This window comes from Stegodyphus dumicola, chromosome X1 (genome assembly GCF_044657685.1).
Source record: "Stegodyphus dumicola isolate Sdum_Otavi_A_Nest chromosome X1, ASM4465768v1".
Lineage (NCBI taxonomy): Eukaryota > Metazoa > Arthropoda > Arachnida > Araneae > Eresidae > Stegodyphus > Stegodyphus dumicola.
The window spans coordinates 158,649,154-158,721,242 of record NC_140780.1 but is presented as its reverse complement, the minus strand read 5'-3'; positions in this window follow the sequence as shown (position 1 = coordinate 158,721,242).

Sequence of the window (72,089 nt, the reverse complement as noted above, 5' to 3'; positions counted from 1 at the left end):
ACCTTCAACTAATTCATGAAATAACTCTCAGTTAGCGAAACTAAAGCCGATAAATCAATTCGCTAGCAGGGGTTAAAATTGATAAAGTGATATCCGCCAAAGATTCTCCCTCGAACTCAAGATCTCTGCGCTAAATACATTAATTAATTTGCATCCTTGTGGGAAAGGATAGCAGAAATCACAGTAAAGGCAAAATAATAAGATAACTGCGTTAATTAATGAAATAACAAATGCAAAATGTGACTTTTCGCAATCGTCAGCAACTTCCAGAGTAGATCCTATAAGCAGCCCAGATGACAAACTTCATGCACCTGTGAAGTTTAAAAAATTTTTATCGTGAACAGAGATCACATCATAAAACCGTGTCAGTTATTCACAAATATCGGTTCATGCTATGGTAACGAGATGGAAAAAGGAAGAGCTGTGAGCAAAGTTGGTGCACATGCCACAAATAGATAATGACTTATAGGTATATTATAGGTATAAATTATAGGAATAAATTATAAGTATAAATTATAGGAATAAATTATAGGTATAAATTATAGGTATAAATGTTTTATGTGTCACACACACAATAGAATTTACATCCGCATAGGAACAGACGCTTGAGAGTTTGAAAAAAATGAGCGCTGTGCTTAAAAATGGAAAGTTTCTTCTTTGGACCATTTCTGAAATTAGCGACTGGGAACTGCGAATCGCATGTTATGTACCTTCTGAAATTTGACGATTGAAGTTAGTGAATTCGTTAAACTTTGCGTTCCATTTCACCAAATTTCTGAGGAGCCGGGACAACATGCCGTAGTTTGCTCGTGTTGTGTTAAACTTTCAGATAATTGTTTCTAGGAAGTTTCGTTCTTCTGACACAGTAAACAGCTCTTGCGCATTTCAATCCACATTGCAATCCTGTCTTTTGTTGGGTACTTCTGCATATTCCCGGTTTCTACTATTTGTATCATAATATGAGGATTATAAGCCATTTGGCAAAATATACAGCATACTGGGTACTGAATGACAGTACTTGTTAGAGGTCAAACATACCCTTGCTCCGTATCATACTAATCAAGCAACAATCACTACCGTATAACACACTAGTCACTTGGTAATAATACGCCGTATGACACAACGGTTTTGTAATACTTAGATGCGTTATGTCTCTCCAAGTATATTTCGTAATCTATGGCTACAAATATTGCGGGTCATGGATATCAGTTTATAAGGATTTTAAGTTTTGATAATGTTTATTTTATTTTAAACTTTCCTAGCCTTTCGTAGTTTCCATTTTCCCGTCCGAATGAGCGCGAGCAGGATTTTTATGCTAATGAGTTGCAAACTGTAAAAGGTATTCAAGAAGTGGCTTCTAGCCAAGAAGGAGAGAGAGCCTTCTCGCTGCCCTGTTACGCGCGTGCTTTTCAGGCAGTTCGTGTCTGTCTTTAGGCCAGAATTTAGTTCCTGCTTATATAATAGGTGTATTGTACGTAGTATTTGCATCTAGCTTACTACATACGCAGGTTCAAAAGGCCAAGCTTCGCGTTGTTAGTCTCTGTGAAACATTTAAGTTTAATTCTTATTTAGTTTAGTTATTAAGTGAATATTTCTTATTTTCTAGGTTTTAGACAAAAAGTGCTGGTCTCTGCATCCTGAGGTGCGGGAGCACCTATACGCTGTCAAAAATAAAGGGTAAAGTTAAACCTTCTTAACTTGTTTGTCTATTCCACGCACACACGAACATAGCTTGAGCTCTCTGTTCCCACTGAAGATTGCACTGGTGTTTCCCAAGTCAATTAGACATAACAGTAGTCCTGACAAGTTAAAGACACTGTTCAGAGGATAAACAAACTGTTTCAGAGGTTGCGGGCGACTACGATATGTCAGAATGTTGCATTTGTTGGTGTGTTGACGTGCTTAATCACCTCCTGAAAGTTTCATCGTGAATGTCTTCGGCTTCGGGAAGTCATTGTTAGTGTTAAAAATGCGAGCAGGAGACTTAACATATTACTATAATTTTCCTACCTTAGAATTCTCATTTATATTACTAGATATAATACTTAAATTCTGGTGAATAAAGACGCATTATAGAAAACAAAATACATGCAGAACACCACCAAACTTTAGCTTCATCTTTCATATATGCTTAAACCCAGACTTAAACACAGATGTTCTGATATCACTTTAAGCTAAAAATTCAGAATTGAACTTACAAATGTTAGCACCCTGAAATACATATAAGCTAAAATGTGATCACCATTGTCGCCAAATTTCAAAAAATATTTATCATTTCTGCTTATAGCGTTCTTAAGCAAATCATACGAAGATTCACGGAATTCTTGAATTTTGTTCTCACATATTTGCCAATAAATTCTTCGAATTTTAGCTGGAGTATCTTCCAGTCCATATCTTTCCATTTTGGGTTCGTTATGTCTACCAGTTTGTATATAGTAACTCAATTAGACTTTTTGCAATTTAATATTTCTATAGCACCTATGTTGAATTTAACATCTTTTCGAAGTTGAACTGCATAAAATAATTTGCATAAAATCTGTAGTTTAGAGAGATTTTCCTATCCCTTAGAGCAGGGCTCCTTAAATGATTTTTAGCCGCCACCCTTTTTATCCCTAAGTTTTTTTCGCGATCCCAGGACCCCATAATATTTACGAAAATTTTGTGGAACCCCACAAGCATTGCGCAAATCCGACATACGTTGGAGTGAAATTGTCAGTTTTTTTCACTTGTACTGTAATATAATATTGCTTAGGTTATTAACTTTAATTTTTAATTTTAAGACATAGAACAATGTGAAAATTTTAAATAAATAACAGACCAAATGACAGCGTCACCTGCAAAGAGAGTAAAATGAACGTTTATATTATAGAGAGACTGCTTTGAAACGTTTTCGTTTTTTTCTTTGTCTGTATTATCTTATCTTTATCTATTTTAAGATATATTGTGTAAAAATATTTGGTAATTGTAAAATTATTATAATAAGTTAAGGAAATATCAAAACTGCTAAAATTTTTGGCGACCCCCTGCTGCAGGTCCCGCGATCCCCACGGGGTCCCGACAGGTGACATACCAACAGATGCAAAATTCTGACATATTGTGGTCGCCCGCAACCTATGAAACAGTGTGTTTATACTCTGAACTCTGCCTTAGAGTATAAACGCAGTAAGTGTTTGCTTAAATGTAGAATACAACTACTTTTTATCCCTTTTTGAGAAATTTTGAATCAAATAATACTTTCAGCATTTGAAACACTTACGTTTCCTTGTTCCATTTTTGTTTCAACTCTGTAATTTCTTTTAACTCTGCTTTCATTTATAATAAATGTCTCTAAGGTAACATAGTACACAACATCAAAAGTGACAAGTGAAATACTTTGTGCTTAGTATCAATGCTTCGACGACGGCTCTGTCAGCGAGTTCAGAAGTGCAGAGATTTCGTTCCTATAGTAGACACATCAATTAAAACATAGTCCATATGCCTTCTTCATAAACACGATATTTCAGGCATCCTTACAAATAGAAGTCACATAGTACAAGTCCGGAGAACGAGAAGACCAGACACTCAGAAAATTTCTCAAAATTAGCCGGACAAGAAGCAGTGCCTTACTGGTCCGGCAAAGGGAGGTGATGTACATCTTGTATGAAGACATTAGTCTCTAAACATTCTAGTCCTTGTAAGGCAGGAATGCCTTGCTGGTTAAGAAGATGCAGTAACGGACGGCATGATGGAAAACATATGGTGGCTTTACAAGTGTTTTTAAAGAACATGGACTTTCAACATGGACTTGGCGTACTCCATACACGCTCTTTCGAAGACGGCAGTAGCGACTTTTACAGTTTCATTCAAGATTCGTTTCCGTCATATTCTTCGCATCACACACAAGTTCTCAGACGCTTCGGATTTAGTATTTTTCTTTTACAGTCTCTGCCTCGGCACAGGCCCTTTTCATAAGCTTTCAAGCGTCGATATTCTCGCAAAGCAGTTTAGAAACTACCGCCGTTCCGATAAAACTACTTGATCAGTAAAGTTCGATTTTTTTAATCTAAAGGGAATGGTGAAGAATTACTTTACTGCAATTATTGAGTACTGACTTTTGAAAACGCTCCAAATTTGCATAACGTCCTTCTGAATTGCATGATAAGCGCTATCTGTCGGTCTAATTTGAACTATTAATTTTCATTGAAGATTTCGTTTCCTCGTAGTCCATGTAACATACGTACCAAGAATCAATGAAAGAGGTCTGACAGGACGGGCCGTACATAGGTCTAAATACGGTAATTTTAATTATAACCACCTTGTACATCTTTCATTATAAGGCACCTCCCATAATACAAAAATTCATGTGGGCTTCTATAAGGCGTAGGAGGAGCTTGGATATCACAAATTCTTCAAAATAATCTGATCTAAAAAAACAAACAAAATTAAAAATGGCCGAATTTCAGTTTGCTTTTTTTAGAAGTGTCATGCTGCACCATGTTGCTCAAAATAGCCATTTTGAAGCTCGTACTCGTCAGTTTGATTGAAAGTTCTTTGAAAACATTAGGTAGTAGCAGGGTTTCGGAAACAAGTGTTCCTAAAACTCAAACAACTAATGAGACATCTAGAAATCGTACATAATCTGTCACCTCCGAGTGAAGTTGTTTCTCATGAATCGGTAGTGGTTACCTATGTTTAATAAGCATGGTATTTTGAGAGTTGATGTAATCACTTATAGGAAACAGCACTTGATAAATACTCTTCGGTTTCAAGATAAGATTATCAGGTTCAATGTTTCTTCTAACCTTCTTCGGAAACATACAATGACCTGACTAGAACAGAGAGCTTACTAAAGCTATGTTCACTAATTGTAGTAAGTAGACAGGATACAGACGAAGGGTATACAAAACCCTTTATTTTTTTCTTTATATACAATGACTTCCGTACTTCGGAATACAATGACCCTCCACTCGGGGTCTAACTTAAAAGATATCAAAATAAAACTAAACTCTAATTTAACTTTAGAATAAGATTGGCCTTATAATAACAGGAAGCGTATGTAGCACAGAGACTGTGAACACTACAATACGTTTAATTTATCAAGAGGATTAAAACCTCTGGCCTGGAAGGCAAAGTAGCAACTGCGTAACTTCTAAGGTAAGCGGCCTGCTTCGAACTCACGGCTTCCTCTCTTCTGCTTGGCAAAAAGGCCACACTTAAATACTTGGCGTTCGCCAGACAACTTTGCATAAACTCCTTCACGCTTATAATTCTGGCCGGAAGTAGAAAATAAGAAGTGATAGTAAAGATTTAAAATAAAATAAACGTTAGTAAAACTTAAGATCCTTACAAGATGCTGGCTAATGCCCACTGTTGCGTTACACTTCACCAGATACCGTTTATTATCTCGACGACGCACTTATTTTCACTCTCTTCTGAAGGTGTAAAATATCTTTGCTGCATTATGTTCATAGTTGAACAATTGAAACATCTGAGATATGTGGGACTTCCGGATTCTTGCAGTTCTCTCTCAGCAACAAATTTGCGACTATCCAGCTTACAAGTATTCTTATTCGCATTTGTATTTATGAGTTTATAAATTAAGCCAAAATAAAGAGAAATATATTTAAACAAATAAAAAATATTGAAAAATGAAAGTTAAATTATTTGAACTAAATAGAGATATAAGTCGGGATCGTAATAAGCTTTAATAGCTACATTTAGGCTTCTCTTTCTCTGTCATTCCATTTGCTTTGTTTAAGCATACTATGCAGCAGTTTTGGCGTAACTGTAAGAGAAAGCATTGTGACAAATGTACGATTTCACAGAAGTCTTCCAACTGAAGAATTAGAAGAATAGACAAGACAACATGATGCATCTAAAGAGAGCGGAGAAAAATGTAGAAAACAGCGAAGAATTGGAGAGCGAGTCGTTAAGAGATAATGAAAACTGATGGCTTTAAACATTTCTTACATATGCTGATCTCCTAACTGAAGAGAGCTGCAAGGAAAAGTTTAGTTAGGAAGAGTTTAAATGAAGCGTTTGATCTTGATTTGAAAATCCATACATAAAAAGGAAGAAAGGACATTCGAGTGTGAAGCTTGCATAATTTGCTATACATTCTAATAATTCAGATTAGCCACAACCTTTCTTTTCATCACCATATAACATTCAGTTTGTCCTTTTATCAGTCACCCGGGGCCATCAGCACAATCAGAGCCGTATCTAGCGCTAGTGTTAAGTAACACTCAGGCAGAGTCGGGGTTATAATATACAGTCCGCATTTGGATATTAATAAAAATAAATCTGTACACTTATGGTCTAATAGAGCGCAACACCTATTTTACTATATATACAATGATTTACTATATATACAATTCATATTATGCCGATTCAATTTACATCGCCATTGTTGGAACCAGTGCAGGTGGGTGTTAAACAAAGGCTGATTGTTTTAAAATATTTCAATAGTTATATCCTTACTGTTTATCAATTTTTTACTTCCAGCTCTGGTTTAGGTGTCTTAGAAGAAATATCGTTTTACCCTTCTGCAAACACTTTCCTTCAAATGGAAAGCTCATAAATGGAATCAAATGGAAAGTTCCAGCTTTAAAAAATGCGATAACATTGTCTTTAATATGGCACAAACTGCTTTTAATTTTATTTTTAGATAAACAAGTAAATATAAAAGGAAATGTTTTGTTTATTGGAGAGGGAGCCGGTCAACGTCAGCACCTATAATAATACCAAAATTAAACTAATGTGATTAATATGAACGTATTTGAATGCATAATTCAGTTTTATAATGAAATATTTTTGTATTTTGTACTTGTCTGATGCAAGATATTTAGCATCAATACAAGAAATATTTTTTATTAACTTAAAACTGTTGATGTGCAATTTAGTTTGATTAAATTATACCTTGTTGACTTGAATAGCAGAAGAAGATTGTTTTAAGATGGTTCGACGTTGATTAGGAAAGCAACAAGCTCTGCATGTATAACCGGGTTTTTGTTTAGCGTTTTGGCAATAAACAAAAATATCTTAATTTGCTTCTGAAGAAGAGTGACCTATGTCTGATAGCATTCAAAATAGTAACGTTTTATTCAAAATATTGCTGATATAAAGCCCTTTTTGTGTCTAATTTTAAATGAAATGATTAAACACACGAGTTACTGCCTTAATAAGATCAACATTACAGAATAATATGGACACACAATAAATTTCCCTCGATAAAAATATTTAAAAGGATTTCACTCCCAAGTCACATTGTGCTAGAGAGAAAAACTCTTATTAGTAAAAATAATGAAAATGTGCTTATAGAAAATAAATTTCATGTATACTATAATCTGCATAAATATTTCAACTACAGGTAGCACTGGATTTACACGAAAATGTAAAACCAATATAAGTCTGTCGGAATTTTACACTCTATGAAAGAAGACTTATTTCAATTGTCTTCGAAATATGCAGAAATTTATATAAAATTCTACGCCAATCTAACGTTGCCTTTTTTGCCTAATTTTTATAAAGAGCGTAAGCGGTTAATAAGTGAAATGCTGATACTCTTTTAAGCACATTGGCAATACCAGAAACTTTATCTATCTAACAGAAACTAACTAAATTTCAAAATACTTTCGAAAGCTATGTATAGTATTTCTCCTATGTTTTAAAACCTAATGTAATTATAACAACATCAATATTGACTACACTGGAAAGAGAAAAAAAATCTATACTCAACAATTACCAACTTAATTTACAGAGAGTTACTGTTGAATAGCTAAACGCAATATATTATCGGCATATATAAATGGCAGGAAGATGTCAGCTATGGTTAAAAGTAAACAAAGAAATACTTTAACAGTGTTGTTCCTGGATATTCTGCTCGATATGTACTCAAGTTAGCTATCGAATTTCTGTCACTTTCAGTTCCTAAGCTTTCAAGACCTTTCTTTACCTTTTATTTCCAAATCAACTATAAGTCATGTACCGCAATTTGGAATACTTCAATAATTCTCACTAATATAATTGCAAATGGTGCACTTGTTACTAAGCTGTGATATTTTTATAAGTTTTCTGAACAATAAGTTGTGAAAATCGTTCATTAAACACTTCTTATCAGCGCACAATGAATGAAATAAATGAGCAAACAATGAGTAGAACAAGCATAACAAAGTTTGTATAAAAACTGAGTTTGGCGAGAAGGGTTCTGCAAGTATTGTACACTTCATAAATTTTGCTTCGAATCGAGACTGAGCAAATATTTATAGGAAAACTAAAGCTCTTATATAGATTATTATTAGACTGTTCTACTGATATAGGAATATTTATAGAAAAGTGCTTGAAGTCGCATTCCGTCATATTCAGTCGCATAGAAGGTTTACAACGAAGCAAGTAAACTCAAGAAAATGAAACAAGAAACATAAAATATCTGGATGTAATCAGATAAAGTCTTTCAATTTAAATGATTATGTTTAATAAATAAAAAGGGTAAAAATTTTGCGCTTAAGCAAAATCTTCTGTCATCAACAATAACATACAAAAAAATCTGGATTACGTTTCTTTAAAAAGCCACATGTTTCAGTGTGTGTGAGATTATGGCAAAGCCTCGAGGGCTATCTGCCTAAGAGGAGGGATGCCTTCGTGGAGGACTTTCTAAGGGAAACTGGCTCGTATACACGTTACACATGGGGAAAACCACGAAAATGCCCATGCAGCCAGCCCGTTCACCGGATTCGAACCTCGGACCGAACTACCAGTGTTCAGGGACTTTACCGCTCGGCCGCTGGTGGGCCCCACATGTTTCAGAAATAAGTATCTTATACTGCACTTTTTGATATATCATCTTTCGGTTCATCTCTGATGACCGATATTTATTAATTAATGGTACTACCCTCTCAGTCGAAGCATAATCACCAGACAAACAATACTTAAGTCCAATAATTTGTTTTAAATATTGGCATGGCACTTGATTTATTATTCAGTTCAAAATGTTTGAAGCTCAACACGCATTTTGTATCAGTACCTGTATTAGCTGTAATACAGTCTTTTTTCTTTCATCTGTGATATATTGCTTTTAATATAATAAGCCGTTACTTTTGCTGATGATGAGGAGAATATGAAAGGATTCTTCCTTGTAGGCTGAAAAATTATGCACTGAATGAAAATATTACCTATTTACGGTTGCTACTGAAACTTCACTGCTGCATAATTTACATTTGAATCGTGTTTTGTCATTTTGAAAAATAAGAACTCCTCTTTCCGTTTGTGTGAGAATTTGCAACTTAATTTTGTGCATTTTTATGGGCAATAATCAATGGCTTAAAACTATCACACATAATGTGAAAACTAAATTTTCGTACTAACTGTTATCGCGCATGAATTGCAAACTACAGCATGCAACGAAAACACGAAATCGTGAAAGGAAACAGTATTTTGAGAGCATGTTGACATTAACGAAGTTTAATTCTCTTTTCGCATCGAATCCGACAAACAAGCTCGGCAAAACAAATAATAAATGAAATAATAAAATTTGCTTTTAATACACACATTTTAAAATTTTATTTCTATTGTGTTGATTGGGGAAACATAAATCTCGAGGTATAAAAATTTTTAAAGGAGGGGCCATAAGTTTAAATGCGAGATAAATGAAAATTATTTTTCACATATATTTAAGACCCAGAGGCGAAATAAACCAGATGAATCAATGTTTGTGAAGTATTTGTATTTCTAAATTCGTGTAGATTAATTAGGACAATGTATGTCATTGACGTCGATTAAATCGACTGAAGGGATTAGCTTTTATATAATTTCAGTCCGCCTTCACGAAAATGTTATATTTTTGATATATACATTATCAAGATATTCATTTTAATAGATTAATTATTTTTAAATATGATAAATGTTCGTATCTGTATGCAAAGAGCTAAAAACATTTTACTTCATGTTCTTAGAATTACAGCTATAATTCGAAGAAAAGAACTCGAAATATGCCAAGTGAGATAGATAATAGCTGCTCCATGAAATTGCAAAAACCTGGTATTTATTATAATAATACAGAATTCAAATAACACAGTTTTCGACATTCTACATAATAAACTTTTGTTTTGGGGAAAAAGTAACAAACTCTACATATCGTACAGTCGTTATTAAAGTCTTTTCTGCTAGGTAATTCATGAATTCATGAGACTTAGAGTGATAAAAAGTTAGTGACGAGACCGGAGAATAAATCACTCTTATCTGTTTGCCTATTTCCTCCAAGTCTTGAGCCAAAGATAATTCCTTGCATAACAGAACGAGCGTCTAGAGCCGCAAAACTGTCCGAGTTAAAAGTGAGAGGGAAACTAACGAAGATTTAGGTTCAAGTATGTCGCGCCCGCGAAACCCTGAGGTCCATTGTTCATCATTTTCGAAATAGCTTCTTTTCCTCATTGCAATCTTCCAAATGGGTACTAGGTTCGAGTTTTAATGAAGTTTAACATTTTGCACGCGTTTCGACTTTGTTTTATGTTCCACCCACGTTTGATCAAGATTTTGTATTTCCTAAGTTCGAAAATTAATTTGAAGAAGAATTTAGAAATATAGGGTATTGAAATTCAAATATTAGGGAAACAAAGTTGTCATACATAGCAGTTAAGTTAAAAAATTATAAACACATATTTTACAGTATTTTAAATGTTAAGGATTCTTTTTTTATTTTTAAAAGAGTTAAGAACTTTAATCAACTATATAATCAGTTGATCAAACTTCAAGCAAGCAAATTAATAAAATTTTAACATGTTGTAAATTTTAAAATGAGCATTATTTCGATAAAATAACAAGTTCTGGAATAAATACAAATTTCTATTTGCTGTAATTTGATGTCAAGTTTCATTTACTCACAGCAACCACAGAAACATTATTTCTAGTCATTTGTTTAAATTTGGATACCCAAAATTATATGTGCATGTTAAGTATTAGTTGCTCTTAATAATTCTTCTTTCTCACGGACTAGAGTAGCTGTGGTAGTCAAAAAGCAGATATAACCAGTAATAATGATTAGTGTTGTAATTTTGTTACATTTTAATTTCTTTTGCTCCGTTATGGATTCCAGTTTTATATAATCCTACATATTTTCATAAAAATTAAGCGATATTTTTAATTTTTCATTTGATAATACATTAATTTTAGGAATCCCCTTTTTCATTCTGTAACGAGATGGAAAATTTAAATTGATAGACTTTGGAAATAAATCCATACAAGTGTTTTAAATCCTCCACCTAGGATAGTGACTGTACTGTTTTACAACGAAAATCTTGAATTTTATATTAGTCGTACATATCGTAATCATCGAGTAGCTTCCCTACATAAAAGCGATCACACGTTTTACTAAATCAAAATTAAAGTCAAAAGGATGGCAAAGAATGTATTTGGGAGTATGAACCAGAGAGCTCGATTGCTGTGAATAACAGCAGCCAAACTCTCACAGTCACAGTTACTGCGAAAAAACTGAAAACAAATTGAATAACAGAGCTCTCTTTCTCGCATGGCAGTATGATTGGCACATTGAAAAAATAGAAATGTCGATAGAATGGTACTTGCAGCTCGATTAACGTTGGTACCAGAACGCCTTCAAAAAAGAAGAATGATAATCATAAATGGGCCCAACGAGGCGACCAAAAAAGTAAAATATTTTGCTTTGATTACAACAGCTTTAAATCATGAATTCCATAGGTGATAACATATTCCTATTAAGAAGATGTAGATTTTGCTGAGGCATGTAGTAGTCCCGAGAATCCGCACAACGCTACTCCGAATGATCTCTTTCAAATCTAATCTCGGATTTGTCATTTGTACTCCAAATGAACATTAATAACTCAATTAACCAGAAATCAACTGATGTGCCTTCGGGAAACCATAGTGGCAACGGAAACGCTAAAAGAAGGGAGAAAATTCTACCGTCAGAATGTTGTTGTAACACATGTTTGGATACCTATCTTGTACTCGTTATAATATAGCATTTCGCTTCTGTATTTCTGCCATAATTCATCAACATTGATTCGTAAGGAGTAAGTATATTTCCGTAAACCGTGTGGAATCATATCTCTATAGACTTATGTCCGGGAACGAAGATGCTCTGATTCTTTGCATCATACAATTATTTTAGTTTCCTGTACCATATTTGCCCTTTCTCCCAATCCAAACAAAGGTTTTTAAGTTGTGAGGGAGTTTCGGAATTTCCTTTGGTAAAATTTTGTGGCATTATATTTGATTTCAATAATCAATTTTGATTTTATTTAGATTTTTTTTATTACCTCATTTCGTCACGGGCTTGCTCATTTCAGACTTTATGCAGATTTGAGAGGCAAGCAACTTGGTATAAAGTTAGAAGAATGACTCGCAATCGTATTCGAGTTTGGATTAACGTTGACTGCCTGAGAATTCAGCCTGACACTTTCCAAATAGCCGCCTCGCTTAAGATCATAAGCTGAAGGCATACTTGGTTCGCAAATTAAAATTTTGAATAGCTATTAGTTGTGTATCGGGATTTTGTAGTCTGTCTTAAAAAGTAATTATTTTGACAACTACAAGACTTGCAAAGGCCTGCTTTATGTTCACTGCCACGTGCAGGCGACTGGTAACTTTGAACCTCAATATTTTAGAGATTAGTTAAGGTGATAGTAAAAACTCACTCAAGTAGATTTTATGAAACACTTGAAGGACAGGTGTTGTGCTTGAACTAGTTAAGACTTAGATTTATTCCCTTATAAGTATTCCAGTTTACTCCTGCAAGTGATGCAAATTTCGTTCTTTTGTATGGCTGCATCTTGTTTTTCTTTCCTCCTCTGTCATCAATAGACCTCTTCTTGCCTCTTCGGATGCTGTTATACTGGTGTTTTCCGAACTACGCATACTATTCCAACGCCATTTACGGTTTTTCACAGTGCCTTTGTAATGCGTCTCAACCATTGAGAACGCGATTTTTATTATTGATGTCGTTCTCAAGTGTATTCGGTTTTCAATCTTTGTATCCTTATTTTCACTTCTATTGGTTGAAATAATTGTTTACTGAGAGTATTTTATAACTGTATAGCGGAAGTTATTTTATAACTGTTCTTTACATATGCAGCCTAATCCACGCAAGTAAAAGAAGGAAACAAAATATTTTTATAAACAACCACAGATCTCAGATTAAAATAATAACAAATGTCTTAAAATAGTATATATCATGTCACTGAACTTGAAACTCGTTCAGTGAAAAAAAAATGAGGTCTTGAAATGTGCTCACATGAATGTTTCACCAAATAATCTAATTAATGTAATAAAAAGTTATTTCAATAAATCAGAATTACTGTAAAATGTGGTAAAATTTCAGAATAATGAAATAATTTAAATCTTTCCATCTAATTAAATTATCAGCAATAATATTTTTCAGCATATCATCAAATAATAGTTTCAGATATCTAAAAGGAACTTTTCTCGAAAAGAAATATACAGTGATCATTCTCATACCAACCACTCCCTTAAGAATATGTATTCTTAAATTTACTACTATTTCTAAAAACACAAATAAACGTCTGTGCTTAAAAGTTACCTCTGTAATATCCTAACTAAATTAGAGTTCCTTAAGAGCTAGGATATCGAAGAACTGTGTAGCAACTATTTGTTGAGTTCTTGTAAGTAACATGTCCAAAGAAGGGTTAAATTACGCTTTATTCCACCTCAAAATAAGTGAACAGACAGCGCCTTCTCGAACTTACAATAAACCTCCAACTGGGCCATGAACTGAAAATAGAAAATATTAAAATAATGTAGTACTAAATAAAAGTAATCAGCCGAAGCTGCATAGAATCGACTATCAGAACTAGCCCTTATTTAAGATCACCGGTGTAAACTAGCAGGCACGTAGCAGTATGGCCGTAGAGCACTAAGTTTAGGGTAGCAGCAACAATATGGCCGAAAGGCAGAACACGCTTTCCTACTGAAGCGACCCAGATTTAATCTTAAATACTCTTTTCCACCTTATTTACATAAATCGTAATCCTGAAAACTTATTCTGGCAGGGAAACGTAGTTGGAAAATAAGAAGGTATAGGAAAGGCTTGTTCCAAAATAAAATACTGGTATTAGAAAATTAAACACTACAGCTCTTTAACGCGCCTAATCTCCACAGAAATTCAAAGTCGACTGAGACCATGGGTGATCTTCCTAGATATGGCTCCCTACAACTTTGTTTTTGAATTTAATCACCACAAATTTTAGCATAACTGATTACAACAAACACAAGAAATGGTTATCCTTTCAAATTATTAACTGGAGCAAAATAAGTCATTATCATCACAGTTAACAAAACCGATTATAATTTCAATACCATTTGATAATCTTGTAAAAAGACACTGTTGATAAAGAACTCAAGAGTAGTGTAATATAAGTTTAAGATTTAATTATTAAAAAGCAAGAAATACTCCATAAAACCTCAATGTCCGATCACGGCCACAACTCTATTAATTTTACTCCATGTATGGAATATTAAAATTTGAAAAAATCCTATCAAGTTCACGTTAAGAATACACAGATTAAAATTCATTTTCAGATATTTATAAGTATATGAGTATAAAAATAACAAAATGACATGAAATCTCTCTTAAAAAGTAGTGATCAGGATATCAACTCAGAGTGCCTTTTCTTTTCTCTTGCAGTTTAAACTGAGTTCTTATTTGATGAATTATTTTAAAATCTTTTTAACACTACTTACAATTTCGTTCAAATATGAATATACATATATATATATATACACACACACATATATATATATATATATATATATATGTAATGTTTTCAGTTATTCCAACACATCGTGGGCGAATGGTGAGGCTATTCCATTACACGTTCTGGCAGATGGTTGACGAAGCTGGGATGATTGAAGTACGGAGAAAAATGACGACTGAGGACTTTTCACTTTTAACAGCAAGCATATCTTTATTTTAATTTATAGCAGATGACTTTTTCCAGATGAAGTTAATCAAATAACTTATTCAGTAATTGAACTATTAGATACGACTGACTTTAAACTTTAATACATCATAACGTTCTAACAAAGAAAGAGGAGCATAGCGGAAGCGTTAGCAGGACGAAGGCGAGAAGGCATCTGTCTAGGAGAACTTATGACTCAGCATTTATATGAATGGTTATGTAACAGAGTAGCTTCTAGAAAAATGTAGAAAACTTATGACGCAGCATTTATATGAGGAGGTTATGTAATAGACGTGAATGTTCTAGCAGGTACTGGGTTAGGGGACGATCCTGAATTGCAGAAAATTAATTAAAGGTTGCTGGTTCGCAAAGAGCAAAGCCATCGTATTTTTTTTTTTTATTTTACATCTTCCCCCCCGTCAAAACGAGAGGCCGGGGTGAGAAAAGCATTAGTACAGGAGTGAAGCAAAAGTATGAGAAAAGACATGAAAACATCCAGAACATAGCGTACAAGCTTTAACTATGGCCTATCATAGTTCATGACTTTCTCATATAAAATTTTGACTTTATAGCATATGAAATTTTGAACATTAAAACAATGAGTTATAAATAAATATATAGTATATGACTGATTTTAAGACTATAACATAATAAATATGGAATACTGATAAATAAATAAGTTATAATTACAAAAGTCCTCAATTTTGTTTAAAATGTCCATTTTGTTTTTTGAAAGTCCTTTTCATAAAAGGAGTTCGAATAGAATGAAAATATCTGGTAAAATCTCTAAATGCCAGATAGTTCACAAATATGATGCATTTTTTCCTCTCATCGTAAAGATTGACATGTTTTACACTTTAATACAAAATATTATACTTATTCAAAAACAATTCAATATAAGTAATACAATTATACACTAGAACATATGAACACTTTGACTTTAAAACTATGGCATGCCCTCGCCAACAGATCAGCGTGATTACTTGCTGATGGTTGGGGGGTGCTAGGTACAAATATCGAAAAACCTCCGTTGCCTAATAGAAGGTAACTGGTTTTTGGCATTGCACATTACCTCAAAGTGGTTTTAGAAAAATAAAAGATCATATAAAATCGAAATGATAAGACTGATAACTTGTATAATCAAGTTAGTCTTTTTTATAATGTTGTAAATTAGAAACAAATATTATCCTACAATAAGAAGAAAATTTTTGCTACAAAATAATTCAAATTATGTGAAAGATATAAAAGGTCAAAATCGGGAGAATAATTTGTCATAGTCGGGAAAATAACTTGTCATAGTTAGGGTTTAAGTCTAAATCAGGTATTAAAGGTCATAATCAGGAAAATGTTTAAAAGAGAATTTAAAAAAAAAAAAAATTAATTTTGAACAGAGATAGGAATTCTACTATTTCGGACAGTTAACTTAAACTCACTTGCTGGATTAAAAGGTCTTAATCTAGTTGAATGAACAATTTCTGATTCCTTTTTAGTTAAAGGATTAGGTTTATCTATTTCATAAGTAACTTCAGAATATTGTTTTAAAATTTTATAAGGTCCTGAGAATGGAGGAGATAATTTACGTGTATTAGGGTATTGAAATTCTTCATACATTACTAAATCACCAATTTTAAAATTACTAGGTTTAAAATGAATATCATATCTTTCTTTATTTACATTATGATAATCATCAGATCTCTTTTGAGCTATTTTTCTAGCTTCTTCTATTGACGGATACAATTCTTGATTTTGAATTAAGGAATCATAAGGTAATTTTCCATACATTAAATATGATGGAGGGAATTTTGTTACAGAATGAGGGGTATTATTATACTCTTCAGTTACTTGGGGTAATAATTTTGTCCATGCTATATTACCGTGATAAGAATTTAGTTTGCATTTTAATCTAGTTATAATAGTTTGATTAACACGTTCAATTTTACCATTAGTTTGGGGTCTATTTGCAGTAGTTAGCAATTGTTTTACATTATGATTCCTTAAAAAGTGCTTAAATTTTGAAGATGTAAAAGCAGCGTTCCTATCACTTAAAATCTTTTTAGGGACCTGAATTTGGAAAATTTGTTTTAAGCAATTTATATAAGTATCTGTAGTTACACTTTTGGAAGCAAAAGTCCAGATATATCTAGTTGCATGATCAATAATTATGTGAATATACGTTTTGGTAGAATTATAATAATTTAAACCACCTACAGTATCAATAGATAATATTTCAAAAGGTTCACTAACTGATGGTAAATTTTTTCATTAAACCAAATTTCTTTTGTTTATTTTTCTTATTAAACTGACATACTTCACAATGTTTACAATAATTTCTAACATCTTGAACAATTCCTGGCCAATAATATTGTGGAGATAACAAATTTAGCATAGATGATACACCAATATGACCAAATTGTATATGGGCCTTTTCAAGTAATTTCGTACGTAGAGACATGGGTATCACAATTTTGTACAATCCCTGTTTTTTAATAGTTAAGACATCATTCATTTTCCTATACTTAGTATTACAAACATTATCTAAATTTTGATATTCTTTTATTTCTTCTAATGATAATAAATTAACTTGCAATCTTAAATGTTGACACATAGGATTTCTAGAGAGCATGTCAGCTTCAACATTAGTAGATCCTTTTTTATATTTTATATCAAAATCATACATAGATAATTTTAAAGACCACCTAAATAGACGACCAGTAGGGTGTTTTATATTTTTAAGCCAAACTAAAGCATCATGATCAGTATGTACAGTAAAATGGTTACCATGTAAATAATAATAAAATTTATCAATTGTATCAATAATAGCTAAACATTCCAGCTCAGTAATGGCATAATTTTGTTCATAAGATCTTAATTTTCTAGAATGAAAAGCAATTGGATGTAAAATACCATCAGGATGTTCTTGTTTTAAAACAGCACCAACAGCTTCTTTGGACGCATCAACAAATACATGACAGGGATATTTAGGATTAAACAAAGTTAAAATAGGTCTAGAAATCAATGCATCTTTTAATTTTTGAAAAGCTTTTTGACATTCATCAGTCCAATTATAAGGAGTATCTTTCTTAAGTAAATTTGTTAATGGGGCTCTAATTTTAGCATAATTTTGATAAACATTAATACTTCCTAAAAATCTTTGTAATTCTTTGATATTTTTAGGGGGTTGCATTTCTTAATAACCTCTATATTTGCATTACTGGGCTGGTATTTACCCGCTTGAATTTCATATCCTAGAAAATTTATTTTTTCTTTAGCAAAATTACATTTAGATTGTTTTAATTTTATATTCTCTTTCTCACATATATCAAATATTATTTTAAGATGATTTAAATCTTCATCAATATGAATCTAAGCACGCATCGACACTGCTCCGTCTTTTTTCATTTTCCTTGTGTTTTTAATATTACAATTAAGCCGGTAAGGATAGTTTCCTGCAGCCTGAAACCTGAATGGAAAATTTAGTTCAGCTCTTCAAATCATCGTTTTGTGATAAATCCAAGATAATGATGTGAAAGAAGTGAATCATCAAATTTGTTTTTTCAGTGTTTAAAAAATAACAGATCATTCTTCTGCTGTGGTGTTTTGCAAGTGCTTCTTCAAAAAAATAATCTCGTGTAGTGTTTACAGATTGAAAGTAATATCTCGATAAATTGAGCAAAGAGCAAAGCCATCGTATTTTTTTTTTTTTTTATTTTACATCTCCTATCAAGTTCACGTTAAGAATACACAGATTAAAATTCATTTTCAGATATTTATAAGTATATGAGTATAAAAATAACAAAATGACATGAAATCTCTCTTAAAAAGTAGTGATCAGGATATCAACTCAGAGTGCCTTTTCTTTTCTCTTGCAGTTTAAACTGAGTTCTTATTTGATGAATTATTTTAAAATCTTTTTAACACTACTTACAATTTCGTTCAAATATGAATATACATATATACACACACACACACACACACACACATATATATATATATATATATATATATATAATCGAATCACAAATATATATGTAATAATAAAATTCCATAATCAAGAATACACTTAAAATTCTAACTGTATCTTCTTTTCATTTTTAATGGCGACGTTCTCTTATTTGAAAGTACGTGGAATTAAATCCACAGCCCCGTAGTCAAGTTGTTTTTCCCGCTTTTTCTACACGTACAGTTATAGAATGTTCTCGAAATATGTAAAGCGAACTGGAATGGCTCACGAGGCTTACGTCATTTCTTGGAAGCTCCGCCTTTCCAGAGGCTATAAAAAGACTCGCAAAAGGAATATTGGGGCTTTTTCTTTAATGCAACGATGCAGTAAACTTCATACAAAAAGTTATTAGTAATTATTTTTATTTACTCCGGATATCTGATTTTGTAACGGTTATTTTCTCCTGAATAATAATAAATGGATCCTGTTTTGTAAACTTCGTCTGATTATTTAAGCTACGACTAAAGATGATACATCACAAGGAGTAGGCAGGATGGGTGTACCCAAAAGGAAAATATTTCCAATGGAAGAGAAAGAACTTTTTAAGTGCAAGTTGTGTCTGTTTTTTACAATTGAAGAACTGTGAATTTTTATACAGCTTTGTCTTCGAATTTTGAGTGCGTCTCATAGTCAGAACCGCATGATTTGGATATCGTCTGCTGGAAGGAAGTGAAGAATTTCAATCATTTATGCTGTGATTTTTTTAACAGCACACAAACGAGCAGGATTAAATAGTGTACTTAACAGCCAAGTAAGAACAGATTTTAAGAAATTATTTTTTCTCAGTGTGTGAACTAAGTTGCTACGACAATAGTTCGGTTTAAATATATTATGTAAAGTAATTACGAGTTTATTTAAATTTCAAGTCTTATTCTAATTAATAGTATTCTAAGTAAGATTTGATATTATCCTGAAATGTGTATTGATAATCATAAAATTTGAGAATACAAATTCTATTATTCTATGAAGTGTTGATAATACTCTAAAGAGTTTTTGGTTTAAAAAAATATTTTAACTATTGTAAAAATATTTTGAGAAAAGTGCACATTTTTTGTTCTCAAGAAAATTTTAAAGTTTCAGTTACAATGTCGACAAATCAGGAACCCGTTAATTTTGACAATTCACTGAGCGTGAATCAAGATACAATAGATTTAAATATTATTCCATTTGAAGATTCTAAGGACAGTGACATAATTTCTTGGTTACGTCATTTTAACAAAGTCTGCCAAAATAAGGACGAAAATTGTAAACTTCAAAATATTTCTCGTTACATTAAGGGAAAAGCCCTCTGGCTCTATATTAAAAATTGCCATTAGCTAAAAACTTACTCAGAATTTGAACAAATATTAAAAGAAAACTTTATCGATCCCACCTTAACTACTTTCGGCGACTTCGCTAATTTAAAATATAACGCCAGAGAAGACATCACAAATTACTTTCGAAAGAAAATGGAAGTTGGTAAGCGGCTTAATTTGGATAAATCAATGATTTTAGAAGGTTTGACAGATGGTTTGCCAACGAACTTAACGTCTTTGATGATTCTCCCGCTGATCCGATAACTTGGCTAGAACAAGCCCACAAACTTCGAGAATTCATGAATTTAAAGATGAAAATTCGCAAAATTATAACAGAGATAGGAATAGTCAACAATTTAGACAAGCTAATTTCCGAAATAATAATCGTCAGTTTGTTGATTATCGACAGAATGCATCTAATTACAAACCTCATAGTTTTCAACAAATTGGGAATAAATCTAACAGCAATATCAACAGCGGAAAGAAAGTTGTAAGTCACCATACTAATAGTAATTTTGACGGTATCGCTCCATCACCTTGTTGAATATGTACCAAAAAAGGGATACCAAACTGTTATCACTGGGATCAAATCTGCCCATTCCGAAATCAGAACAACGAAACTGAAACTAATTCTAATGTGGAAAACAAAAATTTGGGGTCTGATCCTTCGAGAATTTGACAACTAAGAATTAAGGGAATTTTATCCCATGGCAGATCAGTCGACTGTGTCGTGGACACTGGCGCGACATTGTCTATCATCTCAGAAAAAGCTGCAAACTATTTACAGTTAAAAATTCAAAAGGTAAAAGGTATTAAAATTAAGCAAACTAAAGGAAATTTTTCTATTGATAAAATGTGTAGATTACAAATGAAAATTGGAAATATTATTAAACTAATTAACTTGTTAGTGTTAGATACTAATTTAGATTATGTTCTTTTGGGTTTAAATGAATGTAAATTATTTGAATTAAAAATTGATTGTAGTAATTTAGTGGTAACTCAAAGAAATGAAAACATTTCAAATTCTGTGAATGTAAATAACAGAGTTTCTTTGCATGTTAAACTTGATCAAGTACTTGAAGAAAACAGTAATGTAATGCCATCAGTTAAGACAAAACCTAGAAGTAATATCTCTGAGGTAATAAGTGTTGATGAAAATAATATATCTAATGAAAATAATGTGTCTAAAGGTATAATAGTTAATGAAAGTAATAAGTCTAATATTATGAATTTTAATGATGATAAGATGTCTAAGGTAACAAGAGTTAATTTAAATAATGAAAGTAATGTAAAACTAAAAAGTCAAAAAAGTGATGTGAAAAGACAAAGTAGTGAAATAACAACAGATTCAGAAAGTACGGAGGAAGAAAACCCTGAATTAATTAAATTGTTAAATAAATATAAGAATGTGTTTTCCAAAAATAAATATTATGTAGGTAAAATTAACATTGAACCACAACGAATTAACTTGACTTCTGATTTGCCTGTCACTTTAACACCTTATCGAACTTCCCCTAAGGAAGGAGAAATTAGACGACAAATTGATCAATTATTAAAAAATGGAATTATTAAAGAAAGTAGTAGTCCTTATGCATCCCCAGTAACTTTAGTATTAAAACGCGATGAGGGCAAAAAAACTAGAATGTGTATTGATTATCGCAAGTTGAATGCTTTAGCAAAGACTGATGCTCATCCCCTGCCCCGGATAGACTTTTTATTAGACAAATTAAGTAATGCAAATGTTTTTTCTACAATAGATCTAAGATCAGGGTTTTGGCACATTCCTATTCACCCTGATGACACCGAAAAATTGGCTTTTATTACAAATTTTGGACTGTATGAATGGCTAAGACTCCCTTTTGGCTTCAAAAATGCACCGGCTATCTTTAACAGAGTTATTAAACGCATCCTCACTAAAAATAAAATCCAATTTGCTTGTAGTTATTTTGATGACATAATTGTATACTCTTCTTCCAAAGAACAACATCTAAAGCATTTGAGTGAATTATTTGAAATATTTATTCAAGAAGGTATTAAATTGAACCAGAGTAAATGTGTCTTTGCCAAAGATAAAATCAATTTTCTAGGTTATGAAATTAGAAAGGGTAAAGTTACCCAGATAACCAAAACATTGAAAGTATTAAAAATTTGAAATATCCAAGTAATGTAAAAGAACTACAAAGAGTGTTAGGCAGTGTAAATCTTTATCATAGATTCATACCTAATTATGCTAAATTAAGATCTCCTCTAAATAAATTATTGAAAAAAGATGTACCATGGCATTGAGATGATCAATGTCAAATTGCTTTTGACGAACTGAAAAATATTCTTATTTCAAAACCAGTCTTACAATTGTACGATCCAAATAAACCTTGTCATGTTTTTGTTGATGCATCACAGATTGCTGTGGGAGCTGTTTTGAAGCAGCCAGATGAAAGTAATGTATTACACTCAGTTTCCTACCATTCTAGAGCTTTAAAAGATTACGAAAAAAATTATGCAATTACAGAACTTGAATGTTTAGCTATTGTCGATGCATTAGATAAATTTTATTACTATCTTCGCGGTCAAAAATTTACAATCCATACCGATCATGCAGCCCTTGTTTGGCTTAAAAATGTTAAGAATTTAAGAGGCAGATTATTCCGTTGGTCATTCCGACTCAGTATGTTTGATTACGAAGTTAAATATCAAAAAGGCTCTACGAACGTTGAAGCTGATATGCTTTCTAGACAACCTGTTTCTCACCAACTCCAACATTCTGTGTGATCTTGATCGTGATGAAATTATACAACAGCAAAAGAGTGACAATGTGTGTGATAAAAAATATGTAGAAGTAAATGATTTAATGGTAATTAAGAAGAAAAAAGGTTATAAAATTGTGGTACCAAAATCCTTAAGATTAAAATTATTAACTGAAACTCATGAAAAATTCGGACACCCAGGTATTCATGCTATGTTAAATCTAATCACCCCACAATATTATTGGCCCTACATTAGTAAAGATATTGGAAATTTCGTGAAACATTGACATGTTTGTCAAATTAATAAAAAGAAAAAAAAATGGACTTATGCAAGAAGTACCCCCAACTGATAAACCTTTTGAATGTCTTTCTATTGATACAGTCGGCGGTTTTAATTATTATAATTCTACAAAAAAAAATATTTACATCTTGTGATCGATCATGCCACAAGATACGTCTGGGCTTTTCCATCTAAAAGTGCAACTACAGAAACTTATGCTAATATTTTGAAACAAATTTTCCAAATTCAAGTCCCCGAAAAATCCTTAGTGACCGCAATGCCGCATTCAACTGCAATAGATTCAAGAAATTTCTTAGAAATTATAATGTAAAACAACTTCTAACTACTGCCCATCACCCCCAGACAAATGGTAAAATAGAGCGTGTGAACCAAACCTTAGTAACTCGTTTAAGATGTAAAGTAAATTCTACATCATAGAAAATTCCATGGACGAAAATTTTGGATCAAGTTATTAGTGAATATAACAATTCTCCTCATTCGGTAACTAAATTCACCCCGGCATATCTTTTACTCGGAAAACTTCCTTTCGATTTTCCCCTAGACCAAAATACTTATCCTCCGGTTGACATAGCGAGAAAATTAGCTAAAGAGAGAACTATTGAATATCATAAAAGGAATAAAAGTCGTTATGACACAAAATTTGTAGACGTAGATTTTCAACCTGGTGATCTAGTCTTATTTGATGAATTTGAATTTCCGAATACACGTAAATTGACAGCTCCATGTTCTGGACCATACCAAATTGTCAAAAAATTATCTGAGGTTAATTATGAAATTGATAAAAAGAATTATCACACAAAAAAACCTACTGATATTGTCCATGTTTCCAGACTACGACACTACCAAGATCCAGAAAATTTTAAACTACATCACCAATCGGCAGACATACCTTCCTTTTGGTAAACGCTCAACTGGGGTTGCTACTAAAGGTAATTAGAGCACCTCTAATTATTTAATGTCTAATTTTCTGTGTTATAAATTTCTGGTGTGTTGTTTTGTATCTTTGTATTTATTATGTATTTATGTGTCAATTCTTTGGCAACAACATTAATGGTAATTATAAAAATACTATTGAAGTTGAAAGTTGTGTTGAACGACAATGCAGTATATGACATAATTGTTATTGTCGATAGTAAAAGGTAAAATACGAGTAAAATTATTGCGTAAAATGATTATTATCAAAATAAGTGTTTTATATGAATAAGTAGTCAAAATGAAATACTGTAAACAAACTAAAAGTCAACAGGAAATGTTAAGAAATTAGTCAAGTAGTGCAATTGTCAATGATATTAAGAAAAAAATAGAGGAATACCTCACCTCAAATAGAAATGTTTAATATTAAAGCCACGGCGAACTGGAAATGAAAGATTTGTAAAATAAGAACTGCTCATGTTTTGCAGCAATCTCTAAAGACCTGGATCCAGACCTGAAACTGTTCTCGAGAAATGTTTTCCCAATACTGCATGCATAATGTTATTTTTCTTTATTTTCTATAAATGTCAATATATTAAGGTATATTATTTACAATTTTATATATTGATATTATTATTAACTGTGTTATAGTGAGAGTGTCAACTTAAGATTAATATTATTGTAACTCGAATTCTGGATGTGAGTTCTTCAAACAAATTAAGCAATTATTTAAAATATTTTTTCTATTTGGAATGTATTGTGGTCAAGGCGCCCGGCTTCAAGCCTTTTCAGATGGGGGGAATATTTGTAATAATAAAATTCCATAATCAAGAATACACTTAAAATTCTAACTGTATCTTCTTTTCATTTTTAATGGCGACGTTCTCTTATTTGAAAGTACGTGGAATTAAATCCACAGCCCCGTAGTCAAGTTGTTTTTCCCGCTTTTTCTACACGTACAGTTATAGAATGTTCTCGAAATATGTAAAGCGAACTGGATTGGCTCACGAGGCTGACGTCATTTCTTGGAAGCCCCGCCTTTCCAGAGGCTATAAAAAGACTCGCAAAAGGAATATCGGGGCTTTTTCTTTAATGCAACGATGCAGTAAACTTCATACAAAAAGTTATTAGTAATTATTTTTATTTACTCCGGATATCTGATTTTGTAACTGCTATTTTCTCCTGAATAATAGTAAATGGATCCTGTTTTGTAAACTTCGTCTGATTATTTAAGCTACGACTAAAGCTGATACATCATATATATATATAATTGCGACTTGGATACAATTAATATTTGGACTTTTTTAATAAAAAATTTGTTGGCTGTCAGTCTCAATGTCCTGTTTGACGAAACGCTTTCTGAAATTTAGCAGAGTTCGAATCTTGCCATGCATTTCCCTTGAAAAGTCCATGGAGATATTCAAATTAAGCTAATTATTCTATTTACCGCTGCTTGTAGTAGTTATTGTTTTTTTAATATGAAGTTTTTGTAGTTTTTTCTAATATGTTTTGAGATAGCTTACACTTTATTCTAAATACATATTAACTTTTAAGTTTGAATCAAGTTAAGCTTTCATCTTTTTCTTTTTTTTCTTAATTAGCATTTCATGCATATTGTGTTTTTACATTTTGAATTACAATTGGATCTTTACTTTGCGCTTATACGTTTTTGCAAAGGTACCGAAGTATCACTTTAGCTCATAGGCTATAGCTTGAAAAATTTACTTTTTAATTTTATTTCAAATTTTGAAGCTCAATGCATAAAATTCTTGACCTCACAGGTCCTTTTAAGTTTAGTTAGTTTGCCTTTCTTACATTATATATATATATATATATTTGATATTCGAGTTTTCGGTTTTTTATAAATTTTAGTGCCTTAAATGAAAATTTTTCTTGAATGAAATGAAGCTTCTTTTTCGGTGTTTGATCTCAAATGAACCAGGAGAACAAAACACGTTTCGTTCAATTAAGATATTAATCGACTTTTATGAAGTTTTAATTCCTTTTCCCCTAATGAATTCTGGATTGGAGTTTCAGTAAAAGGAGTATATATTTCTATTTTTATATTTTTATTATCTTGTATTTTTTTCCCTTTTGCATTTTCATTTTTCATTTTTATTTTTAGTGTTTGTACTAACAGGAATTCTTTTTTTAAATTTTGATATGTTTGATTATTGTGTTAAACCCCTTATACACGATTGTTATTATATTGAGGAATGAACTTGCTTTGACCCCAATTTACTTTAGATTTTTTATTGTATTTTCTAATTCCTATTTTATTTATTTTTAATTGTTCTTGATGTGTAAGATTATTTTGTTTTCGTATTAGTTTCATATTTAATGTTATAATGTTATTTAGCCAGGTTCTGTTAATGTTATAATGTTATATGTCTCTGAACGTTGTCTGCAGTTAAAAGCTTGCTATAACCAGATTTAAGATGTCACAATTACTTTTCATACTCTGTTTCTTTAATTTTTGTATTTCTCCCAAAAATGTATTTTATTCTTTTTCCCATTTCCCCACTTTGGGTGTGTGTTGTTATTTTTGGTGTTTAACATTGTTATGCAGGGTAAAGTTGCTGTTATGGGCCGGCTCCTTCGTTGAGACACCTCTATTATTTTCTAGTTATTTGACAGTAGGCGCTATCTGTCGACTATTTAGTGTACTACACGCAGCTTGAAAACCGCCTTCTTGACTAGGAGTTAATCCCCACTCAAACAAGTTTGCTTTACACGAAGGCAAGATTTTTGTACTTTCCTTCTAATTTATCAATGCAAAGAAAATGGATACCAGTAAGAGGTTAAAAGTGTTTTAGTTGTTACTGATAACATTTAAAACTGTGTTAAATCAGCGTCATTGGCTGCATTAACAATGGTTATTTACTTTGTTATGATGGAAATCACGAACGTATTACATACCGACTGCTAGTTGCGTTCAAGGAGTCAGCCTGAGTTGCTATGAATGGGTTGGTGGCCCAACTATAAGAATCATATCGAGGCTAAAATTTAAAATTCAACTCCTGATTCCTTGTGAGTCATGCGAAACTATCACTATGTTTCAATGGTCTGCGTTAGTTTCTAACTAGAATTTTATATTTACGAATCATGCTCAAAATAGTTTTAAATATTTTATTCACTTGTATTAAGATAAAAATACTATATTAAAAAGAAAACAGCTACCGGTTAAATTATAGAAACTCCCCGGCTCAATGAAGGCGACCGGTTTCATACATTGGGCCAGTGGCACCTATTTTTATTTTACTAATATATACAGAATATTTCATAACTATAACGCCTATTCCTAGATATGTGTGGTATGGAAAGTAATATTTACAGTAAGGATAACTATGTAAAAGTGACTCATTGATAGCAACCTTTCCCTAATGCTTGTCTTGTAATTTTTAATTTTTCTTCGTAATTAAGATGTAATTAAAGAAAGCCTCCCGTAGCGACCTCTTTCCTAAGCTGACTACCTTTGAAAATGACCACTATTTCTGAGAAAATAAATAAGCGTAGCTAACTTTCTAAAGCGACCATATTCACAAAAGGCTAAAACAATCTGGAAATATGGCCGGACATCTTAGAAAGGGTCCCGTGTACTTCAGATTCCTTAATGTTTTAATTATACATAAAATTTGAAATTTTTAAATCCCTCTGGAGAAAGGCTCTGGTAAATATTAAAAACTGTGTGCAGATGCAGTAAACCACTCTGAATAAAACATGTTGAGCAGGAAGATCAAAACGTACAAATGCATAAAACGTGAAAATAATAGCTCAGATAAATATTGTAGAAAAAGGAAATAGAATCAAAACATTAGAGCAAATAATATAGAATTTGTAATGCTTGGCACCTCGTCATCAGGAGGTTGGTGTATCGATAGAAGCAAATGCATCAGTCTTTTTCTAAATCATTAATGACATAAATTTACTAAATGTAAAACTTCAGTAAACTATAAATCAACTTAGTAAATAATATACAGTTGAAGCCGTTTATGGACCAATGTCTAATTATGCACTATAAGTTGCAATAATGGTGGTACTATATTGAAAATTTAGGAATATTTAAATCCAATACATATTCCGTCTGGAGCAAGGAGCTAGAAAATATTAAAAAAAATGTGAATAAAACGCGTTCAGATTTGAGATCAAAGACAACAAATGAACAGGAAAAACAAAAAATAGTTCCAAAAATAGTACGGAAAAATAATATAGAACCAAAAATGTATTACAGACAATACATAATTTGCATCAGCGACTTGGTATTTCGAGAGAAGCAAATATATATATATGATATATATTTGTGCACGGATGTGTGTACGTAATTTCCAAAAGATATGTAATAAATTCCAGAAAATCAAAATAGATGCGATAATCTCTAAATTGTCGTAATTGTCTGTTATTTAAAGAGTAATGAGTAATAAAGGTAAATACTAGCCTAACGTATCTATATACTTAAGATAAACAAGCTAAACATTGAAAAAGGAACCCATGAATTAAAGTATATTGAAAATTATGTAAAGACAGAATTTATAGAACTATTAGACTATCTTAAAGTTATGCATCGTAATTTAAAACTTATTTGAACTCAGAGTCAGTCAGCACTTGCAAGTAACTGTTGACATTGACGAAAATTTTATTACGTAGCCAGATGACGATTTCACGAATTCAGTACACGTGCTAGTTATCTGAAATCCTGCTCAGCGTCTTTGGAAGCAGCACACGTAGAATTTTTTCACTTTAACGAACTCCTAGAAATATAAAAGTTTTGATTTGATTTTAAGACTCTGACGGTGTTGATCTGTTTTTACAGTTTGCTATGCTATTTACTTGGTGCTAGAGGGAAGATGTTTTTTACTTTGTGCCACGATTTCCTTCTCTCCCTTTTACCTTTTGTCACGTGGCCTTTCAATTTCAACTTATTCGCAAAAGTTTCAGATTATTTTCAAAGCTTAGCTTACATGAAATGGATCCTGAATTTGAAGAAAAACGTGTACATGATAAATCAAGTTAAAATGAACCCTTTGGATATAAAACTTGCTGTTGTAATTACTAAATCAAAATTTGAAAATTAAACTATATAAAGACGTAATATTTGACTATTTGCTTCAGTTTAAGCTCATACTTAAAATAAATCAAACCTAACGAAGGAAGTATAAATGACATTTGAAGAATTAACATATCTCCCAAGAGAAAATTCAGCTTATTGTTTATCTAATTTTCTCTCTTCATTACTGATGAATGGTATTAATTACGCTAATACGTTCTTGAAAGTAATTTGTCGCAATAAATAAAAAAAACTTTAATGCAAATTTTTATGCCTGAAAAAGAATCTGATGTGACATCATGACTTCATGACCACATGACCACATGACTTCCGTGTATAACCTATTAAATTATACACATTTTTTGCTGAAATCTTTTTAAACTTATTTCCTAAAATTATAACTTAATTAATCGATCTCTCAAAGCAAGTTAAAAATGACATAAAAAGCTTCAAATTTTGAAATTAAATATCTCAGGCAATTTTTGTTGTACGGAAGCTAAACTTCTAATTTTATTTTTTCATAACGAATATAAACTTTCCCAAATATAAGCATAGGAATCTGGAGACCGCATTAAAAGTTAAATTTCGTGATCTGTCGAAAATGAAAAATTTTATTAAAAAAATTTGACACTGCCAAATAATGAACATTTCACTCATTTAAAAAAATTCTGTAACTGTAAGTGCATAACTACGATCATCAATTCCGAAAATAAAGGTTGGGTAACCACTCTGAGCGGGGTAAGGATTTGGGGTAATAGCTGCTGTTTACAATAAAAAGGGAGGTGCACAATTAGCAGTCTCATATACAAAATTTCATAAAATGTTCTACAGTTAACGGTTTTGGATTTTTTTCGATATATACAGGGTGGCCATAATTAAACTGACAGGGCTCACAGTGTTCTGTAGCTCGATCTATTTGCGAGAATGACGCCACAATTTGTAGGAAGATTAAACAAGACGGGGGAAGAAGGATTCCGCGAAAAAACAAATTAGTTCCAAAAAACACCGCTAGGGGAATACTTGGCGCTGTAATAGAAAATAGAGTGTTAACAAATGCAAATTAATACGGAATAAAATTACCTTTTATTATGCACATTTTCTGATTTAGTTCAAGTACAATATGGCAACACTTTTAAAAAAGCATAAAATCTACATAAACACCGATAAAGTCTCGTGATCTGCAATATCACGTACGCTGAGCAGAAGAAGTTCTTTATTCAAATTTCACGTTACATCCATTCGCACAGTGCCAGCTGCTTGGGTTTTAAAAGGCAATATGTTACGTTTCGAATCAATCGGATTGAAAGTTTATGTGCAATGTCTCCTTCTTTAGTCGAGCGTGCATTACTGGTCAAATTCTTTTATCTCAACCAGTGCAACGCGTCAGCCGCTCTTCGTGCTTTTAGAACGCACAAAAAAATGCGTAAAGGTAATGTTCCTGTGTCAGTTAAAGGGCTAAAAGCAATGGTTGCGATGTTTGAGAAAACAGGTTCTCTGAAGGTTCAGTCAGGCAGAGGATGAAAACCTGTACCACAGGATACAATCGAAGCAGTTGCCCCGGCGATCGTCGACAGAGGACCAGATAATATTGCTGCCACCTCTAGCGCTCGTGGAGTAGCTCGGAATATGTATATGCCTTACAGTACGGTATGGAAAATCGTACGAAAGATTATCAAATTCTATCCGTACAAGATCAGCCGTGTACAGGAGTTACTGTACCCCGACCATGAAAAGCGATTGACTTTTGCTCTCACCTTTCTTGCCAGAATGGAGGTGGATGATGCTTGGCCGTGGAAAATCTTATGCGGAGACGAGGCCCACTTTTACTGAATGGAACTGTGAATACCCAGAACTGCCGAATTTGGGATGACAAATCACCACATGCAATCACAGCAATTCCCTTACATTCACCAAAGGTAAATGTTTGCTGTGGGGTCACAGCGGAATTTATCGTAGGTCCATTCTTCTATGAGAACATTACCCCGACAGGACCGGAAACCTGTTCTGTTACCGGAGAGAAATATCGCCACATGTTGAACAGCTTTGTCATTCTGGCACTTCAGCAAAAACAATGCCTGGGGGAAATCATTTTCATGCAAGATGGAGCCCTTCCACACGTTGCTGTAGATGCTACGTGCAACAGATGCTACGACAGAAATTCACAACAGAAAGAGTCATTAGCCACCACTTTCCAACTGCTTGGCCACTTCGGTTGCCTGATCTTACCCCATGCGACTTCTGGCTATGCGGTTACCTTAAGTACAAGGAGTGATCCAGGACCTGGCTACGTTGAAGGATAACATATCACGGACTCCTGCAGACAGATTCCTGCAGACATGTTACTTTCTGCTGTTGTGCATTCTGTGCACAGAATGCAATATGTGGTCCACAACAACGGCAGCCACATTGAACCTCATTTGAATGCAAAATAAAAGGTAATTTCCGTATTGATTTGCATTTGTTAACATTCTATTTTCTATTACACAGCTCCAAATATTCCCCTAGCGGTGACTTTTGGAAGTAATTTGTTTTTTCACGGAATCCTTCGTCCCCCGTCTTGTTTAATCTTCCTACAAAATGTGGCGTCATTCTCGCAAATAGATCGCGCTACAGAACACTGTGAGCACTGTCAGTTTAATTATGGCCAACCGGTACATACATATATACACACGTACGTACGTAAAGACGTCACGAAAAATCCCTTTGAATTCCTTTTGAATTCTTTTTACAATCCGCATTGGAGAAAGGTGTCTACTGTTCTGTTTGTAGGTACAGATCCCATGAAAAAAAATCATCCACATGGATACGGGAACGGTCAAAATGGATATTTCTGTTAAAAATATGACACCTGAAATTTTCTGGCAATTACATTACTTCCTTTATTTTGTACAAAGGTGATAATTCCATACATATCCGCACTCACACAAACAAATACATATATTTATATATATACGTTTAATATTATGGAAATCGTAATGTAATAGAAGACATGAAGAATAATTTCTAATAAGAGGAAGTAAACTGAAGGACAAATGTTTACGTTAATGCAACAAGTCTCAAAGATGTGCCCGCTAAAAATGCGTAACTGAAGGTAAAACTGCAAGATTTCATGCTGAGATGAAACCACTTCTTAGACTACTAGATCTTTCTCTTGCAGCTGTCAAGCAAATAATAGAATGGGCTAATTTCAAAAAGAGTTTGACTTTAAATATCACTTCGGTTTAAGAAATAAAAAATAAAAGTAGTCGCTTTTCATTGCAAATACAAAGCTAAAATAAACTAAATTAGAAGACAAGTTCATAATAAAAATTAGGGGGAGATACTCCTTCAATTGAGAAATATTAAAACACTAGAGTAATTTTTAACTCAAGTCTGGACAAACTACGCCCCACCATGCATTTGTTTTCGACCCGCGAACAATAAATGCTGTTTCTAATATTAATTTACTCTTTTTATCTTTTGTAAACAAAAGAAATCTGAATTTCTAATGCATTTTGAAATTGTCAGCTTGTGAACTATTTTAAAGCGTTTAATTTTGTTCAAATCAAGCTAGAACTTCGTTAGATTTTAGATCATTCTCCATTAGCAAGATTTTACGATTTTGGTCATGAACTTTATTGAAACATTACAAATTTCATCTATGATCATTTATTGAGAAGTAGTTTTAAGTATTTCCATTAGAAAATTAACACAAAACATTAAAAAATACGATCAGAGATATAAAGAGCATCATTCATTTCATTAAACTGTTGGTTGTTGGAAATTTATTTGTTCTTATGTTATAAGTTACTTCTCAGACAACAAAAATTTATATCTAAAAGCATTATTTTATTTGCTGTACGTCTTATTTTATTATTTTATTTGTGTTTTAATCCTTAATATGATCATTTGGGCAAAACGTTTGCCCAAATTTGTCTTAAAGGATGCTCAGATAAAGATTAAACTAAGGCATGACTGAGGTGTTATTGAAGAAATCCACCTTATATAAAGAAAGAAGAGCGCAGTACCAGGAAAGGACTCTGAAAACGAGAAAATGATTTAGGAGCATGCAGCATCAAAAGAAATATCTTAGTGTAGACAAAGGACAAAAGAGTGATAGAGAGGAAAAATAACTATAGACGAATAAAAGAAAAAAGAATATAATTTAAGGATTCAATTTCTCAACTAGCTGTCAGGTTCCATGAACTATGAGACCAAAGAGAATGTCCACAACGGGGAAGATGTACGGACTATGGCAGAAGGGAAATTTAGACTGGAGAAAGAAACTCAGAAAAAAAGGCGTATCCATGGCTATTCAGAATAAAGCGATATAAAGAAAAATATTTATGAAAGCAGTACTCAACCGAGAATCTGGACTTCAACATTATCACAAGAGTGGCGCTTCTAAGAACAATTTTTTGGAAAAGAATAAGAGATTTTGAAAGCCAGGACTAAGGAAAATTCTTAGTGGAAATATTTCTTTCAGTTTAAATATTAAAGGAGTTCATTCCTGTTGAAAATGTATTTTTAACTCTTGAAGAAAGATGAATAAAACTAAAAGTCTCTCAATAAAAGCATGGAAATGTCAACGACCTTTAAGTATTAAGAGAAATTCTTAGTAATATAAACATTTTGGACATTTGATAAAAGGCATTATAAAATTGTATTTGAAACATTAAACTGTTGCTATCCCAAATTCCTTTTCACTTTACTCTATCTTATTAGAATTAAGTAGTTGCTGTACTGTTGAGAAAGAAAAATGAGGAGCTCCGACGACTAGAATGTTTTCCGAAGTCTTATGCAATTTTATCAGAGTAACTTTAAATTAATTTTAAAACGTAGTATTAGGTAGTAATGCTGTCGAGACAATGCAACATATCTAAAAAAATATGCAGAAAAGTTAAAATAAAATGGAAAATAAACCTTGCGTGTTAGCGCGGGCAAATGTATTATGTGAAGCGGTGAAATAAAATGCATGCTTTTGTCAACAAAATGTGCTCAGAAGTTTTTCCTTCCAAGAAAAATATTCCCCTGAGAGGAAGACAGTAGAATGTTAAAGTAAGCACCAAGATAGAAGCAAAATAGCGGATGAAAGGAAGTGCAACTTTGGACCGCAACGAACTGTGACAAGCCTCATGCGAGGAAAGAGGATAAAAACGACGGGTGGTGAAAACTAAGCGAAAAATGAATGACTAAAAAGGACTCGTATAAGGTGTTAAAAATGTAGGAAGTTATCAATAATATTGCAACTAAGTACATATAGTCTACCTTAGAACGGCAAATGAATGAAGCATATTATAGATTCTGTAAATTTATGAGTAAAAGAAGAATAAATCTTTCTCTAACTGCAACATATTTATCTTGTTCTAGCATAACTCTTTACTTAATAAAATATTTCGGACTGATGTAAACTTAAAGTTAGTTTAAGTATAGTCTGTTTATGAATGAATAAATGCTGACTCAGAAACTACACAGCAAAGCACTGGAAGTTCCCCACTAGCTTTATTATTAGTTGCTGAACGAGTTGACTGTATGAGACTTTCGTTTTCTTACCCAAATTGTACATACGAGCCAGTTTACTTTATCAAATCCTAAACGAACCTTTTCATCTAATAAGCAGACACCTAGTTTGTTTTCCGTAATCAAAATCATTCAACAAGTTTAGTAAGTGGTACCTTTGCATACGGATGATGTGTGTATATGATTTTTCTTATTTTGGTAATAGTTAAATTTTTTTAATTGTTCCCTTTCTCTAGGCTCTGAAGAACACTCATTCGCTCCAAAAGTATAGAAATCAGCTCCAATAAAAAGAAAGAAAGAAATGTAAATATCGGTTACATTACTGGCAATTACTGTTGGAATTTATATTAGGCCTATCCATTTACATCTTAAACTTCAAACTGGATTAATTGTGTGGCTACTGAATTGACAGAATTACCCACTGTAAAATATTTATCGCAAAAAAAAGAAATTTTTCGATATTCCCTTATCATCAGAGAGGCAACAGTTCAGCTTCAAACATAATGCTCTAGATGTTGAAAAAATCATAAGAAGCAAAGCCAAAATTAATAAAATGAACAGCGATAATATAAAATTTTTGATAATATCATTTTCAGCACTATAGTGTATTGAATATCCAAGAAAAATAATGAAGACTAGAAAACTATTAGTTCGAAATAATAATACTGCTGCACGCGTGCGGGTTCTTAAAATAGATTGAATGCACTCAGGTCCGATGATAGGTTAAGAAAATATATTTCTTAAAAATAAACATTTCAAATTTCTGAAATTTTCGGCAGAAATACTCGTGCATGTGCCCGCAGTACGCCACACTACAATCAATCGTTATGTTTCAAACTATTAAGAACGTTAAACACAACGCAATGCAAAGCGCATCTAAAGAGAAAGCTAATTCGGATGTATCTCAGTTTACGCGGAACTAAAAAATCGCAACAACAATAACTAAGCAACTGGCAGCAGATGCTCTCTCTTCGGCCATAAGTAGTTTTCAACCAGCCGCTGAGCTATTTCTAGTGCTTTCTGCTACCGGAAAGTAACACAAATTTTGAACTACGGTTACATCTAACATAATGGGCAATTACATTTATTCAATTTCAATACATATTACGGTGATACAGAGAACGGACCAAAATTTCGCCAAATGTTTGCCAAATTTGGCGACAAAATAACACCGAAACCGTTATCAGCTTGCCGATATCTCGCCAAATTACCGAGATACCCATTTATTCAAGGTTAAATGCACTTACCCCTGTATTCTTACTTTTCCGGCATAGCTTCTCTTTATATTTTTTATGTTACAAAGGGAATACAGCAATTTTACTTATAATTATATTAAAATTACCTGTCTAGGCACAAAATCGGTAAAAATACAGTAAAAAGAAGTCTGTATAAAAATAATGTACTTACATGTAAATGGCAGCATTCATGTTACATTATTAAGTATTTTTATAAATTAAATATCACGTGGATTTTGCCGTATAAACGAAATTTAATGTATATGGAAGAAAGTAATAATAGAGTTATCTAAAATTCACTAAGAGTAAACACAGAGGTCCTCGACACAGAGAAGCTCAGGGTAAAAAATAAAAAAGGGGAGACAAACAGAGTAGAAAGTTTATTTAACAATGGTTATTGTGGCACATGAAGAAAACAAATTTCCCTTTTTAGTAAAGCTAAAATAATGTAATAAAATAGGTATAAAAGTGCATCCGACAAAACATTTAATGTAAGTATAAAAATTTTAGCTATCACTTTCCCAAATATTTCCAGAAACGTAATTAAAGCAAAACATATTTATTACTTCATATTTAAGTGTAAATGTTGTTTTACAGAGAAATAATTTATTGCATTGCTTTGTGATAAAAATGTTTAGTTCTTTGGAGAAATCGCTCTGATGGTTTTTAGTATTAGAGGAAATTTTGTGAAGTATTCGGAAAAAGGAGGTCTTATATAAGTTTGGAAGCCTTCAAAATAATTAGAGTTTGGAAATAATATGTGATTAATTATATCTCAGCACTTTACAAGGCTACTATAAGTTCAGTTTAGTGACCAGTGGTTCACCTAATAAGTAGAAAATCGTGAATGCAACCATAAAGAAGGGTTTGGGTACTTTTAGTGTTTCTAGCTAGAAAAAAAAAAAAAAAGAAGTTTCTTAATTTTTAAGTGGGGATTGGGATAATTCATAAAATACATATTTGTAATTGTTGAAACTCATGAATTGTTTTTATTATTATATGTAAGTCAAATAGTATCTTCTTAAAACAATAATACAAAAAGCGATCTTAAAAACTATTTACTTTAAGTGAGATATGGAGTTTAGGTACGTACATAACAACAATATATCTTTTCAGCATTATTTAAATTCTTTCATACGAATATGCAGGTGTCAGAGAAGTGATTCATCATGCAACATCTATCACGGAATGTGCATTTCATAAAATAAATTTCAGCGTCATTCAGTTTCACAGATGAAAACTGAAAGCAAGCAAAGTATCATCCTTCCTATTTTATGATCGATAGCTGGCAGCTGTGAGATAAAGGTAGGAGTTCAGAAAAATGCATTGGTGCAAAGTTTATCACACTTAATAAGAAATTTCAGCACGCAACTATCCTAATCTCTGTCTGGCGCCCCGATACGTTTCCTATCTCTACTGATAAACAAATTATTTAAATTGCATTTCACAAATCCTCCTTCCTAAAACCACTTTTCCATACTAAACAATTTTTCTTCATTGAAAGCTCAGACTGGTCTTCATTTCATGTGAGTGATCTTCTAAAAGATTGTTCTTCATAAACGAACTGATAATGTTTTTTTTCCGAACAGAAGCAGAAAAGAATTACCGAGCAGAAGTATTTTGATCAGTTACGATTTTATTTAAAGGATAATCATTTGATAAAATGTTGTATTTTTTAACCAGAAATCTTCGTTTACATTCTTTCCCATCCACGTTCTAAAAGAATCTTACAGTGTTAGAAAAATAGTCAGCTTTTTAATATTCAACGGAGAATGCGACAGATAATACGTTTTTGAAGCATTAAATTTTTATAAAAATAATGTACTTACATGTAAATGGCAGCATTCATGTTACATTATTAAGTATTTTTATAAATTAAATATCACGTGGATTTTGTCGTATAAACGAAATTTAATGTATATGGAAAAAAGTAATAATAGAGTAGAACAAAAGTGTTTTCATTAGTTATGGTCTTATTTTAAGAGTGATGATTTTATGAGGGATTTATATCTTTGACTGCGAACTTAAGCTGGCTTTCTCATTTATTTAAAGTCATAATAAACCCCAAGTTTCTGACAGTAGTTACATTTTTGTAATAATTAAGTTAACCTATCTGTTTTGTTTATTAATTTACATCTAAATTAAAACGTAATACTATTGTAAGGATGTTAATTTAAGATTTCATTGCATAAAACAACTATATATATATATATATATGCACCAAATTTTATAAAGCGCCTCATGAGGTTAGGCATTATCATCACATTAAGACTCTCAGGTAGAATGGTTCGCAACATCTGGGTAAAATTCTATTGGGTATTGCCTAATACATAGAAAAAGTGCAACTTTCCTCCTAGTCTCCATTGATTCTGCATCTTATTCGATGAAACTGAGGAAGATGTGATTAAATAGCTTGGAGAAGACATCAGAATCATTCTATTACTTGGGAATAAATAGAAAACTGCTTTCTACACCACCTAGGCAAACATGTCCGGTACTCTCGAATCATAGAAGAAACGTTCAAGGAAATCTTGATAACACTGGCCACCCTCTTCTCTTTAATCATCGTTACTGTCCGAAGGACCACCATAAAGATACCGAGAAGAGCAAAAAAACGTTCTACTAGTTTCTCCATGCCTACTGAAAAGTTACGAGACTTTATTAACAAGTGATTTACCTCAAAAATGGCTCAGCAAAAGCAAACAAAGAAAAACAATTAACTGCAATGGATAATAAAACTTGGATCTATAATCATAAAATCTGGAACCTGGAATGCGCTAAAGGAGTAGAGTTGAAGTGTAAATTTTAGATGTGAGGCTAAAATACAACATAACAAAGCAAAAACTAAACCGCATAAACTCTTCACTGCGGCTTTTTGTTATGTTTTGAGCTAGATACTGTTAACAGCGAATAACGAATTAATATAGGGAAAGGTTTAACCACTATATGGTAACCATAAGAAAATAGACAAAATGGGAGGAAACTAATTGAGTTAGAATAAGGTGATAATGCATATTATAAGCATTTTCTGGTGCGGTATTATGAAGTAAAAATGTGAAGGAAAATGTTATATGCATATAGCAGAATTCTAATTTTCTGGATTCCAGATTTCCAAAGCTCCAGGTATCCGGATTACCTGCTCTTTATAGATTAGGTATATATAACAATTTATACCTTTTTATTTAGTAAATGTATAAAATTATGATATAATATACATTTATATACATACTTCATTCATCTGATTAAATGAATTTATATAAATGTGATGAATATATACACTGGCTGCTTTGTACAGCATGTGTGAATCATTGAACTGGAAATCAACACTATATGGATCTGATATTAAATACTGTGTTAATAAACTGTTAGTTGAGCAGAAATATTTCATATGTGCAGCTTTATTGTAAATCAATTTCTCTGTCTGATATTGTTTCAGGGGAAATAAAAACAACGCTTACTCTTTGGCTTTTGATTCGTACGTAAAAAACATATTGGGTCAGCCCATAAATTCGTGCGCATTTTTTGGCAAATTTTTAAATACTATAAAAAGCACAATTTAATATTTGAATCAATTATATATTTTCCTCTATTATCTACAATGTCTTGCTATCTTACAGGCAGCTTTTTTTATGCCGTTTCTGTAGAAAGACTCTGGTTTGATGCAAAAAAAAAACTTGAAAGTTCATTGTGTACATCCTGTTTAGAATTTAATTTTTTTCAAAGTAAAAAATTTTGTAAGGCACGAAATAAATGAAAACTCACTTGGGGCAATATCTGGGGAGTAAGCAGGATGTAGCAAAAGCTCCCAATTAAATTCACTAAATTTTTGCAGCGTTGTTCGAGCCGTATGCGGTCTAGCGTTATCATCATGAAACAATACTTTCTTGATATTCACCAATCGTGGGCGTTGTTTGATCAATTCTGAGTTTAGACGGCAAAATTCTTCACTATAAACTTCTGAATTAATCGTTTGATTTGGTTCTAACTGTTGAAAACGTCCTGAACGTGATCAATGCTGCTTTTTGCAACTTTAAATTTTTTAAACCATTTCTGGGCAGCCCTTACACTAAAAGTGTGTCACGATGTACACTATTAATTTTTATCGCTGCAAACCTGGCAGATTCACCACACGAAAATAAAAAATGTAGCACAGCACGTTTGTACTGATTATCTTTATTCATCCTCTATGGGTACTAAAATGCGTTCGATATTTACGAAAGTTGATGATGAACTGAATAATATGTTAGTCAAACGATGACAAGTTTCAACAGGTTCAAAATTGTATTGTTTTAGTAAATGCGTCATAGTGAATTCCCCGCATACTCTTAATGCGCACGAACTTATGGACTCACCCGATATTTGCATGCTTTATTTTAACTGAAACAATTGCGTATTCAGGCTGAAAGCTAATTTTATTGCTTATTTACCCGAAAAAGCATATGTTTCTGAGAACACAAAAAATTCCTTTATTTTTTAATTAATATTACTTTACATAAACTACGATAAGCGAACACATAAAATACCTCACTTGTATAACAATGGATATGTATTTGGCCTACAGAATAGTCACACCCAGTCCTCCGAATTTTTCAAATATTCAGAAGGATTGCGGTCCAGTTGGTCTGCGCATTTGGAGGTTTTCTATAGTTAAAATTGTAAGGTTTATTATTAATTTGCTTAGCCAGTGATTTTGTGTCGGATCTATACTATCGTTTCTTCCATTCTGTTTCCCGCCAGAATGCAAATTAGTTCACGTAATTAAGTGAGGTTTAGAACTGCTTAGACAGAACGTGTTCTGCCCAGTGGAGGCAATGTGATTATCTTGAGGTTCTAAGGATTATGTCTTCTGCGGTGCTATTTTCTTGCCGAAATTGTCTTCACCCCGATATAATTTTAAGAGCCAACTTCGCTATTAAATTACTCCGCATAGCATTTTTCTTCAAATATCTGTCTTACACTGAAATTTCTACTTTAGATTCTCGTCATAAATGCTGGCTGCTTCTAAGCACCAGGTGGGCATTTTGTTCAAACTATTGAGTTTTAAAGGAAAGGGTCCTTTAAACATTTCTCAGATTTCTGTACTACTTTTCAAGACAACGAAAAATCGCTTAAAATTGTAGAGTTCCTCAGTGGGTAATTCTAAGTTACTGTTGAAAATGAAGAATCTTAAGAACTAGTAAGCGAATAATCGCTTGAGTTCGTGTGAGAGGGAACAACAAGATGGAAGAGTAAAATAACCCTTTATTATTAAAAATAAGATTTGACAGAACTCCGTCTTGGAGTTGTACAATAAAGCCGACACTTGGGCTTGAACTTAAGAGACCAAGAATTAAACTAAACTAATCTAAACTAAAGAGGTATAGCCGAAGCTATCAAAATTCTAACAGAGTTGGCCCCTTAACGTTAATAGACTGCGAAGCTATCAAGGGCCTAAAGTACGGACGATCGTAATAATAGCTTACGAGAGAGTAGCCTAAAAGGCGGACGCGTGCAGCCAGAATACCTGGTATCTCTCTCACTAAGACCGAAGAACTTTGCGGTTAAATACAGCTCTTCCTCAATGTGTATTCAAACGTGATTCTAAAAGTACGTTCTGGCCGGAAGTGGTAAGTTAAAAATCGATAGAAAAGGAAATTTAACTCAAAATTTAACTTTTAATAAAATTAACATAATCCTTAGAAAGTATTATTAGGGGTTAGTCAGAAGTTACTTTTAGTAAAAGTCTTACAACTCCATGTAAAAAGGATTTTTTATACAGTTTATATAATTTGTACTTATTTGGTAGCATAAACTGGTATCAGACTCTTAACAGACTTGGAGCGAATTATCGCTTGGTCTGACGTGACAACAGAGTCTTGAAAACAAGCTTTTTATTCATTCAGAACTTGAACATAAAATGCACGTCTCCTGTTTACAAATCAAGCACCACTTGTTTACAAATCAACCACCACAACATACAATTTAAGGTAATTAGTAAAATTCAAATTTAAACTAAGATTAGTAGTCAAAGACTACACTATCGATTTAATGCGAAGATGGCTCAAAACTTCTCACCGACTTAATTATTTAAATATCGGAAACAATAAAACAAAGCCTACGATTTCATCAGAAACAGCGAAGTATACTAATGTGGCTTCGAGAGGCAGAAACACGCTCTATGTTACAATCCAAAGCCTTAGAATTAAATATTATCTAATTGATTCGCATTCTAATGAGGAAACGGAGAAGCGGAAGTGATAATAAAACTGAAATTACAAATAACTGGTTACTTTACATAATAATAAACCTAGAAGTTACAAAATAATTTGTGACATCATTAACATCACAGAGATTTCTGTTTATTTGTCATAAAACGTTATAGGAATTTATATTTATTTTAAATAACCAATTTAATTTAATTTTGCGTTCTTTCTTATAACCTTCATTCCCTTAATTGTCATTGCCAGAATATATAAATTTGGTAGTGCACGTGAAGTAATGCAAATTCTAACTTGAGGAGAAACATTTGAAATACTGAGTTCTAGATGGAAAGTGAGAGAGTTTTGGGTATTCGCCGTCACCTCTGTAGCGTGAGATTTTATTTCCGCAGTTATTGCTGGTTTACGTGGCATAGCAGCTTTTACTTTGCTGTCACTAGTTTTCGACGCAGCTTTAAATAACAGGAGTTTCTGTTATTTAAAGCCGTGTAGCTTTATTATGTGTAGCCGTGTAGCTTCTGTTATTTAAAGCCCTGTAGCCTTATTTCTACTACATATTAAAATATGTTAGAATTTTAGTTTAGCTTCCGTTATTTCAGTTACCGCCTGAGTGAGGCGTAGTGTGTTAGCGTCAAGTTGACGCATTGTAAGTTTCAAATAGTTTAATAAAGAGGACTTTTTAACCCTTCTCCTGTGTACCTCCTACACGCACTTACTACACATACAGTTGTCACTTAGAAGATAAGCAAGTGGATTTTACAACGTATTACCAAATTTAGTGGTTCGCTTCCTTGAATACTAGCTGAATTGGACTTTTTGTATTTCATTATGGTAAGTTGAAAGCTAGCTTCACTTTGAAATATCCGCACAAATACTCCCTATTTTAAGGTAAATATCGCTGTTCTCTAACCATCAATTAGTGTCTCGTTTTGGAATTAGAATATGTTCACAAAATGTTCACGTAGTTTATCGTTTTTGCTTCTTTGTACAATTTTTCAAGCTTCTTTGTACTAACATGGTACAAGAATTTTAAATACAGTGCAGAGACATTAGGTTTTCTGAAGTAGGAAACATGAAAAATGAGCAATGCCCCCGCCAGCACTCGAACTTAAATTTCTCGAATACGCGCCGAGTGTGCTAATCGTTACACCACGAAGGCATGTTGGATGGAGGGAGAAATAACAGAAATATGTAATTATTACAACAACGGCAAACAATCAATAGATATATAGATGAAATTTATTATTCTTTACATTTCAATCTTCTTTCATAGATAATTTTTGAAGAATACTATTTCCCAGCAAATAAATATTTTTTCCAATGCCTTTGGATTATCAGAAGCACATCTACCGGGATTTCATTAAAGAAGTATTGTGTATTAAATCTAAAAGTTTAAAGGTTATAAAATTCACAGGTTGAGTTTAAGTCGTAAGGTAAAGTTGGTAAAGTTGAGTAACAGGTAAAATTGAGTCAACAGGTAAAGCTGAGTCGCTAAGTTTATGCAGCACGAGAACTTGACAATGATCTAGGCCGTAGGAAGAGAGTTGTTGCATAATTTTTGAAACTTCGGATACTGATGTTTATCTTTAAATAGAAATCTTTGGAATGACAGGAGATCAGTTTGTGGGGATTTTACGTGAATATATTCAGTTAAGGGACACGAGAAAGTATAATGATCTGACGTTCCCTGTTCCCCCCCCCCCGATTTCGTCATATTTCTTGCGCAGGAATATGTGAGGAAGGGTACGGGCGCTTTTATATAGTAATTTAATGAAGGATTCGAGTACGTGGATGTGAAGCTTACATTGGGGATCAACTTACACTTGCGTCTTCCCTGTGAAGCATTATTCCACAAATCTTGCCAATACTTTGAAGCAAGTGGTTTTAGTTGGTACTTGAAATCTGAGCGAGGCCATGGAAGGGTGATTTCAATACCATCTTGAATAAGAGATGCTTCTTTGGCTAATTCATCTGCCTGATCATTACCAAAGAGGTGCAGTTTTCTGTTGGGCAAGATAAAATGTCCTCTGGACCAGCCAACAATGAGCGTCTGTTCTCTTCATAGGCGAATTTAGGTTCACACTGAAGAGTGATTCAGATCGTCAGCTGATCTCGAGGGAACAACGCACCAGATACAAACCAGTCCCACATTATGGAAAGACAGAGTTACAGAGGTGCTGGAATAATGATTTGGGCTGGGAGTTTTCTCGGTAGTCAGACTGACATGCATGCATTCCATGGAGGAATTTTGACGAATGAGACATCCAAACAAGATCTTTGATAAATATAACCGCCCAAGTGCTGTTGCTGTCGGTCCTGGATTTCTTCTATTGGACGACAATGCGCAACCACACTGAGCTTGGTTTGCTGAAGAATATCTTGAGGATCATAGTATGGAGCAGATGGAATGACCAGCTCAATCCCCAGACTTGAATCCGATAGATCATCTTGGGACTTACATTTGGACGTTGAATACCGTTTTAAGCCTTAAAATTCTCTCCACTCTCTAAAGAAATTGTGTAATTGTTTGAATTTCATTTAATTGGATAATTTTATAATTCTGATTGTATCTTTCTTCTAATTATATGTAATTACTAACTAAAATGTCGTTTACTTATAAATTTGTGACCTTAATAATTTTATGTTAATGATTCTGAGCAATTTTAATACAACGTAAATCAGTAAAATTTTTTACAATGAGTTTAACGCAATTAATCGTATCCTTAGTAATGCGATATTTTGATTACGCAGATAAATGAGCTAAAATTACGGGAGCATTTATTTTTGGCAGATTGCGGGTTAATTCCATGTTAAGAAGAAGTATGAGTTTATTTTTTATTTTTTCATTGGCAGCTAAAATACGTTTCCTTGATAAATTTGCTTCACTTCATTTTTCACCGTGCTGCTTCGTAAAATTACTTTGATAGTGAAGGTTCATCTTTAACACTGCGCAAATTTACTCTTGTCCCTTCCGTTAAGGTTTAAAACTTGAAAGGTTAACTTCCAAAGAATTATACGAGTATTTAGAACAAGGTTTGAGCAATAACCAGCTATGCTAGATTACAGATGTTTGCTTGCCAAATTACTTTCGGTAGCTCATTTGCAAAGTTTGGCTAGCAAATATTATTTGTTTTAGCTTAAGACGTTATGTGATGTGGATAAATTTTATTAAAATTGTATATTGTATTCTTTTAAAGATTTTCTTCGGCACAGAAATACTTTTCTCATCTGTGCACTCGGTAAATAACAATTTAAAAGTCTGAAAAATCGGAAAGTAGCATTGCATCGCCAAATATCGTTAGAAGTTTTATATTTTTATTTGCTTATCTGTAGTATAATATGTTTTATTATTACATAATTATTAGATAAGTAGATTCATATATATATATATATATATATGAATTCAAGGTTGAATGCTTATACAACATAACGTGCAAGAAGTATAAGTACAATACTAAAGTACAACATAATGTGTAAGAAGAAACATACATTTTATAAATGAACTTGATTCTGCGATTCTTAAAAGAATAATAAACAATATGGAACAAAAATATAAAAACAATTAATAAAATGATATAAGAACTGTTTAATATTACAGTTTTTTACTTTTGGTAGCAGTCAGAACTTGAATGTTACTTTTAATTAAACATTTGTAATTACACTGTTCAGTTTTAACCATTGTCTAACATGTGCACTTAACAAAATGTCGTATTATAGATCTCTGAAACTTAAACTAATGTTAAACCTTCAGTGGAGTTTCCGCTTTTCTCAGATTGCTTCGAATAAAATCTATAGTCTACGGAATCCTTGGGAAACAAATGCATGCATTTTTTTAGATCTTGTTTTGATATTTCAGGAAGTATGTATAGAGTCTAAGTCTTTAAAATAGCATTATTTTCCACTATGCGTAGAAAAGTAATTACTAAGAGAACTCCTTACATCTATTCATCACAAACTGTTCAATCCACTTCACATAATTACTTATACGAAGCATTTTCTAACAACATTACAACACTTCTATCATTACTAATGATAAAAAAAAATCTGTCGATTAATACTTGTAAAAGGAAAAAAAACTAAATATCTTGCAATTAACATGCATATTTCTTTATAATACAGTGTAACAATTAAATCTGGTCGTATAGAAATATGAAGAAGTAAAATATAGCTATTTAGTTGAATTATACTGCTTTCAACTATATTGTATTTAATGCTCAGTTTAAACAAAAAAGTTTACTAAGTCACCATTAAAAATAATATTCTAGAAATATTGGTTCCTCCTCTTTTCTCCTTTTCACCACATTCACACAGAAGGGAGTTTATAGATATTTGCTTGAGAATTCTTGAACATATAAGAAAATCAAAAGAAATAAACTATTAAGAAAAAGATTCAAACTCATCTGTATATGACTGAAAAGAGACATTACCTTGATAATTCAAAGAAAGTATTACATGAAAATACTTATAGTTATTCATGGTATTACTTGCCTGGGAAATGATATCAAGGATAAATGGAAAAGTAACTGAAAAATTGTTAAATTTTAATTAAAAACAGTTCTAAAACTTACTTTGTAATGTATTGTACAGTATGTTAAAACTTACTTTGTAAGGTCCCTCACTTGAAATTCTAAGTTAATGTTGGAAGTGAGGAACCTAGGAACTGATAAGCGAATAATCGCTAGAGTTCGAAGACAGGAAACAACAAGAGAGAAGGGTAAATAACCCTTTATTATTTCTATAAGATTTAACAAATCTCCGCCTGGGAGTGAACAAATAAAGTCCGCACTTTGGACTTGAACTTAAAGGACTAAGAATTAAACTAAAACTAAGATTAACTAACTAAGTATAGCCGAAGCTATCAAGGTTTAATGAGAGTTGGCCCCTTAACCTATTTTACTACGAAGCTTAGCAAGGGCCTGAGTACGGCCGAGCGTAAAACAGCTTTGAGAGAGAGAGCGGCCAAAAAGGCAGACGCGCGTAGTTCAGAAACTCTGTTTCTCTCTCTGTCTCAGTAAGTAACTTCGTGGTTTAAATACCGCTCCTTCTCATTAAATATTCAGCAATTTCCAAAACTACGTTCTGGCCGGAAGTAGTAAGTTGAAGTTAAGAATTTGACAGGAAAGGAACTTTAACTTAAAATTTAACTGTTAATAAAATTAACATAATCCTTACAACTTCATATCGATCTTCAGACGATAAGCAGGCCCTGCTGTAATAGGTTAATGCGGATGATTTTCTGCTTTGGGGAAGAGCTGGTTCTGTGGATAACTTTCTAAGAAAACTGGCTGACATTTGCGCTAATATGTAAGAAACTCTGACTGAACTAGTGGTGTGCCTGAAGTAAAACTAGGATTTGGGGTAAAGTGTTTTCGTATTTTTGACATTTCTCATAGTCTAAAATCGGCTTAAATTTTTTCTCACTGATTAAAGAATTGTATTTAAATATTTAGAAATAACCATTAAAAATGTTACTAAAGTGTCCGCCGAAAACATCGCGGGGAAAATACCGTGGACGTAAACTCTGGAAGAGAAAACATAAAAGAAAAACGTATTCGTACAAGACATCGTGGGAGCAGGAAAGCAAATGGAAAACATCACAGTTCTAACACATCCCCCCCCGAGATGCAAAATATCATGGTAAAAAAAATTAATCACCATGCATTTTCTGGCTATAAACATTTAGGTGAATTTTTCTATAATGATTTATGACTTAAATAAGAAACATTTTTAGCTTTATAATTTATATTTTTTATTAACTAATACGATTTTACGGAAATGCAAGAAGAAAACTTAAGCATTAAAAGTCTGGAAATTAGTAAAAAGTACTACGTATACCAGTTAAAATATTTTACACTTTCCGTTACTAACTATTAAAAGTCGTTATTTTAATAACCTCTTTTGAAAAGAACTATTAATAATTTTTAATAAAAATATAGTGTAAAAAATATTACAGAGTGGAAGAGACATACGTTTAAAATTATTTTAATTGCTCTACGTATTAATAAAGTTTAGTAATTTCCAGATTTTAATATTTAAGTTTCCTTTTTGCATTTTTAGGAAAAATGTATTAAATGCAAAAACATGAATTATAAAGACAAAAATAGTCTTTATTTCTTCTTGTATTCACAGATTATGTGAAATTTCACTTAATGTTTTTATAGCCAGAAAACGCAAGTCCGCGGTGTTATCATCAGATGATGATTGTAAGAATATTCTTTTCTACAACCATAATTTGTAAGAAGATGTTTTAAAACTTAGCTTCATTTTCTATGACGATCTTCTAGCTATGCTATACTTTTCCTTCCTTCATTTCCTCTTATGATTTGTTTTGTAGGACGACGTTTTCTTTGTTTTTTCCATGGCATTCTCATCCTCTGTGTTTCTGCCATGAAGCTTTCGTCTGTAATCAATTAAAAGATCCACAAAGAGACAAGAGCCTTAACCTTCTCTGTCGTGAGATTTTACTAACACAGACGTCACATATAAAAATATTTTTTAAGTCTCCCTACCTAGTAATGTAAATTTATAAAGATCTAATTTCACACTCAATGAATACTGAAATAAAAAATAAATGTATTTTTCAAATGGCCAATCAGCAATCCAAGCCCTTCGAAAATTCAAATAGAAAATGTTCGACTAAGATACAGTATTTGTAACATTCTCTTTCTGCTCATATAAAGAACTACTAAACAAAGCGTGTTCTTTCGCTTCTTACGGGTAATCTGAAAAAAAAAAAAAAACAGTCAATGCAGTTTCAAAACTACATTTAGTACGTTAGTCTTGCTATACGAAATATTTCTGTTTTACATTATATGTATTAATTTCCTTTGATATTATTTCACTTTTCATTTCTTTTACTTTCTTTTTAAATATGCAAACTTCGTTTGCAAGGCAAAATTTGATATCCTTTTTAGTTCTAACAAATCTATTTTATATGAAAACATTCGCCAGTTTATTGATGTTTTTAAAAATCTTCCACTGCTTTTTAAGTTTGGTGAAAAACTTATCCAACAAACTTATGGCACTACCATGGTTCCCTTTATCTCAGGTATTTTCATAGAAGCAATTACAGAATACTCTTATCCCCTCTTCTCAAACACGACAGGGTACTTTTATTTCTTCTTACGTAAGCATATACTTGCATTACTGAATATCCTTATCTCCGTTTTCCTTACCCTCTGGAACTACTGAGAAGTATTACATCTGCTATATTTTGCCATTTTAAATTGTAATACAAATTATTTAAAAAACATCTGGTTAGCTCTGATAAAATACCCAATTTACGTACAAATTTGAAAATATCTGTCTTTCCATTTTTAGGTAAAATGCTTATTGCGGGTGCGCTAGACAGACGCCATTTACAGCTTTCCGTAAGAGAGTCGGTTTTACTGATGGACGCTTCGATTACATTTCCAACAATTTTACTTGCGTCAGCTGTCTACTGTTAAAAATGTTGTCAAATAGTTATGTACGATTTGCCCCATTGCTCAGTTTTAGAAGGAAGGAAAAAAGTTCTGTATTTCGTGCCTTGAAATCCAATTGCTCTATTAAGCGCTTTATTAATCGACATATTTCTTTTCCAGGTTTGGTAACAAAGAAATTTTCTGTCAAAGTTCCTATTTCTTTGCAATATCCTATCTTTTGTTCAGAGATTTCTAGAAGCTATAGCCAGACTATTAAGGAAGGAAAACAAGAAAACTTACAACAAATCCTTTTGAATGTGATGACGAAGGATAAAAGCTAAAATTTTGTATTAACATAACAGAAGATATATTATATCAAACATTGCGTGAAACCTCCGATTGTATTTATGCGTTGGTGAAAAGTTTCAATACATCTTATCTAAACAAATATTCTTGCTGGTAGGAAAAAGAGACAACTTACTTTTAGTGTTTTATACATTAGAGAAAAACATAAATTTGACTGGAATTATGATATTTTTGATTGGAAAAGCGTTAAAAACGTATAGAAGAAATATTATCTCCACAATAACCATAAATGTTTCGAATGCCTGGAAATAGATATGTATAAAACATTAAATAAATATATTATGTGCACCCATATGCGTATGAAAACCCTTAGTCCTTATAAGTCGCAGCAAATTAAAAACTAATCTTTGATGCTTTACTATTTTATATTAATTAATTATCAAACTTTTTGAATTTTTATAAACTTATTTCCAATGATTTTCTCTTGATTTGCTTTTTCCATTTCTACTAGGTTTCATGTTTTCTTGTATATTTTAAGAAAATTTTGCTTGATTGCTTTTTAAATTCTAATTTTGCTTTTGCAAGGTAAGATATATTTTATATTTTATCTTATATTTTATATTGTATCTGGCTTTGACATTAGTGAATTACTTTCGAACTTCATGATGTCTTGCAAATGAAATTTCATCTAAGTATTTCCTTATAATATGACTGCCATGCAGAAAATACAAGTTGATTTTTTTTCTCCTATGTATTAAATTTGTATGCATTTAAATAATGTAAACCTTCGATTAATACCCTTAATTTTGTACAGCGCAAGTGATTTATTTTTATAAACGAAATACATTCTTATAATATGCTCTAAAACGTACTGGTTGCAGGTAACAATATCGTCGCAAAAACATTGCGGACGGAAATATCTCGGAGAAAACAACACAAGGGCAAAACATTATTGCACAAATCATCGCAGGAGGGAAAAAGCAAGCAGAAAATTTTGCAGTTCTGAACCATCGTGATCTAAAATATCATGGCAGGAAGTAAAGCAGAGCAAAAACTTCGCACTTTTTAAAACATCGTCGTACAGTATACCGTGATAAAACATAAAGCACTTACAAATCATCGCATGATGATAACATCGCAGGCATACATTTTCGGATTTTCTGGCTATAAAAAATAGGTGAATTTTTGCATAATGATTTGCAAGTATAAGAATAGATTAAGAATAATTTTTCAGTAGTCGAGTTAGTTAAGCCGAAAGAATCTATTCTCATACGATCACAATTATCCAAGATATCAGCACTTAAGGCTTTGAGAAACCACATGCAAACATTGCTAAAGACAGATAAACATCGTAATTTTTATTGGAAAATTTAGAAATACCTAGAAGGTATATTTCCCCTTATAAAAATAGAAAAAAAAATTCAAATTGCAGTTTGTAGAACTTGTAAATCAAATTTGTTTGTAATCCATACGATCTGTGTCTTTCTTTTGAGTGGAAGTTGTTTAAGCCCCATAATTTTAGAAATTCTCTTCAGCTGCAGTTTTCCGTATTATAAAACTAATTTTCTTTTTTCACCTAAAACATATTTAGCGGAATAAGAAACAACTTACTAATTAGAACTTTCTACGTAGTTGCTTGATATAAAAATTTATGCTTCGTACGTTTCTGGTAAAAGGTTAATGTGACCATAATTGTAGCAGTTTTAAGAATTATCACCTTTAATTAATTAATTTATTTATTAAACTGGAATCATTAATCGATAGTGAACATTTCAAGGGAGATTTACGGACTTAATTTTCTCCACTCGTATATTACAGTAAATTGTTTTTTTCGATAGTGCTTAGGTTGCTAAAACGGAAACTTCTGAATATTCTTTAACGAACTAAAATGAAAAGACGATAAAATATTTAAATAAAAAAAAATTGAAAGCTTTCAGATTTTACATTACGCCCAACGGGGCGTTTTTTTTAACGTTTTGTGTGTTACTTCTATTTATTAAAGGTCATTTCTTCGCACGTAAACCACAAAATTCAATTCAACAGCAATATAGAAAAATAATTTTAAAATTAGCAAATCTTTAGAATCTCCGATACACAGTCTCGTACGCTGGAGATAAAAAGGTTTTTTTTTTTTTTTTTTTTTTCAGTACTGTGTTGCCACTTATCGCTTTGAGTTTGTTAATAAAAAAATTCGTCGAGTTTGTGAATAAAAAATTCGTTAAAGTGTTACAAAATATGAAATCGATAATAAAAATTCCAAATTAGGGCTTCCAGATGCCCCTATTCGGTGGATTACGTTATTCAAAATTTGATGGCTCTAGTTACCATTGTTTTATCACAATGTGAGAAACATACATACATTTATGCAGATTCTTCATTATTTAATTTCTTTAAATATAATACAGGGTTATAATATTTGGTGGCAACAGTTTGAAAAGTGAATCGACGCAGAAAAGAACCAACGCAAAATGGCAAAGCGAAATTAATAACTCTTCTGAGTTAACCCCCTTTGTGCTCAAAATTCTGTTACTTGAACTACTTTTGTAAAAGGAATGCTTTTCCTTTATTCCTTGCTGTTGTATTGTTATCCGCACAAGTTCATGCGCTCTGTCCTATGAGATGGAGAGAAAATAACAGAAATCACGGTCATCTTACGTAAAAGTCGCTGTAATGCAGCATTCGGTATAAAATTTGTATGGATATAGCTGTCTCTGCGGCTGATTAAAGCTTTAGATATATATTTGCCTGGCTAAAACATTCTGACATCTCACTGTCATCATGAATTTCAGTAAACTTCAGGTGCATCAAGGCAGAACGGCCGCTTCATACCTTTCTAAAGCCACTGCCGTACTCTTTAATCCAATTCGTCAACAGATATCGATATCTTTTTAAACACGAACTTACATGAATATATCTTTCTAAACAAGAACTTACGAGCTATTTGCTTAAAAAAAGACTCCTGTAGCATTTTTCAAGTCTAGGAATAAGCTATTTGCTTAAAAAAGACTCTTGTGGCAATACCTAAATGCATCGGTATATTTTAAACAAGACATTTCATAAGATTTTGCATGTACCTGGGATCAAATACGATTTCGCGACGCTTGTGAATGCTATATTTGTTCAGCGACTGACGCTTGTTTCTCTAAATTCTTAATTCTGTCTTGGTTGCAACCCCACTTTAGTTCATCTTTCTCCCGGTGATAAATATTTTATTCTCATCTATTAAGATTAATGTGTCCAAATAATCTTTACTTCTTTTTCACAGATCTCATAATTAGAGAATTAATAAAGTGCACTCATGGTGGAACGCAAGCGACATAACGTACTTCACATCTGATTACTAAAAAGATATTTTAATTGAATTTTACTGGGAAGTTTTATCCAAGTCCCTAAAATATGCACTTGCAGTTGTAGTTTTATTCATTTATGGCTAGGATATACTTAAGGAAATCGCACAGCGAAGCGAACAAGAGGAAAAATCGGTTCTCGTTACTGGTCACCGCGAACATGATATAAGGGGGAAAATTCTGTTTTAGCGGAGTGTACGAGTGACATTTATACCCGGCATTACTCTTGATTTGTTTTCTATGAATAACAAAGTCAGTTTAAAAGAAATACATACGGCTTTCCTCTGACGGCTTTTCCAATTCATAGAAGAATAAGATTAAAAATGTTTTCCATAAATGCTCTTCTATATGGAGCAACTTTAGATATTTAGTATATTAATTATGTATGGTGGTGGTGGTGTATTGAGAATACGGCAAAGCACACTAGGGCTATCTGCCTAAGGGGAGGGATGCCTTCGTGGAGGACTTTCTAAGGGAAACTGGCTCGTATACACGTTACACATGGGGAAAACCACGAAAACGCCCATGCAGCCAGCCCGTTCACAGGATTCGAACCTCGGACCGAACTACCAGTGTTCAGCGGTTTTACCGCTCGGCCGCTGGTGGGCCCTATTAATCATGAAATTCATGAATTTAGTGCAGTCAGGAATGTTGATTGTTTCTTGCTCTTTTCAAAGTTTAATTTTCAAAACTTAATTATTAAACAATAATGTGTTTTAATGTAATGGTATAAATAATAATATCTGCAACCCCCCAAAAAAACTTCGAAATGCGGCTACTATTTATCAAACTTCATTGTTTAGATAAAGAGAATTTTTTACTATAGATAGATTTTTATCATAGGAGGTTTTCGTTTAGAGAAATAATCATAAATTTCATAAAATGTTTTACATAAAAAATTTTAGATTCCTATACTAAACTAAATAGTCAAGACTGTATTTATTAAATCGAAAAGCATTAACCATTGCAAAAGCTTAATAATTGCATATTCTGAAAAGTAGCTACTAAATTTCGTACGATTTTAAATTAATTAAATTGAGTTAAAACAATTTTGTATTAAGTATTTTTTTCAATAAAATTAGGTGTTGAAAAGTTTAAGTTAGTTTAAAATTAAAGTTAATTTAAAATTTTAATTAACTCGAACGTTTTTTAGAAATGTCCGAAATTTCAAAAATATCTGTAAAGAGAATAATACTATTAACTGATTAATTAACACTGAAAAATATGATTTAAATTTTTAGCCTTTTATCTCTTCTTATTGCCCTTGCGTTTCCTCGCCAGGATGTATATGAGTTCTGATGAACAAGAGTGTATTTAAACTGAAGTAGCGAAAATGTTAGGTACATTGTGTTTCGGTATTGAGTGTACAAGCTGTTGTTAGTAATAACAGTTCAAAATTTCAATCTCGGCTTTGCATTTTTGCCCCCGAAGCCCGCCGATGTGCGTTTCTGATTTAACCTGCTAGGTTAAAATATTTGTGCAGTCTTGAACTACTAGCTTATCACTTAAATTTAGTTTGTTACCATTATCTTTAATTTCATCGCTATAAGTGGATGGTAGATTTTGTAAACACAGAGACTGTGCCGTCTGTAAGTAATTGAGTTCAATAAAAGGGTCTTTTACATTCTTGCCCTGTTGTATTCATCTTCTAGTTTTCCGCAGATACTGCATCTGAAGTAACTGAATTATCATTTAACGATATCAGATTTTAACCTCGATATAACAGTTGTTTTCAATAGTTAGGCCAGAAGTGCATGAAACCAGTGATAAATTACTCTTGACTAAAGAACTTTTGAATTAAAATTTTTGCTGCCTGTATATATTTAGGACAACTGCATAACTATTAAATGCAAACAAACATTTTATCATTTTTAATATGTATTACATTTACAATTGAATTAATATGAATCCTTGATCTAATAATAACCGAGATTCGATGATGACTTTCACTATTAAATGCAAACAAATATTTTATCATTTTTTAATATGTATTACATTTACAATTGAATTAAGATGAATCCTTGACCTAATAATAACCGAGATTCGATGATAATTTTCAGTAACCACTTTGTAGACACTGGAGTTTAAACTGCATAATAAATGTCAAATAATCGAATTATGCAGTGTGTAAGAAATTATGTAATGCGTTTTAAAATGAAAGTAGTTTAATTGTGATAAAAATTATTAAGTTAGAAAAGATTATTTTTTGTCTTCGTAATCTTTCACAAAGAAAGGGGATGTTTTAATTAGTTGAGTATAAAAAAATTTTGCAAGTGAATTTTCATGAAGTTAAATTAGACTGTTATCTTAGCAGGTACACATTTCCAGATGTACACTACGTACACGTCGGAGTCCCCGCAAAGGTTATATTTTAACCGAATGTCATTATAAAGTGTGTTCTACTATTTGGCGAAGAAGCTTCCGAGAATTTACTTCAGTCGAGCGACACTGTAAAGCTGAGGTTTTGATTAGAGACCGTGATGAAATTTGTGTTAAGATTCCAAGTTAATTGAGGGAAACTCTTAAGCTAGGATCCCGACCGGAATTAGGAACTATAATCTCCAGCTCTACAAAAAGACACACTGCTACTCAGTTATCCGAGTGGACAACCAAACTGTGCAAAGTAAAGGAGGAATTATAATTGCAAAAAAAATTCAGGTATTACATCTCAATAGAAATATCCATTTTAGCCTTTTCCGAATTCATTTGGGCGATTTTTTCGTGACGTTTGCATGAATAAATAAAAGAAGGGATTATGTCTTCCAAAACGAATTGTAAAATAGATGTAAAGGGGATTCAAAAGGAATTTTTTCATGACGTCATACGTACGTATGTATGTATGTAATGTAAAGTCAGAAACGATTAGCCTTAGAATGTTTAAATTTCGTATATGTGACTGCTGTAACATCCAGTTATGCACCTCCCTTTTTTATGGCAATGGAAAGTTAATATATATATATATATATATATATATATATATACATATTATGAAGATAAATGTATATATATATATATATATACATACATTTATCTTCATTTATTTTTGCAACCGTTGGCCGTAGTCATTTACTTCCAGTTACATAAATGTTTTAAATTATGAAAATATTCATGTTTCGGCAATGTCAAATTAATTATAAAAAAGTTTAATTTTCGAAATCTTACTTTTAATACGTTCCTTTTCTTATATTTAGGAAAGTTTCATACTCGTTGTGAAAAAATAAAATTAGAACAAGTTTGACTCCAATACGATAAATATTGTTCGGGATATTTAATTTCACAATTTGATTTCGCAATTGTTGATATCATTTTCAACTTGCCTTGAGAAATCAGATAGTTGAATTAGTAATAATTCGAAGAAATAAGTTTAAATATTCGTATACAGACGCACGGATGTCATGTGCTGTTCACGTGAGATTTTTTAAATGGAAGAGAAACACGTCAGTTTTCAGTTCAGAAGTAGGCAAAGGCACTGAATTGGTGTTGATTTTGGATAAAATTATATTTGTTTCGAGAGCTATCAGACATAGGTCTCTTTAATTCAGAAGCAAAGCAGCTTCATTTTATTTCTCCTTGAAGATTTAAAATTAAGGAAATATACCTTGAAACTGAATAGACCATATTCAAAATGGATTAGTCATCCGCAAATATAACATTGTGTTTTAAATTTATATGTATATAAACTAGAAAAAACTGTAACCATGCAATAATAAATATAAATATTTGTAAACGTTTTAAGTATCTATCGTCCTTTATCTAGGTAAATTAATCTTCTTTTATCTGCTTTAATGTTTATAAGCAATAAGAATTTATAGCTTAATTTTCCATTTCGCGTTATTCAGCGAGGAAAAAGGGTTATGGCTTAAACTTTTTTTTTTCGAAAAGTATTTCAGGTGCTAAAATGAAGCTGAATGAGGTATCAAAGGAAAAAAAAAGAAAAATTATTAAAAAAATAGGTTAGAACATAGTATTAAAAGAAAGTTTAAGAGTATTAGGTTTTGATTATTAAGGTAATTGTTTAAAATTATTCCCCTGTGCCATTAAATTATTAAAAAACGTAACTTTATTGCAGAATTATTCATACCTCGTTTGAAAATGTTTACTTCTCAGCAACAATTTAAATTCTTATGGCTGTCTTCACTTTGATCAAATTCCAAAGCCTTGAGTTCGAAAACTCAATAGTGTATAAAACCGGCTCATTAAACACATTTTGCTTTTTTTCAGTTAGTGTACCATTTTTCGTACAATTAGGAATTGAAAAGAAAATGCTTATTACAAATCAGGTTTCATCGCAATAGGACACACGAAGCTCAATCTAACAATGAATTAAATGTCAGAAGATTCGAATTTCAGCTCTTACTATTAAAAGGAAAGCATTATTCAGAATGCAGTTAATTTATTTTGCAAAAGAATGTAATATCTTTCTTCTACTAATATCTTTCTGTAAAATCAAAGAATTTCATGAAATTGAATTCGCTACTTTAGCGAAGTTAATTTACATAATAAAAAGTTTTTAATTCAGATATCTTAAACTTACATTCCTGGAGGCACAGATTCACTTCTAAGGAAATACCATTACGCTATTACATTAAATGTGTTCTTTATTAAATTAAACAACTCATAGTGAAATGAGTAATTTCTGCTGCAAGCACCAAGTTTCAATTTCGAATTTTTAGAATTCTTGGGCAGACTGTTTTGTAGTATTTTATTTTGTTCTGCAAATAAAATCATTATTTGTAAAATTTTAATAAAATGAAGAAAGTTAATTAATTAACAAATCGCATGTTTTCTCATCTGCTAATCGTTCTCAGTAGTGTTAAGATGACTGCACGGATATGTGCAACAACTTATTGCCAACAAATATATTTTGTGCTACGTTATTCCACACACGCGTATATACATAGAAAATTGAGGAATTTCTAGAATATATACCATTTGCATGCAACTCTTTTTGAAATTAAAGTTCACTAGAAAAAAATTATTTTATACGTTTCAAAATTGTCAGTGAAAGTGTATTAATTTTTTTTTCGGAACGAGGATACTATTTTGTCTTCTTTCAACACTAGCCACTGCTAAGTGGTGGCTAACTTATTGTGGAGGCACCTAATACGCGGGCACCGTTGCCTCCTATGAAGGGACGGACAGTTACAACCATGCCTTCTCCGGGATTCGAATCCGGGCCCTTCGGTATGGCAGTCGGCTTCCCTAACCACTATCATCTAGGCGGCGAAATGGATCCATAAAAAGAACAACAGAGTTCTACCTCCGTTAGATTATCCAGTATGATATAAGCCGCTCAAACATTGTTCCACATCCTGCTAAATGTATGTACTGCTGAAAGTACTCAAACTGAGAAAATATTTAATGCTTGTCAATAAATAAATGTACAAAATGCTTGGTTCTTACGTATTATACCGTCAACTGTGAAACTACAAGATGAATTAGCGTCAATTATGGATAAGCGTAACGTCATAACACACATATAACATCTACTCTTTCGCCTGATGTAACCGCGAATGATTCTCGATAAGCTACGCTTTGTTTTTATGACAAAGATATAAATTAATTGTTGTTGCTGAATTTTATCCTTGCATTTTGGAAAAGAAATCAGTTCGGTGAGCTATGGAATCTTATTTTTGACTTCACTCAATTACAGCAATTCGAGAGAACTAATTTCTATCGAATGCGGAGAAGTACAATATTGCCGTAAAAACAGTAATTGATTGCAACAATCACCTGCGTGATATTAGTATTCATATGTTCTAATCTGAGCTCCTGGTAAAATCCGATAGCCTAACAAAACAATAGTAACCCACAAAAGTCTTTTTACGAAGCGAGTCGAATACTGACGCAGGAGTGGCTATTTGGCGGGATATGCAGAGAAATGTTTTAAGAGTCTCATATAGAAATGATATTAACACATTATTTCTTCTTTGTCTTCTCCTCCTTACCTGTTACATCATGAGCATCACGAGCTCTCTTAGAAGACATTTTCAACTCTTTTAGCTTTTTCAACGAAGTTGCTGCTTTAATTAGAATCCCCTTTATTATACGGTGGAAATCTACACTTTTCTAATTGACCTTGGCACTGAAAAATAACACCACAAAGATCTACCGTATAAAAGGGAACAGCCATGCTGCATACTGCGCTCCGTGGGCTTGAGTCATTGCCTTTAAGGTTACTCTGATACTACTTACAGAGCCTTCCTGGAAAGTCTGCCTCTGTTTGTGGTTCCTAGGGGTCTAGATGGTTTCTCTGCCAGCTTGGCAAAGACTGCTGGAATGACCCTGTGCCTTCTGAAGCCTGAGTTCCTGTACGCGGGACTGAAGATTATTGAAAATTAATTCAAGTCCTGGTACAGGTACTGGTCTTAAGTGCTTAAGGCAACAATTATTGTAACTTAATCTCAGAAAGTCTGAGTAACTCACACTCTCTATTGTGGTAACAGATCTCGGTGATCATAGACTTTGGTTAAGGATTCTAGATTGGTTAAATTCACATGCATTTCCTTTCTTCTTTTAATTCTTTTTTAACTTAGGCTATATACTGATTCTTTATGGTTTGCTTTGAGAGTTAATCTTTCAGTGCCGAAAGTCGCTTAATCTTAGCCAGATTTTTTTAATTTAACCTTAGGAAAGAAATGTTACAATTAATGGTTTTTTTGATCCATTCTTAAATTTATCAGTAATGAGACTTATTATTTATATTTATTATCTTTATACAGTCTCGTTCTATTTGGTAGCATAAACTAACCAGCTCTAGGACGACTGTATGAGAAATTATCCTCAGGTCTTGACAGTAACAGACAAAGTCAGAAGAAGGGGGCAAAGCCCCTTCATGTAATTACATACAGTGGCACAGACGGCGCCACTTGGGCTTATATAAGCCAATACTTCTGGCTTAACTCAAACACGTATTGTTGAACTTAAAATAAAAGGTAATTAAACATGCCTAACTGTTTACAAGATAATTTACACGCGCAGGAAGGCTTTGACACGTAGAAGCCGGCGAAAACAAGCCTAATAGCTAGAAGTACTTAACACCACAGGATCAAATCTCTAGTAAGTCAAAGTAACAACGTGGCCTTCAAGCAGGCATAGCACGCTCTAAAACCACTTTCTGAAACCTTCGCTTAAACAGCATTACTTTCTCCCTTAATTTGAATAAACGCTCTCTGTCTAATTAGCATTCTAGCAGGAAAGCGTGTGTGAAAAGGAGAATAAAAGGAAAGCTGCTTTAACTAAAAATAAAAAATATTAGTCAAAAATAAATGGATATCTATAACTTAATTTTTTTAAACGGCAGTTAGCTTATGTTTTCTAAAGTTCAATCTGTAGTTTAAAATTCTAGAGTTCAATCTGAAGATTCATTTATTCATTTACGAATCGTTGCCATTACTTTGGAACTGCATTTTCTAGTAAACGATCATATCAAACCAACTTCGATTACTTTTATCTAAGCCAGTTAGGTTAAAAAAATACTCAAAAGACAGATTAGGTATTCGTCATAAAAATGCGCAAGTAGTGATGCTTTCAAATATTTTAAAATTTCTTATGATTTGAACTCTTCTATTTTTAATTGGATGCTATTAATTTATATTTCGCATTTAAAAAAATGCTATTTACTCAGCGCATTTATTCAGGATTATAACTCCATGTATTTACAATTGCCAAGTGAATAAATTCAGTTTAATTCTGTTTCTGAACGTCAAGTATAATTCGACAACTTTTGGTTCTCAAAATACAGCTAGAGCCTGCCATTTGGAAAATTTCTCACATTTCTCACAGTTATTGCTGTATGCCTTGCCATGTATAGACAAAACGTAAAGGCTTACATTATATTAGCTGTAACACACACTTGTGATGTGAAAGTTCCTTTAACTCTCTGTTTGCTAAAATTTTCTAAAAGCATATATTTACATACTTCTTTCTCATTTTAAACGATAGTTAGAGACAACAATTTAGACTTACATATACTTGCAAAGACCATATATACAAAGTGGCGTCAGAATCGTCTTTTATTGCACGCATTGACCATATTATTGTTAATAATGTTACTAAAAACAAAACTGTTAAATCACGAAATTTGATACGTTAATAAGCAACAATAAAATTGCTGATAATATTACTAGAAAGAACACAAGTTTCTGTTAAATCACTAAATTTGATACGTTAATAAGCAACGATAAAGTTGCTAATAATATTACTTGACAGAACACAAGTTCCTTTTAAATCACTAAATTTGGTACGCTGATGAGCAATGTTTAACTATAATTTAAATGATAAATAAGAGAATTTATGTTTCTTTAATTATCAACAGCTCTGGGATTTCGCGCTTCAGTAGATTACACAGCTGATTAATGCAACAAAGCAAAGAAAATGATTGACGAATTGGTGGCGTATAAAGTTACGCGAAAAACGTAAGGACTGCAATATTCGCATTACTAACGTCTTTTCGAATACTAGCGCAGACAGTTCAACAGAAGCGGATTTAATACTCTTCATATAAATCAATCTCAGTTTCAGATATATTTCCGAAGCTAATGAATGGCATCCGACTCCAGGATTACCGTCTGACCGGATTCAGAATCGTTAAATGTACTCTGTGTGAAATCAAGTACCTGGTTATATATGATATAGTTAAATCTGGATAACGTGAATTTCTGAAAATATTTTGTACAGTGAAGAATAGCTAGTGTCCTTTTGCCTTTGACAGCTGCCAGAATTTGTATGATAAACGCAGATGGAAAATTTGAAATAAGTGATTTATTGAGAAAGAAAAGGCAGAAATTCATGGTTCGATCACAATCGGCACCTCATCAATTTTGAGGTAGAAGACCCATTTTACTGTATCATTTCTCTTGCGAATGTTTAAGAGCATCGAATGCACCATCACCTGAGATCACGCGACATTTGTCACGGGTTAAAGTGATTTTAAAACAATATACTTAAGCTTTCTTCACTATCGTTTGCTTTCCTTCCGCCAGACGCAACTGGAGTGCAGCCAAATCGCTTGCGAGAGAGAGAGACACAAAGACGAAGCAGTAAAAATGTTTAAAACAGTTTTAAGCTGTATCTCGAAGCTAAGCAAGCCATCTGACATGTCATTAGAGCTGAGAGTAGAGTAAAAAATCTTTTCTCACCTTTGGGCTAAAAGTACAAAGACAGAACATCGTTAGAGAAAGCCATTAAGAAGAAAGAACCTTTCCTTGCACTCGGAGAAATTTTTTTTAGCTTTTAAAATGGTTGAAGTTTCACTTCGGATTGTCGTCTCAGTATCTGCTTGATAAAAAATAGCTTTTCTTTTTTAAGGTTTTAATACGTGTGCGTGGTTATCCACGTATTAAAAGTTTAAAGAAGAATTGCTTTTAAAATGATGATTCTTTAAAAGAAATCGTTTAAGAGATATGATTCCCACATTCTTTGTACTCGCATCTTGAATTGATTTTCGATTACATTAAGGGTTAAAGTATTTTCATAAAATGTCTAAAATATTAGCATTGGAGCAAATAATTTAGCTATTTTATTGAAATTTTATCCAGTGACTATCATTTTATGTTTGTTTAATAGAATCGTCTTAATGCTCAAGTCAAGATAAACAGCCAATGCACGATAAGTCCCCGCTAATCGACGGGCAAACGATTTTTCTATTAATAGTTTTCCTAAAACAGTGATTCTCAAATGATTTCTGCTTAAAACATTAGCAGAAAATCATGAATTCGATTTGTTTTAGGGTTAACAATAATAATATAAACAAATTTCATAAAAACTGTTCATAGTTTTGGGAAATGTCCTCTCCTGTATACAGAACGTTTGGCATTGATGTGATATGTTTTCAGCCATTAAATGGCGTAGTTTTTAAAGAAACGCGAGAAAATTATATTATACAATAAAACCATATCAATAAAATATCTGCCACGTTAAAAACTAATAAATTATTTTACTGCTGATTTTTTGTTTTTAAACACTGTCTAAGAAAGCATAGTTAAAATAGTAAGGATTTCATGTAAAACTTCGGAAAAGCACTTGATACATGAAATTGCAAGGCACATTTATTTCCATCTTTTGCAGCCAGATTTCCGTACTATGAAATTTCTTACTACTTAATACTTTCAGCGACCTTTCTCTAAAGCGCTTCTTTCCTTCACTACCTCAGATTATTTTTTCAACGGCCCAAAATGTTACCATACGGTTTAATTCCAATATAACACGTCCGTGGTAAAGGCAATAGAGAGATTCCCGTGACTTCGTCCGAACTCCAATAATCATAATCATTTCGTGGTGTGTGATAGTATCAGACGACCAGGAAATATATGAGTGCCTTTAAATCTTCTTGATATCTTTGGAATCATGATTTTTCTCAATATGTTATTGCATAATGAATCATTTCTTTAAAAAAATAATTTATATTTGTAGAGTATATTTAAATTATTGACTCAGTAAGTGGTTTTTAATTCAGATCCTTTTCTTCGAAAGAGACCCTGCTCTTGGTTTGGGACCATTTTAGGTATTTTGATATCGTTTCTTTCCCTTAATGCCTTAGCTTGTTCTATTTTCAGAACTTTAAGGTATTTCAACATTCATCTGTAGGGTGTTTCCCTTAGCTCAATTAACCAATTATTTAAATTTTTGTTATCTTTTCTGAACTCCTTAACTTTTCCTCGCATTTCCTCGCCAGGATGCTAATTAAATGTTAAGTGAATTGAGTATTTAAATGGGTAAATCTTGGAGTTTATTCAGAGCGTGCTTTTGCTAGCCAGCGCATTTTACGAATCTGTCATTGCTGTTACGCGGAGTTGCTGATACGCCTTTTTGGCCGTTTAAATACTTATCACGCCGGGAAGGTTGTCGAGTCAACCTAGTTAGCTTTAACTTAAAGTGCTAGTTCAGTAGCAATCCTTAGCCTTAAATTTATTGTGTAACGATTTATAAGTTCCACCGTAAGTTGTCGGTGTTACTGTGAAGCACGAAGTGCGTGCCTTTCAGGTCATATTTGATAAAAAATTAAGGATTATTTTTACCCTTCTTCCTGTGTTGTTATCATTTTACGCTTGTGCGAGAGGTCGCCAAGTTCCTCAATAGGATCTCGTACAGTTTATGTGGCCAAAGAGAGTAACATCATATACATCTTCTTGCGTAACGATCTCTATTATCGCAGACAGAAAATTCTTACATTTGATACTTTTAAGCTTGTAATTATATATCTCTTACCTTACCTTAGAGTTAATCAAATTCAGGTGGCAGAAGAAACCTTCAATTCTCTTAAACAATGAGTTGTCAGATATATGGTTAACAGCGACGGTTATGTATGAAACCAAAAATCGCTGTTTGATCAAGAGCTGTATTTGTAAGTCATCAACAATGAAGTTCAGATTTCTTCTAAAATTATTTGCAATAGAAAGAGCAACACGGAAATAGTCTCATCTGTAACAGCTACAAAAATTCTTAATTAATATTCTGTATCTTTTTCATTACCTTTGATGCAAAATAACAGATAAATGAGGAAATAATTTCAAGGAATATTCCGTCCAAGTTTAATTTTCTATAGCAAAAATAAAATTAAAGCTAGATGATAAAAAAACACGCTCTCTGAGCTTCCGAATTGTTTTATCTTCTATTTATGGAATTAGCTATGTAGAGTATTTTGAGGCTGGTAAACGTAGAGCCTAAAGAGGTGAAGTTTGTTAAAATTAGTTATTAGAAAAGTGTCTTTATAAATAGGGTGTTGTGTGCTAATAGGTCTATTGATTATTCTGATAGTGTGCATGTTTATAAAAATTGACCGTTAAGGGGACATGTGACACATCGACTGGAGAAATGCAACTATTTCGGGACAAAATATATTGGGGTATAACATTTCTTAAAATAAACGTATACTCTAAATTCTTTTTTTTTCTTTTAAAATAGACAGATTGTATATTACATAAAACACATAAAATGTAAATTTAAAGACTAATTTAATTTGTCTTACCTTTGACGAATCTTTTGTGACAGTGTGCTAGTTTGGTAAACTTTTCTTAAAAAATACTGTACCAATCTCCTTTCAGTGTTTCATGATGGTTAAAAACATATTATTTAAGCATAATAAGCAGTATTTTACATTTTACTTAAAAAGAAAATATTAAAAATAAATTAGCAAAATGTTTAGAAAATCAATAGCAAAAAAATGGTATTAAATTTTTAATGTAGCCAAAACTAATGATTATAAATTTTATATCCTGCGCAGTTTTAAAGTAATAGTAAAGGTAAACAACTGTGAAAATTTTAAACATTCTAGGCTGACGAGGTTTCAAGAAAAGTGTACCCAAAGTAAAAAAAAAAATAAATAAATAAAATAAAATAAAAAAACACGTTTTGAGAAAAACTGAAAAACCATTTAAACACTAATAATTAAAAAAATAATTTTAATATTTTCCTGCCCCATAATCATCTTTAATTGGCATTTCTGCGTCTAGCTGTTTTTGTTTTATTAACTTTGGTTTCATTCCCGCCATTTTAGAAAGCTTTTGTAATCGAGATGGGCCTCACGAATTCTACCGCAATCTGTTTTCGCAAAAGCTTTAACATATAAAATCATGGTTGTTTTCCTAAAAATTCCATTACTTTATTGAGGCTTTGTACACCATCATTAAAACATATTACTACATCTAAGAGACCTAATTTTATTGTGGAGACACTCACAAAAGCAGTTTTTGGTATGCGTGTCCAAATGCAATTATTAAAATTTCATTCGGGTTTTGAGTTGTTGTTCACTTGTCTGACATATAGAAGCGCAAGGAGCACCTGTCGTTGGCAACATCCCTTAAGCACCTTACAAGTGATAGTACGATATAGCTCAGTTTCGCCCCCAATTTGATGAAGAGCACCCCGGGGACCTATCTGTCCGAGGGTCTCCCACCCCTCTTGCCCTACCACCAACCTCTCGAAAGGACATTCGGCTCTCCGCATGAAGAGAGCCGAATAGAGCTAATAGAGCTAAATAGAGTGCCCCATGCTTCACGGACACGATACATTTACAAACATCAGTGCCTTCTCCGGGATTCTAACCCGGGCCCTTCGGCACGGCAGTCAGTGATGCTAAACACTATACCGGCTGCGCGGCGGGTTTCGAATTCTTCCATGAATGCAATTTGACAGCAGTTTTTTGTCAGAGAGTTTCTAAAGATTCAGCTAATAAAACAGGTTCTAACAAAGAATGTTTATGAACATACATTTTACCAGCTGATATGGCTTTATTGTTGCCACACCTGACCATCTGTCCCTTCTAAACTGGTGGGTTTGCTAGTGCTTATTTACATTTACAATGAAAGATTTCGCTGCTTTAAAATTTCGAAGCACGCATAAATTATGTATTTTTGGAATCGTCTCATAATACTTTATTTTTTCAGCCTAAAATTGAAATTTTGAAAATGTTTATATCATATGTCCCCTTTAATGTATAATTGAAGATATGAAACAAATCATTATACACTGGTTATCATAAATTAAGGAAAAATCACAAAAATCACGATTACTGAAAAAGTTACATGTAGAATTTTATGAAACTTACTCACAATATACAACGCATAGTAAGGTATCAAATAACATAAAAATAAATTACTAGACAATAATGGTAGTATAGAAATTAGCACATGTATAAAATGAATAAATCGAAGGTGTCAGTTTGCTATAGGAAAAGTACCTTCAATAGAGAAGATGGTCGCCTCGCAGAACTGGCTGTTTCCAAATCTACTGGTTAAAGATCTTTTACTGTACGACTGGAAACAGTTCTTAGAGTTTGCAGTTTGCCAGGACAATGCTCAAATGCGAAATTATGCGCCAGGTGCCTGATAATGTAATGGAAAGTTATGCGAAAATGAAAAAAAAATCTAGACTGTATTCGTTTTAAACATTAAAATAAATTTCAAAATATGCTTATTTCAATCTCGTAGAATGCATGTAATTTGGAAATTGAACATTTTCTGTCTTTAAATATTAGCGATACTACTCGGTATACTATGTATGAAATCTAAACATATGTAAGTGATTGACTTTAAATTGCGAACAGCGTTAATGAATAAGAACATAATGATAACTTGACGTTTGATAGTAAAATACTAATTTCGCAATGTATCAATTCAAGAAGTTCCAAACAAAGAAATTTCCTAAAACGTTTCATCTTCCTGTCTATGATTCAGTCATTAATTTTTCTATTTAGCGCATTTGTTTCCATTTTTCACATTTTGAGCCGTTGCATTAAATTGTGAAAGGTGTAGCCGATCAGAATTGATAAAAGCATTAAGGTCACGTCATTAAAATTGTAGAATCACTCATATCTAGTAGAAGTTGTCAAAATCCGTTAATTGGCTTCAGTAGCTTAATATGTATAATATTAATAAAATGTAGAGCAAGACACCTTGGTTCCAAGTCCCAGCCCATAAAAGTGCAAGGGAAGCCGATCTAGATTAGAATCCTTTCATATTTAGGATTGCCCCTCCATTATCGCTGCATTTGGCTGTGACCAATCATTACCTAAACAGAACAAGTGAATGTCGAAGAAAGTTAGACCTGAAAGACAATAAATAAGTCATTCTCATTGCATCATCGAGTAATCGAACTCTTATCAAGTCGCACATACTATTATCTAACTATGACATACACGTATTAGTTAACATTTACTACTTTAATAATTCTAATTACCTAAATCTTATGCTTTAATAAAATTGTCCGAAGTTTACGATTGATTTTTTTCCTCTATGGCTAGAGCTCACAAAGAATGGGAAGTTTTGTGTTACATTTCTAACTAGACATTTAAAAAATCTGGATTGCAGTTACAAACATTTTAATGACAAAACTCCTTTAGTTTCCTCCATATTTGGATTTTACCTTAAAAGACACGTAAATACAGCCAAAAAATCCTTTTTGAGCATAGATTTGTATTATCTATTTTAAAAATTCCTAAAACATTAATATCTATCTATGTGTATATGTTCCTCTTCACACAGCTGTTTTAGCTAAAAATTAATGCCTTTCACATTTTTAGATTGTGAAAATTTGATAATTTATTCATTTCTTAGACATTTTAATTAACGTTAGAAAGACTTTATCAATGTTTGACTGTGTAATAATAGTTTAATATTTAGTTAGTATGTATACATTTTAACCGAATCTCAGTGCATTCATTTTTATAATTCCTTAATAAAACTCAATAATGTAATACATTTTATAACTAGACTTCGTATAATTATTTAGCTTTAGAAGTAAGTAGAACATTATGTACATATTATGTTTATAACAATGACAGGTTTAATCTATGATAACAGACTAAATAATTCTTATCGCAAAAGTAACGTTATTTGTAAGTAAGGCGTCATTTAAATTTGCATTAAAATGAGCATGCGTTTTAATTTCAGATCTTTAGTTAAGCAATATTTTCACACATTATGTTTTCTTTTCTACCATAGATAAATAAGAAAACTAAGATATGTATCTTAGGTTGTTTCACACTTTATATTTCTCTCGCAACAAAAGAACTAAGAAATCAAAGGACGCTGAAAACATTTTTCATGCCCAAAGAAATAAATTTACATTTCTCCAGCGGCATATCTTTTTAAAGTAAAATTAAAATTAATGCTGTGGTACCTTTTAAAAACGAAATAAATATTAAAGTTCTGAGCAAAGTAGAAAATAGCATGTTTCTTCTGCATTGCAAGATGTATAAAATTGGTTGAAGAGGTGGGGTCAGAAGGAAATAAAATTCTTTTGCAGAAGTGTTAAATTTTGTGTTATTTTTAATACGTTATTGTGTATCAGTGAGTTTCCGCATTATTTTCCTCAGCATTTTAGCCACATCGTTACTTTCAAGAGTAGAAATTAATCATTAAAGTAATTATGTTTTTAATTAGTGGACTGCTAGCATAATTAAAGCTAAGCAGGTAAAATGGGGATGTGATATGTGGGTTGGACCATATGTCAGTTACAATTCTAATTAAAGTAATCTAACTTTTAAAGTTTTAAGGCAATTAAAATTAATACAGAGTAGCGTGCAGAAAATTAACTGGCAAATCTGAGAAAAGAAGAGAGAAAAGAAGAAAATTTCAAAAGAAACTTTGAGAAGGCAGTGCGAGTAGAAAAGGCGAAACGTAAACTATGGGAAGAAATTTAAACTAAACGTTCGGTGCATAATGAAATGAAATGGCAGATAACGATGTATTTTAGAAGATAAGGAATTAAATCACCAATGAAAATATATGGTTGTATATTTGTGCAACAGAACATTCATTAAATCTTCACAAGACATGGGTGCAAAAACTTCAGTAAATTGGTTTTCAAAAAGTAAAATTTTCTATGAAGATCGCAGCGTGCGCTGGGTTTCAAAAATGCACCCATAGTGAGCAACTGTGAGACTGGAATTTTTTGTTTTAATGATGAAATTATGCAGAGGTGCTAACGATTGCCAAATCAAATCTTGCTAATCAGGAATTATTACAATTATCCAAAAAATATGCTGCCTTCGTACTTTATTGAAATGTTGGGTCTTTATGTAAGTAACTTTTTTTTCCCGGTTATGCCCTGATAGACAAAATTGCAGTGTAAGATCTATCTAAGCAGCTCCGGTTCTCATTCTGTATCTCTTGACATTTAAAATCTAACGTAAAATACGTAACGTAAAATAAAACGTTTATAAACTATATCGATAATTTGCGCACGAATTGCCGGAAATAAATTTCAAACACGAGTGGAAAATTGGATTTCTCACATTTCTACGATTAAGCAAAGCTAATTCTTAATTGAATAGTTACTGTCCAAAACTATATCCCATATAAGAATATTAAATACGTTCTAAAAGTTAGTACATTTATAAAGCCAAAACACTATTTGTTGTAGAGAAAGCAGGGTTTTTTCTGAAGGAGGAAATGCTGTGTATTTGGTAAGATAGGAAAAAGATTCGCAAGCTTCTTGAAAACCAAGTTATCAATATACAGGTTACATTGTAAATAACTGAGATGGCTAAAAAGGTACTGATGAAAATTGAATCTGCGGTATCTGACAAGAAGGGCATAGTTATTCATCACGACAATGTAGGAATTTCATTCGGCAGAAGAATAAATGCAAACATGGAGATCATTTTAATGGGAAATGATGATTTATCCACTATATTCTTTGCATCTGGAACTATCGGATTAACAGCCTTTTTGAAACCATCAAAAATATTTACACAAATGTTTAAATTTGGATTATGATATCCGAAGGAAGCTCAATTTGTTCTTACAAATACAACAACAATTCATATTGCCAAAATATTAAACTACTATTGAAGCAAATTGCAAATAATGATAGTTAATGTTTCTGAGATTAAAATACAGTGCGCGATTTTTTGAGTTATTTAAAAAATTACTGCAAAAATTACATTACTTGTAGGATGATGTAATAGCATCTGACACTAAGTTAAACATAGTACAACACTTTGTAAGTAGGGCGATAAAAACCCTTATTTGCATATGAACAGGTTAAATCTAGATAGCGATTACAAGCAGGCAACGCAGAACGAGTAAACGCTTTTCAGGAAGACGAAAACTCACGAAGACCTTATTTAATTCTTATGTGTCGAACTGTGGTCAAGGATGATTTTAAATATAGCTATGTGTAGGGGCGATTGATTCAAGAGTAATGCACATGAAAAGGTTGATAATTCATGTCCCATTAGCACACTCCACAAACTTCTTTTGATCGAGAGTATAAATACGAAAGGACTACAGGTAATTTCTTTCCTAGGTACGCCTTAAATCAGCGTTTCTTAAACTGTGGGTCGCGACCCTCATGGGATCGCAGGACCTACAGCAGGGGGTCGCCAAAAAATTTAGCAGTTTTGATATTGCTTTAATTTATTATAAGAATTTTATAATTACCAAATATTTTTACACAATATATCTGAAAATAGATAAGACAATACAGGCAAAGAAAAATGGAAAACGTTTAGACGCATTCTTTATATAATAGAAACGTTAATTTTACTTGCTTTGCAAGTGACGCTGTCATTTGGTCTGTTATTTATTTAAAATTTTCACATTGTTCTATGTCTTAAAATTAGAAATTAAAGTTAACGAACTAAAACTGCAATAGTATATTACAGTACAAGTGAAAAAATTGACAGTTTCAGATACGCGTGTGTCGGATTTGCGCAATTCTTATGGGGTCATACAAAATTTTCGTAAATATTATGGGGTCCTGGGTCGCGAAAAAATCTCAGTGATAAAAAAGGATCACGACTGAAAAACGTTTAAGAAGGCCTGCTTTAAATAATCTTATATTAACTTCTACAGTTCGCACTTCACATTTTATTCAGTTCATCATTCGAATGATTCCCAATTTTTCAGTTCTGTTTAAAATTCCTTTTCTTTTTATCGTTCTATCATGTTGTAGAGTATTCATTTATTCTTATTAACCAGTTATTTCATGTTAATTAGCTTTCATGTCTTTCTCGCTTTCTTTTTTCCTGCCAAAATGCTACTTTCTTATTCAGGTTTATTCATATGAGATAGAAAGAGATAATATTTAAAGGAAGGTTTTAGATGATAGAATCGGAGGCGTGTTTCGCCTGCTGAAGACCACGGTTGCTACTTAATTCGTTTGAAAGCAGTTATCTGCTGCGTTACGTTAGTCTAACAATTAGGCTTGTGACGTCGATGTTAGATCGGAGCCAACATGCGCGTTTTCTGTCTGTGTAGCCTTTGGGCTAACTTACATTTTAAATAGTTAAATTTGAATTCCTTACGTTTTTTGATTCGCGCCATAAAAGCTGGCTGTTTCTGTATGCCAGAGCAGTGCCTTCTATTAGCATTTATCTGAGTTCAATAACAGGGTCTTTTACATCCTTCGCAGTCTCTGTTGTTATTTCCACGA